The sequence below is a fragment of the Nelumbo lutea genome, chromosome 1 (genome assembly GCF_056320005.1).
Source record: "Nelumbo lutea isolate HS-2025 chromosome 1, American lotus-T2T, whole genome shotgun sequence".
Taxonomy (NCBI): Eukaryota; Viridiplantae; Streptophyta; class Magnoliopsida; order Proteales; family Nelumbonaceae; genus Nelumbo; species Nelumbo lutea.
Genome location: NC_142684.1, coordinates 190,627,444 through 190,694,173, shown reverse-complemented (window position 1 = coordinate 190,694,173; position 66,730 = coordinate 190,627,444). Strand labels below are relative to the sequence as shown.

The following is a 66,730-nucleotide window of genomic DNA, read 5'->3' as shown; positions in this document are numbered from 1 at the left end:
CATTAACCCTCTTCAAAATGAAACAAGAAAAAGGGGGGAAAGAGAGAGTACAAGTCAAAGATTGGCGGTAGAGAAGATGATTGTTGCAAATTCCAATTTCCATTCTTCGTCATTGTTGGGGAATGGTCCATCTAAATCGAAGAAACTTGTCATTATGGGGGAAAGAGAGTGCAAATGTTTGCACCGGATGACCCAAACCGGGCAAAGCAAGCGATACCGAGCCATCCCGTTTGAGGTCTATTTCAAATTCGAGTTGACCCAGATCGGCATATGTTGGATTGGGTCAGACTACGTTGAACTGAACTGGACTTGGGTAAAATTGATTTGGATTTATGTTGGGTGAAGTGTGTTGATTCAAGACAAAACTAAATTTAATTAATAATCAATAGAAAATTAATGCATTAATTATAAATTATTTAATTCAAATGAAGAAAATAAAAAAAGGGCTAAGGAATTAATACTTATGTTTATAATGGTTAACCTAATGGTTATCCACAACCCAAACCAACCCAACCCAACCCATTTAAATGGATGGATTGGGTGATGGGTTGGATAACCCAATGGTTATCCACAACACAACCCAACCCAACCCAACCCAATTGCAAATATGGCATCTAGAGTTGTGTGTGTGTGAGAGAGAGAAAGAGAGAGAATTGAATATGCTATAGAATTCTTTCACTGTTATCAGCCTATCATTCTAACAATATGATGATCCAATCCCATAACACATTCTACAGCAAGATATATGAAAAATCTGATGAAGCATGTGCCATGGCTAATAGATGCATGAATATATACGCTGTACATCCTTTTCATGGGTGGACAATCATAAATAACATGATCACAAACTTAGATGTGTCATGTTCAGGTCTCCTCTTCGATATTTAGAAGAGAAGCAATGTATAAAGTTTCAACTTGAATTCAGTTAGCATCTCCAATGTTAGAATTTAATTCGGTTAGCATCTCAATTTTTTTTCATCAACGTATATGTGATTTTCTCAATTTCACCAGTAATCCTTGCATGAGCAGGTACTATTCTCCAAGTGATGGAAATGACTGGCATCCCTGACAATTATCTTCCTGCCTATGACTTTGGAACGAGTTTTGTAGTAGTGTGGCAATCCACAAACACAGATTTTTAAACATCTGGATGGTCATGCCAGGTTCTGAATTAAGAAGAGCAAATTCCATTACTAATATTTCACCATGACCATAGAGGAATGATTCTCTTTCTTTCTCTTCTACATTAGGTGATTCTTAGTTGTGGAGGCATTACTCTAAGAACAACTTATGTTATTCTCAATTTTTTCATTAATGTATATGTCATTTTCTCAATTTCACCAGTAATCCTAGCACGAGCAAGTTCCATTCTCAAAGTGATGGAAATGGCTGGCATCCCCGACAATTATCCTCCTGCCTGATTTTGGAAATGAGCTTTGTAGTAGCTTCTCGGCCCCAATGCATTAATGGTAATTTGGTAAAAGCAGAAATTCTGACTCTAAGTAAAGGCTTCCAACCTGCCTCTACTGCTGGATGGAATTCTCTCATTTTATGACCTATTAGTAATTAAGCACATGCATTGTACGTAAGAAAGTTTTTTACATATTAATTAATTGAATTTTAGATATCTCATAGTTAAGATAGAAACTAAAAATTAACAAAAGTAACAATATGATTAAAAATAAAATTAAATGTTTGTAGCAAATAACAATTATTATTATTAAATTTTGTATTCCATTTCTATCATAAATAAAAATAACTTTTATTTTAATAATTATATTTATTTAATATGATGAATATATATAACATTAGAAATGTTCTCAAATGTTTTTGACAAAATTCTATGCATTTTCATTTTTTATGTTCTATTTTTTTTAAATACTTATTATTCAATTATGACATCATGGATTTCTTTGAAAAGTTAGATCATTGACCTACTATATAGATAAGAAAATAACTTTGCTTTCGTATTAGTTTTAAATTAAGGAAAATTATAGTTAAAGACAGTTGTTGTACATTTAAAATTAGGTTATAGGTTGATCCAGAAACCAACAAACTCTAAGAATTGACTCTACATTTCAAATTATAAAAACCTCACCATGTCATCAAAAGCTTATGTGGTCATTGCCAACATGGGACTCTTAATCCATGTTGGACACAACAAAAAACTTAATACCAAAATTACCCTTTAATGTTGGGTGATTGGAAAATAAAAAAATGGAATTTAGTTTCTCCCCCCCTCTCTCTCTCTCTCCCACTCTTTCATTCTCACGGTTGTCTCTCTTTGTTTAATGATTGTGTGATTTGAAAATAAATAAAAATGGTTTTCGATTTTTGTGTTTATGTTCTTTCTATCAATTTCTCTCATTCTCTCTTTACCTATCGTTCTCCCTCAATCTTTCTCATTCTCTTTCTTGGTCGATCTCTTATTCTCCCTTAACTTCTATCGTTCTCCCTCAATTTCTCCCCTGTTTCCTCTCTCATTCTTCTTCTTTTATTTTCTTACACACTTATATGGTATTAATCAAATCGTATAAAAGCACATGAAACCAACTTGGTATGGTTAAAAAATCATTACACAAATTTGCTAAAAATTCACAAGAAACTCTTGACTATAAAATTTACACCAACTTGGTAGAAATTTATAACTTGATTGTACAAGTGGTTGGTCCCTTTAATTCTTTTATATGGTTTGATTAATATTGTATAAGTTTGTAAGAAAATAAAAAACGATAGAGGGAGTGGGAGAAAGAATGAGGGGAACGATAGAGATTTTGAGAGAAGGAGATATTGACCGAGAGAAAGAGTTAGGGAGAAGAATGAGAGAGAGAGAGAGAGAGAGGTTTTGATTTGGCTATAGGTCAAAGCTGAGAGAGTGGGAGAGACAAAGGGAGCAGGAGATTAAGACATGACTTGAGAGTGAGAGAGAAGGGAGGGAGATCGAGAGACAGAGAGTGGGAGAGAAACTGAAAACCTATTTTCAGTATAGGCTTTTTGCTGTGTCCAACATGGATTAAGAGTCTCATGTTGGAAACAACCACATAAGCCTCTAATGACATGGCAAGGGCTTTTATAATTTGAAATGTAGAGCTGATTGTCAAAGTTTTGTTGGTTTCTAGACCAATCTACAACCTAATTTTAAATGTACGGCTTAGACTATAATTTTTCCTTCAAATTATATATTTCATTTACATTATATAAAATCATTTTTACTTATCACACTTAATTTTTGTTTGTCTATGATATGATTTGACCCAAACCACTACCCCACCACCTAAAAAGAAAAATAGTTTGATTTCTAGGTTGACATTAAATTTTGTATTATATTTCTATCATTGATAAAATTATTTCTTATGTATAATACTTATTTTTGTTCAATATAATGTATGCATAATATTAGAGATATACCCAATATTTTATTTTTATAAATATATAACATTAGTTATGTGCCCAAATTTTTCTTTATTTTTTATTTTTGTGATTCTTTGTATTTTCTATTTTTAAAATTTTTTTATTTGACTATGACATCATTTCATTTCTAGGTAGATTTTAAATTTGGCATTCTATTTTCATCATTAATAAAAATACTTCTTACATTTCATGCTTATTTATTTTAATTTTTATTATTTAATTATGGCATTATTTATTAATCCATTTGACCCCAAATGGTCGAATTGCTTGCCCACCATTGGGAGAAAAAAAAGTAGTTTTGTTTTCAAAATATTTATTTTTATACAATTAAAATTAATATTGTGGGTTTAATTACAAGAATTTAATGATGAGAAAAATATATCTTAAATATAGGATTTAATGAGAGAGAACTGAAAAATATTTTTATTTCCAATTGGTTTAAAATTTTACATTCAATTTTCATCATTAATAAAATCATTTCTTATTTATCATACTTATTATTGTTTAATATGTATGTTAAAAATGTTCCCAATTTTTTTTCTATTTTTTTCATTTTATCTATTTTTATTTTATTATTTAATTGTGGCAACACGGATTGACCCATTTGATCCACAATGGTTTAGTAATTATTATGTATAGTAAATAAGATCTAGTAATAGGAACCAGAAGAGGATAGATTGAGATTAAGAGTTGATCAAACAAACATGACTATTGATAGAAATCCCAAAACGCCAAACAATAAATATGAACAAATGAAAGATAAAAAGAGCAATAAGTAAGAAACATAGATGATTAAGATATGTTAAGTCTATTTGGCATGTTGAGTGCTTCTTTTGAAGAGGAAATCCTTACTGCATCTGCAAGAACTTGTTTCAAAGCAGAGAAAACTGGGATTCCTACAGTTCCACTAGACTTCATCAATCATTCACTTTGAAGAGTAACTAATAGAGGATGGATCGATATGATAGTAGTGAAGTCATGATGAGTTGAATGGCCTCAGGTGCTTCTGAATCGCATCCAACCAAAATGGATTAACTATAGCCAATGTATGAGGAGTCTGGTTCTGAACTACTTGATCAGGTCAGTTGTCTTCTTAACTTCTCTTTCATTAATCGTTCCTTCTTCCCAGATGAGGAGTCTGATTCTGAGTCTTTCCTCTTACAATGGAGGATACAAAGCTTACTTTTTATCAGAGACCTTTCTCCATTCCTCCAAGAAAGGTTGTTGGTTGATCATAAATGACAAGGTAAACTATTTTCTTATATAAAATGTATTTGCTTTAGAAATGACAAGTACGTACCCAGTCTCTAGTCTGCTATGTTTAGGCATTTTATTTAGTTCTTCAATATATATATATATATATATATATAGTTCCTTACCATTTCAGAGAATCTCATCAGGGTCTGTTTTGATGATTATTTCTAGTTTAATTCAGGTTTATGATTCAACCAAGTTCTTGGAAGATCATCCAGGAGGTGAAGATGTTCTTTTAGAGGCATCAGGTAGAGAAAATCCCAACTCTACGAGAATTTTATAATTTCTGTTTTTATTAATGATTATAAGAAATTAACAATTTGAACCAGACAAAACTTCTTGGAGAGATCAGCTACATGGCTTTTCAAGGCCCTGTCTAGTTAGATGCCTTCTTTTCTCAACACTGATAGGCATAAGAATTTTAATTTGAAAGATTTTTTATTTCAGTGCTTGAATTCCAAGAGGTAAAAAGGCTAGAAGGCAAGTCATTCAGTGAAAATAGTTGTGACATGTGAACCACCTCTGGATGTTGGTTTAAACTAAAAGACAGAGAGAATTGGTCTAATTCGATCAATTCTTTGGTAGATGTGTGAATGCCTAATTACCCAGTTCTTTTAGAGGTCTAATACATGCAATTGAACATAACTCAACTGAGCCTCAATTCCACCTACTTGGGTTTGGTTACATGAATCATGTCCCACCATTGTGTTCTATCAAGAGTTGGCAATGTTTTCTAATGTCCTGTCATTGAAAAAAAAAACACAATTTAGGATTTGTGTTCATATTGGATTGGATAAAGATTTTGATGTTGGTTGCCAACTTGGCATAGTCCTCTTTTACATGAGCTTGAACCAGTCCTTCCATGGTGGTTAAAATATAAGAAGAGACTAGTCTAGAATGTCCAAATTATAAATCAGCACCAAGGGGTTATCTTCATCTTGTTTTCTCCTTTTTATTTTTCAGTTAATGGCCTTTTTGAAAACCTTGTGGAAATGCTATCACTTTATCCTAGTTTCATAGCAGTTGAAATCATAGGCTTGTGTTCATCCAAAATGATACCATGGACCAAATGCTAATAAAAAGCAGAAATGAAATCACATTAAATAGCTAAAAGGAGTTCATTTTATCATTCCATGTTAGGTGAAATGATTTCTTTCTGTTTGGTTTTCAAAAGCCATAATAAATAATGATTGGATTTTTGAAAATTTCATCATTTTCTACTAATGATGGTGTATATGCCATTGACTATTGAGATTTGATCATTTGAGAGCACAAAGCAGAGCAGAAATGTTGGCACTTGGAAGAGACGCAGATGGACAAAACTTAGCTCTCCACGTTCCAGAGCCTGAACCATACCATTGTGCTTCATTAGTTCCCATCATACAACATAATTTGTCAACACATCCTAGCTATATATGTACTTGAATTGGTTGGGGGCTTGGGGCTGACTGCTGAGCACTGATGATAATTTTTTGTAATATTTGAAGATTTTATTTTACGAATTTATAAATAAAGTTTTAGATTGTTCAGCTAAGAAATTATAAAAGATTGTGAAGCAAAGAGCTAAAATCTTCATTTTTTTTTTCACTTTTTGCATAAAATGAATCACAATATATGAATAATATGGTTTTTTCAAAAATGAGGTCAAGACTGTCAATAATATTTATACATATCTTAAATAATGTAAACATAATACAAGCATCCCTACAGTCGGCTTAACTATCATAAAATATATTAACTAGAAAAAATCAATATAAAGATACAAAAGGATCTGAACCTACAAAAGTTAAAGAAATCACTAACATTAAACTGAATATGTTTCTGATAGACTTTTCTTTTAAGGCAAGAAAATAGCCTGTTGTTTTATTGAAAATTTCACTGCCTTGGTTCTGTGTAACCCAGGTTTAAATACAAGAAGTCACTTAACCAATTCTCCTAAACTCACGCAACCGTCTATCCTATACTTTAGCTTAGTCAGCATCAACTGACACAACCAAAAGTGAGATGTTCCCTCACTCGTTTATTTGACTCCTACTCATTTATTTGACTCATTCTTAAGCCTAACAGCTAGCAGATATGCATGGCCACGCGTCCTGCACTTCATGCAACGTAGTCCTGATAACGTGGATTCTTGGCACGGTTCCTTACTAACCTTCTCCACTTATCATTTCCCCCCCCCCTCCTTGAAGTGGAACCTTGTCCTCAAGGTTCAGATTAATGAACTGACTTTTTAACTGCTGCGTATTCTCCCAGTTTGCCTCTTCCCTTGGAAGATTCTTCCATTGCACCAAGCTTTCTTCCATGAAGCCTGACCCTTTTTGAACCCAGCATGTATCCAGTATAGCCTGGTACCGCTATTACCTCACCTTCATCATTCGTTGGTGGTAAGTCAAATCCAACAGAGGTGTCCTCTCCCACAAATTTCTTGAGCTTTGAGACGTGGAAGACAGGATGGATACGGGCGCCCTCTGGCAGCTCAAGCTTATATGCAACGCTCTCAATCTTCTCCTTCACTTGGTACGAGCCAAAATACTTGCTGGCAAGTTTGTGGTGGGCTCTTTTATAAGCAGTGTGCTAACGATATGGTTGGAGCTTAAGCAATACAAAATCGCCTTTTTGATAAACAATCTCCCTTCTCTTTGAGTCCGCTATTTGCTTCATGCGATTAATAGCCGCCTGCAGGTGAGATTTTAGTTGTTTGAGGATGTTATCCCTTGTCTCCAATGCTCTGTCTACCTCATGAACAGGTGATGTGCCGGTTGAGTAATGCGGAATTGCCAGTGGAGACCTCCCATATAGTGCTTGGAAGGGAGTCATGCCGATTGAGCTATGGTACGTAGTGTTGTACCAGAATTTGGCCCACGGCAAGTAATTGCTCCATCTCTTCTGTTGCTGGGATACAAAGCAGCACAAGTACTGCTCCAAACAGCGGTTGACCACTTCGAATTGTCCATCCGTTTGGGGGTGGTAGGATGTACTCATATGCAGCTTGGACCCTGACAGCTTGAAAAACTCACGCCAAAAATGGCTAACAAAGATGGGATCTCTATCATTGATAATAGATTTTGGCATCCCATGAAGTTTAACCACTCCTATAAATCTATCCGCAACTGTTTTGGTCGTGTGTGGGTGAGATAAAGGCAAGAAATGAGCGAACTTGCTTAGGTGATCTACGACGACCATGATTGTGCTTTTCCCTTGTGAGGGTGGAAGTCCCTCCACGAAGTCCATGGTTATGTCATCTCATACCTGACATGGAATGGGTAGTGGGTGCATGAATACAGTTGGGGAGAGGGTCTCTGATTTATTTTTCTGTTACACTGCACAAGAGGCGACGTATTTTTGAATTGATTGGTGCATAGATGTTCAATAGAACTGTTGTGCCAATCGCTTGTACGTCCGCAGTACCCCAGAATGGCCTCCATAGGGAGTATCGTGGAATTCATGGAGGAGTTTTGGTATGATTGGAGAATCCAACAGAACAACTACCTTGTTCTTATAGTAGATCAGCCCGTTGTGCCAACTGTATGGAGTTCTGGGTTTGTTTGTAGCTTGCTAACCGATCCGTACCATATAAGGGTGTTGTTGCGTATCTCTCTTGATCTCATCCCATAGAGAGGCATGAGAAGTATATAATGTATGGAGGCTGGGACTTTCTAACCTCCTTGACAAAGCATCTGCGGTTGAGTTCTCTTTCCCCGGTTTGTACAGGATTTCATAATCATATCCTAGCAGCTTGGAAACCCATTTTTGTTGTTCAGGCATGGTGATGCACTACTCAAGCAAGTACTTAAGGCTTCGCTGATCTGTTTGGATATAGAATTTGCATCCCAGAAGGTATGGTGGCCATGTTTTGATTGCTTGTACGATGGCTAGCATTTCCTTAGCGTAAATGGACCAAGCCTGTTTTGCAACTCCTAAGGCTCGGCTCATATAGGCTATGGGCTTCCCTTGTTGGCTTAGGACAGCTTTGATGCCTTCCCCTGATGCATCCGTCTCTATGACAAATGGTTCGTCAAAGTTGGGCATGGCCAAGGTTGGGGTCGACGACATGGCTTGTTTTAAGGCTTCAAATGCCTCTTTGGCCTCCTTGCCCCATGCGAGCAGATTGGTGAGAGGCCGGGCTATCATTCTGTAGTTTCTTACGAACTTACAGTAGTAGCCTGTGAGACCTAGGAAACCACGCAGTTCAGACACATTAGTAGGTTCAGGCCATTCTATCATAGCTCTTACCTTTCTAGGATCCACGTGCACCCCTTGTACAGAGACAATGTGACCCAAGTATTCGATCTCTTGTTGACCAAAGGCGCACTTGCGAAGTTTAACAAAAAATCGATGCTGTCTCAACACTTCGAAAACTTTTCGAACATGCATAAGATGTGTTTCCCACTCCGGGCTATAAATGAGAATGTCGTTGAAGAAAACCAGCACAAATTTTCTTAAGAATGGTCGAAAGATTGAGTTCATTAGAGATTGAAAAGTTGAGGGGGCATTGCATAATCCGAAAGACATGACCAAGTATTCGTAATGGTCGTTGTGCGTGCGGAAGGCTGTCTTGTGAGTATCCGCGAGGTGGACTCGCACCTGGTGATAACCCGATATTAGATCGAGCTTAGTAAAGTAAGTTGCTCCATATAGTTCGTCTAGCATATCCTCCACCGTTGGGATTGGGAATCTGTCTTTGATAGTAATGGCATTGAGGGCCCAGTAATCCATGCAAAACCACCACGTCCCATCTTTTTTCTTTACCAACAAGATGGTTGAAGAAAAGGGGCTGGTGCTAGTCTTGATTATTCCCATGTTGAGCATGTCTTGCACTTGTTTCTCTATCTCGGTCTTTTGGAAATGAGCATACCTATAGGGTCGTACATTAACCGACTCGGTTCCTTCTTTGAGGATGATTCGGTGGTCAATTTCTCATGAAGGAGGTAGCTGCTTTGGTTCTTGGCACATGTCATCAAATTCTTGTAGTAATGGTCGCATCTCTATAGGAACCCCCTCCTCTATAGACATCCATAAGCACACGACAAACAAAGAATTCCCTTGTTTTGCTTCCTTTGATATGGCTCTGAGTTCGGCAGGTTGGATCGGCTTATGATTGATTCCTTCTAAGCGATGGGGGCTTCCTTTCCACGTGAAATCCATCGTCATCCTTTTCCAGTCACACATGACCGTGCCTAGCTGCTCAAGCCATTGGACCCCTAGCACCATATCTAACCTGATTAGTGGTAAAGAGTAAAGAGTTAGAGTGAATGGGGTACCTTGTAGCCACACTTTGACATTCTCGAACCTCCCTTGACATTTGAGGGGTGCACCTTTGGCCACCCTCACCTTAAAAGGTTCGGTTGGGATTGCCGGAAGTTGCAGTAGCTCCGCGACCCGATCATTAATAAAATTGTGTGTCGATGCAACCACTACCACCACTGGTCCGCTTCCCTTTCAAGATGGAAGGAGGCCAAGGGTACTTTCTGTGGCTCTATAGTGCCTTGATACCTGAAGAATTGCTCCGCCTTATTGAGCCACTCAGTTGGATCTTCTCCCGCAAACCTGGGGAATTCTAGTCTTGCAAGTTTTGAAGAGAACATGGGGTGGTCTCCTCCTGTGTGCTCTCGACCTCGGTCACTTGATGAAGATCTGCTTTGCTCAGTGACTTGGTTAAACTTAGGTTCTGATTGTATCACAGCCGCCTCCATGAGATTGCTGATTGCAGCCTCCAGTCGTTACAACTTCTCACCAAATCCCAACTCCAGGCGGTTGAAGCTTTCCTGCAAACTACCCACGCTGGTCTCCAGACTCTCTATTCGCTCTTTGTGGCTTCCCCTCATCAGCCTCGCTCTGATACCAATTGATAGATTTTTCTTTTAAGGCAAGAAAATAGCCTGTTGTTTTATTGAAAATTTCACTGCCTTGGTTCTGTGTAACCCAGGTTTAAATACAAGAAGTCACTCAGCCAACTCTCCTAAACTCACACAACCGTCTATCCTATACTTTAGCCTAGTCAACAACAACTTTCTCCAAAACTGACGCGTCCTGCACTTCATGCAATGTAGTCCTGATAACGTGGATTCTTGGCACGGTTCCTTGCTAACCTTCTCCACTTATCAGTTTCAGAAGCAAAAGAGAGTCTCACCTGTTAATGTTGGTACATAGTTGTCTATCTGGTGGTGAGAAAGCCAAGATCTCTGGTTTCCATCTGGTTGTGAGAAAATCTGGACCGAGGTTGTTCTCTGATTGTGAGAAAGTTGAGATCGAGGTTGTCCTTTGGTAGTTTGGTTGCTGTCCGATGGTGAGAAAATCCAGACCGAGGTCGTTCTCCGGTTGTGAGAAAGTCGAGAGAGGGCAGTTTTAAACGACCGCTGCTAAATGGTCATTTCTTGAGCTGCCGCAACAAATAATATATGTTTTTATTTTTTTTTTGTAGTGAGAGGTACTGTTCAAAACTAACCATCGAAATTGTAAGAATAGCAAAGATCAAAGAGTTCCTGCAATTCCCACACGAGCACATGCGGCATGATGTGGTTGAGCACATGCAACTCATCGGCACAGCTCGTGTAATTGTCAGCTATCGAGTTGCTTGAATTCAAAGACGCATCATTGATTTGGAATCTCGATGCGGAGATATTGCGTTTGAAAGTTGAATTCCTTCTTGTATAGCTTCTCTTCTAAAGTATTGGATTTGGAGAGTATAAAAAGAAGAAGAAGAGGGAGCGAAGGGTAAAATTGTGTTTTAAAAAAAATTATAGGTCCCGTGTGTATAATTTTGATGGAATATTAACGAATACTTGATTAATTAAACCATAAGAGTAATTTAATTGATTGATTAAACAATAAGAATATATTTAATTGATTAATTAAACAATAAGAATACTTGTATAATAATCAAACAATAAGAATATAGTTAATTGATTAATTAAACCATAAGAGTAATTTAAAAAATTTACCCAACTTTTATTTGATTTTAATCAAAAAATACTCACCCCTATTCGGATATGAAAAATGTGTCTTATTGGATCCACAAGCAAAGGAATATCGACGAAAATATCAACCTTCAGAGGAAAGGGTAGGTATGACATACTGTTCAGGTTAGAAATAAACAACAACGAAACACCTTCCCGGCATACGCAACAGCAACACCTTGCTGGATTAGGAATTGACTCCCTGACGTATAAAGCACCTTGCAGGGGGTTCAGGTCTGCTAAACAACATTGGTGTCGAGGCGAGGGATTTGATGCTGTCGACAGCAAACTTACTGGCGTCACACCCTTTAGTCATCAAGACCGGATCTGCGCCTCACTTGTGCCTCACACGCACATCGGAAATATTTTCCATATTTATGAATTATTATTAATGGAAGAAGTTTTCAATACACGGTGGATGTGCATGTGAGGCACCCGTGTAAGGAGCAGATCCCATTCCCTAGTCATCGTGAGAAGTAATCTCCTTACGCATGTCCCTCTCCGTAGCTATCCCTTTCTCTATGGCTATCCTTATGAAAGTCTCTCTCACACAGTGGTTAGGGTTTGGGACAAGACGGGCTTCAGTCAGAGCAAGGCCCATTCAAACGGTGTTTGAACAGATTCCATTCCCTAGTCATCGTGAGAAGTAATCTCCTTACGCAAGTCCCTCTTCGTAGCTATTCCTCTCTCTATGGCTATCCTTATGAAAGTCCGTCTCACACAGTGGTTAGGGTTTGGGATGAGACCGGCCTCAGTCACAGCAAGACCCATTCAAACAGTGTTTGAACAGCTTTTACAACTTTTGATCGGAATATTTTCGTATTTCTATACTTTATTTCATATAGAGATATTCCCAATGCAAGGCAATGATAGCTGTTTGAATGGATTTGATCCGACTAAATCCGGTCAGGGTGTTTTTATCAAATTTCAATGATACGCAAAGCACACAGATCACTCTCCCTCAATCATCACATCACTGTCCATGTTACCACCACGTCATATGCACATTTCGTGAAGCATGAAACCGTTGGGGAAGCAAAAAATCTACCATTTCCATTTATTGGTGTTTTCTTGATAAACAATCACAGCAAACATGCATTTAAATTCTAATAAACTTTTATCGTGCCAAACGTGGCGCCTAACTATCATAGGGGTAGTTCTACAGCAGAAGAAACCCGTGCGACAGGCAGGCCAGGACAAGCCTTTATACGCATAGAGGCTAGGAGTTGCCCGATGGGATGGCTCCACCAAAGTCAATAGCACTGGATCATGACCTCAAGTCCAATTGTCGGGGCACTCTCCTGGCTCAAACTGGTCCATGAGAGGCGCCGCTTACGTGCTAAAGGGGGACAACAATAATGCAAGGAGATCATGCACCGATGAGGTGACTTGGCACCGATGTGATGAGTCTCCTGTATGTCGATGATGAAAGTCACCTGTGTGCCATGATGATAGGCAACCGCTTGGGCCGAAATACACCCGTGCACTAGAGGCAACAGGATAGCTCACTCAGCTTGGGCAAGGGACTGGCGTGGTGAAGGGTCATGTTTGAGTCAAGCCCGCATGCCAAGCCTCCCTTGAGTATCGGTAGCGCAGTGCCGGTCCAACACTGTCCCCATGAGCAAGTATACGCCCACGAGGAACCCTGGTAGCCATGCTAGCCGTTAACCAGGGCCGCCCCACAAGTAGATGAAGGTGTAGGAGTGTCAAGGTTAAGCACCCAAGGAGATCGACTACCCCTCCTCAAAGAGTACGTTAAACTTTTGATGATCTGCCTGAAGATACATCAGTTCTCTCAAAAATCTTATAAACGAAAATGATGGACATGTCCCTAAAATAAACCTGCCAAGATAGAGGCGTTTTATTAAAAAAACGCCCACGGTTCCAAATACTCTTATACGGTCCGAATCCGATTAGTTGGCAGTTGCTGTACCCACGATAGGTATTTCTTAAGTCGTCATGTCACGTGTATAACTATAATTTCTCGAGTGTCCGCGGGGAGAAACCTACGCGATTTTCGAGTTTCAACGCGACATCGGTTCCGAGACCCACTACTGTCACCGTAAGTTTACTTCGATCTACATCTAATTATCTTCTTGTCCTCGATTTCTCTTTCTTTTTGTTTAATTTCATTTATAAAGTTATACACATTTGATGCGATTTAATTTCTAATTCTTGTCTGTTCAATCTGATATTCTTACAAAGAAAATCTAATTTTTTTTTGTTCACTTTTGATTGCTCGTATTGCAATATTCAGAATTCGAGAATCCAATTTTCTGTTTTAGAGTTTTGGGCTGCACATATAAGTGCTAAATTTGGGGGATCTAGATCTATGATGCTTTTGTGTTTTTTCTTTTCTTTTCGTTGGCTGCATTTGAAGGTACTAGGGTTTTATATTTGCAGAGAGAACTATAGTATTTTTCCTGAGGATTTCCTATGCCAATGGCTCTAAGATTTAGACTACTGATGATAAAAAGGAAATTTTTTACTATTAATTAGTTTAGATGTTCTTTTTTTTTTGGTAAAAATTTTAGATGTTCAAAGATAGGGAAAAGATGCTTTTCCATCTGCTGGCGGAGGAAAACTGCTTATGGGTCCGAATCGTTCTTCAAGTTCTTCGTATTCTTATCTGGTGTGTCGGTAGAATGAGGAAAGAAAAAACGCAAAACGGTGGTTTGTGATTTTCTTTAAGGGCTTTTAACCGATAAGGGCAACTTTTTGCCCTTAATATCAATAAAAATAATAATTTTTATATAATAATTAAAATATTTGAGAAAAATATCAACTAAGGGCACTATACAGTACTCTTGTTCGTCTTCCTCCGCTATTAAAGAAAGAGTTACCTGTGCCAAAGAAGAGTTTTAATGTTTTAAGAGATGAATCGATATACCCGCACGATTCCTCACCATGAAAAAGGAAAGGAAAAAATCTGAAATAAAACCGGTAAAAATCATGGAAAGTCTCAGGATCTGGACATCGACCTCCTCTCCGAACTGTTATTCCAACGCCGGAAAATTAGGAATTTCTGGTGATAAACCGCCTAACATAAACTTCCCTGAAACCACTCCTGTTTTCTTCTCTTCTCTCCTCTCTCAAAGTAGTCAATTGGATGGAAAACAAAAACCGCACTCCTCATAGTTCATCGATTTAGCTCCTGGCTTCACTTCGCCCAGTCTCTCTTTCTCTCTCATGGAAACCTCCAAACCCCCACCGCCATTGCGACCTTCAAGTAACGAAACCACTTTCATCTCATGATTCTCTTTCCTCTCATGATTCTCATCGTCTGTGTTTTCGAATCCAGATCCTGAGATTTTCAGTTTGGCACAGGGAACTCTTTCTTTGATATCTTATTTTAATAATTATATGAAAACTAATATTTTTATTGATATTAAGGGCAAAAAGTTGCCCTTATCGGCTAGAAGTCCTTTCTTTAATCATCTCAGAGACCCATTTGATTTAGTCTTTACATGCATATAACTCATGGATCCTCATATACGGACAAAGATATACCTTCTTGAATTCAACTCAAATAAGCCTTTGGAGCTGTTTGATAACTACCGAATTGCTTATTAATTTGGCTTCTGCTAGATAACTACTGGATTGACAAACCCCGCTACGTAATTCCTCTCTGTTTAGACCTTGTCTTTATTGGTCAAGTTGAATCTCACTTTATCTGCCCAGAAAACAACGCTCATGCATGCTAATGGGCAGAAAATTTTTTCACTCTGAAAAGTTTCAATATTTCTATCCCTTTGAAGCAAAAGGGTTGTCCGTCACCCCCAACTATTCACATTGAAAGACATGCTGCCTATAGGAGGGAAAATAAAATAAAAAAAAGAGTGTCTTTTGGTTTTGATGTTCTGTATGGTGACCATGCATTTGACCTTTATGATCTTAATCCTACTCCTACCAAGTTCAGTTTTGTCCTTGATAGATGGATGCTTTTCTTAGGGTGACATATGGTTTACATATTGACTTGGATAATTCCTTATAGCTATATTTTTGAAATAATTCGTGTTTTGATAACTGCTATAGAGGAGATTTACCTGCGTTGGATTTCATAGGTTTTCTTATTATATAGTTCATAGCATTTTCAGTTAAGATCACATCTGTAGTTTTTTAGATCATTAATTAATCAGCAGTTGGTTCATATTTGCACATTGATGTTCCTATTCATGAAACAGAGTGCAATCACTGAATCAGAAGCCACGGCAGAGGAGTGTTAATTGTCTGGATATTTTTTGCATTTGTTGGAATACAGAATGTGTATCTGGTAGTACTTATTATAGATATGAAGAGCATAAGTGTCCTAGACTAGCTAAGTGAAGCTCCTTATCTCCTTCCCCTTCCAAAACAAAATGGAAAAAAACTGAGAGCTTTGCTGTTTTCTGTATTCTTTCGTGAAGTGGGAACTTAAGTGACTAGAGTGCAGAATGACAGCACAACAGTTGGAGCACTTACCTTGAATATTGAGAATATTCCCACATCATACTATATACACACTTTTCAACTTCCAGATCATATTGATGTTCATGATGATAATAGTAGTATTATGGTTCTCGTACAATTTATAAACCTGTACTTGTGAAGAAAAAACGGAATTCATGTTTCTGCAGAAACAAATTTTCAATATCATTTCTGTTATCTAACTTGGATTATGGTAGTTCTGAATTACTACTAATAGCATGTGGTGTTGTTTGTTTCTTCTGCTCTTTTGCAGATGATTGATGACCGAGATTTGGGATTCATTGCCAATTTTCTTGGCATTTTTATAATTGCTCTTTTAATTGCTTATCATTATGTGATGGCTGATCCAAAATATGAAGGCAACTGAAAATTTGTTTGTTAACCTTGAACAAATACATGTCATCAATTTTGTTAAGAGAACTATTTTACAAGTGGAAATAGGTTTGATATAGTTAACAGATTTTCACCCTTTCCCAGTGCATTAATGTTATGATTGCTCTGATATTGTAAAGGGATGTTAATATGAGTTGGCGTAATCTTTGTTTCTCAACTTGTGGGTAGAGGCATATGTTTCTAACTAGAGATCATATCAGCACCCTGTGGGGCACGCTCCACATGCACATCTCAGTGTGCATTGGGAACCATCTCCCAGTGACAAGATGCTCCCAATACACGGTTGGAATGCGCTGTGGGGCGCTGATGTGAACTCTTCTAACTCGAAGTAACTATTGTTGGAATGGTTGGAATGGTCTGAGCAAGATGTTGGTCCGATGAGTGCTCTGTTTGCGTTGAGATTGATCAAGGTACTCTTTTGTGTTAAACTAACATGACATACCTTTGGCTTGGATGGTTATACTTGTATTCCCAAGTTGGTAGTTTTATGGGTATTTTGTTTTGTTGAGATGTATAAAAGCCATCACTACCTTGGAACAATTGAAAGGGGTCATGAAGTCATGCCATTGTTAAGATTTAAATGATGAATTGGCCCTATGGCTGTGCCCTTAGCCGAAGTTTCTATAATGGTTGGAGGAGTAATTCAGCACTTAGGATGCAATTATCATTTGCGAGTTTGGCTTCAGTCAGGGCAAAGCCCATTCGGGCAGCTTTTACTGTTTTGCATTGAGAATATCTCCGTACTTGTGTACTTTATTTCATGGGGAGATATTCCTAATGCAAGGTTACAAAATGCTGTTAGAATGGTGTGGTACAGATTTTCCCTGATAGAAAGGATCACCATGTTAGAGGTCTTGAATCTAATGATCCTTCTGTGCTGCATTCACCCAATCCATATTTTCTTTGTTCCTAACTGAACTGTATGTAAAAGAGGCTCTGGTACTTTCTCCCTTTTCTCCTAGCCATATTTGCAAGGGTAAATGCTTGGATTTCTTGTATGCATGATTTTAAATGTCAATTTCCATAATTCAGTTTCACACAGCCTGACAATTGCACCTAGTTGTAGATTTGCTAAGTAGGTTCTTGCAGGGTGTAGTGCTCGATTGGTTACCAACCATCAACATAATGCCCTAAGTAATTGAAGAATAAGCAAAAGGACCATTAAAAACCAGGAAAAAGAAAAGCATGTAGTAAGACATGATTTCTGTTGGTAAAAGTAGTGAGGCATGATTAAAATATGCAAGGTGGAGTGTTGTTAGGGAGTTAGATATTTCATCCTTGCATCCATCGTTAGAAGAGAAAATCAAGTTCATAACCGTCATCCTTTGCCCACAAGGGGTGGGACTATTTCTTGTTGCATCTGAATGCATTATTAACTGTTTTTTAAACGTCGGAGTTAAGGTTTGAATCTAGTCTGCTCCTAAAACCCCAAGTAGCAGGGACCAACGTTGGGTGATGGTTTATGATATTTGTATCCTGTGCTTGTGAACCTCCATCAATAGCCCTTGCAGCGGCAATTTCTTCCAAGGACAAGATAGATATGCTTCGAATATTTGCCTCACAAGAACACTGCTGCTGGCCTGCCGCCACCATCTGTCAAAGAAATGGAGCAACAACCATTATAAATGGCCAAACATAAGAATTAAACAGAAAGGCTCTATCTGCTTCAATGTAAAATGGATAGAAAACTTTTCAGGCTGAACCGGACAACAAACTGAACCGGAGTCCTGTTCCTGGGTCGGATGAACCAAACGGATGGCACATTCTGACAAAGAATGGCCAAAATCATTGGATGGTTTGAATGGTTCAAACGGTTTGACCGTCTGAATTAGCAGTTTGCTGATCAAATTAATGGTTTTTGGTGAAATAACGATTCTGGTAAAATGAAACCGATCACTTGACCATTTTTCGGTTTTTCCAGTCTGACCATCCGGTTTTGAAAACCATGATCCACTGGACGAGCATTCTCTCCTCCCAACTGCGCGAGTTGTTTCACTTGCCAAGTCTGCCTGTTATTCAACTTTCAAACATGAATGGGAACTGTAGTTGTATAATTTTTGCCATTCTGAAGTTTTATTATTAAAGGGAAAGGCCTACTTGTCGGAAATCTTCAATGTGGCCAACTTTCTAAATTGAGAGGTCTAAACGACAGGAATCTTCAATGTGGCTAGATGGTTGGTGGATCTAAACGGCCTTAGCCAACTTTCTAAATTTAGAATAGGGTTCAATGGGCCTTTTTTTCTAAAAAGAAAGAAAGAAAAACAAAAGAACTTAGGCTATGTTTGGTTTGAAGGAAAATGCAGGAAAAGGAAGAGAAAAGTAGGGAAACTCATACAAGGTTTGTAAAGGCTCCCCACCTTACCTTACTTTTTCCTTCAAACCAAACACAGCCTAAGGGAACCCTATTCTAAATTTGAAAGCATACTCTGAAAGAATGATTCTCTTTTGTGCCTTTTTCCTTGAAAGTTGAAACCACAGCCCATAGAACCCCCAGATTCGAGAGTTTTGCACTATAACTTGCATACCGAAATTGTGGTTTGAAATGAAAGCCTCAACCAGTATTTGGAACTGCAGTGTTAGTGTTTCCATTTAGCCTCCACATAAACACCTTGTAAATGTAAGGTTCAAAGTATCAATACAATATATCTGATACAGGGTGTATGTACTAGTTTTCAGGGTCATTGATACTCTAAATTTAAACAACTAAGTTATTTTGTCTTATTTAAATGTTAACAGGTGATGCGATATATTACCTGATAAACTGCTATAAAAAACAGATTAAAGAAAACAAATGAAACTCTCTTAGATATGCTACTTTTGTGTATCAGTACTTTTAACCATGAGTACACATTTTAACTACAAAAATCAGATTTGGTTAGGCAAATTCAAATACAAACATTTCTATCATCATTTATGTCGGGTTATGCACATGGGGGTGTGAGTAGGGGTGTCAATTGGACTGAATTTGGTCTAATTCGATCCAGTCCAATGTGAGTCTATTATAAATGGACCAGGTCCAATCCAATCCAATGATTATTTTGAACCAATTTGAACCAGATCAATTCAATGTCTAGACCGTCTAATCTGTTCAAATTCATTTTGATTTAGATTGATTTCAACTCAAACCCAGTCCATTGACACATGTATCTTATCTTATATCAATGGACCAGATATTGGCTTAATCCAACCCAATCTAATATAAATTTGTTACGGATGAACCTGGTCCAATCCAATCTCATAAATATTTTAGACCGGATTAGTCCAGTCCAATGTCTTATTAATCCATCCAAATTAATTTTGGACTGGACGGGATGCAATCCAAAACCGGTCCATTCACACCATTAGGTGTGAGAAGACAAATTCAGTTATCTTATGTGATCTCTAGTTGCAGTGTGACACATACTTAAAAGTACAATTGACAATATGTACCAAAAACACCTCGCTTTACTAATATTCAATTCGATAAATCATGCACAATTAAGACTTAACTCACCATGGTACCAAGCATCACCGAATGGTGTAATCATTTACGAAATTATCATTACGGCTGTGTTTGGTTTGAAGGAAAAGGAAGGAATAGGTAGGGAAGCCTATTCGAATAGGTTTCCTTCAAACCAATCACAAGCCTGAATGATCATTACCAATAATCTTGTGAGATCAAATCTCCACAGAAAATAGGACAATTACACCAAAGTAGTAGAAGCAAGAAATACGTTGGCTTAATACCGTGGCATAAAGAAAATCAGTGGTTACCAATAGAAAATAAAGAAAATAAAAGAAAATTTATGTACATGGACTTAGATGTACAAGAGAATGACAACACATGCCCCAAACAACAGAATCTGGCACAACGAAAATAGCAGTTATATTGAGAGGTGGCAACCAAAATAGTTGTTTTCGACAACATTTTTTGGTTGGGTGAGGGTTAAATAAATTGGGGAAAGCAGCTTCCTAATGTCAGCTTTGTTTTCTCAGGATTTAAGCTGCACTAATTGGAGGTGGAGATGCTTTTTTTTTATGAAGTCTCACCATCTTCCCGAATACCAATTTCTCTCACCCCACTGTCCTCAATATCAATGTTTCTCACACCACTGCAGCTTTCTTCCACATCCTTATCATCCTCTTCATCAGCTTCGTCATTCAAAAGAGATCCCTTCTGTTGGAGTTCTTTCACCTTTCGGTACTCATCATAATGCGCTTTTCTGTGTTCTCTAAAGCTCGAACTGCTCCTATCAGCTTCAGAATCTGAGGAAATACCAGAACAAGAGGGGTAAAAGAATAACTGCTAGTAAGAAACAACGAACTCTATATTCTAAGTTCAGATTAAATAAGAAATCAAGTATATCTCAGAAAAAAAAGAGGCATCTACTTGATTTTCTTTCAGCACATTCAATGCAAGAAAACTGCAGAAACATGTTAACAATTCCATCTTTATTATAGTGTAGTTTAATGGAGTAGGAATTTAAGAAGATCAGAAGAATTGGCCATTGGCAGAGGGCATGAGATCATGCCATAATGATGAGTCCGATCTTAAAAAAAAAAAATGAAGAAATGAGTGGAACTTGTTTAAAAGGTCAAGCATAACAAATAATAAGCAAATAATAGAGACAATAATGGATTATGAATTTGTAAGAAGGGTAGGTGGAGCGAGAAAAAAGTCAGGTAGCAAATTTTGAAAGTTCAAACTACTAGGTCTGAGTTAAGAGAACCTTCATTGTCCTGTTCCATGGCATCTGCCTCATCCTCAGAAGACCAACCCCCTGAATGGCTGGAGTGGTTTCTACTCGAGGAAGCTACATCATTCAAAGCAGTCCGAATAGCTTCAGCATGAATAACATCATCAATGCATTCATCAAAAGCCCGCCGCCCGGGTGGAGGACCTACATGAGCAGACACTATCAAGTTAACATTACCAACAATTATCCAATTTTATATTCATGATAGAGTTAGACAATGGGCAATACCATCATCACCATCATCATCATCATCATCAATCATAGGGTGGTACGGAGTCTTGGGCTCAGTGATTTTCTGCCTTACAGGTTTATTAGCTTCAATTTCAGATAAGTTTGCCTCATTCCATCTCACGTGTCCCCTGATCTCCAAACAATCATGAAAAGAATTGTATTTATTACTGATAACTGGCTCAAAGATGCATAGAACATATTGTTGTAGAACTAAAATATACATCCAGTAACATGTACATATGACCAGCTTAATGTAAATATGAACTTCAAATCATTCACAAGCAATCTATCCTCCAACTCCACTAACACTCTTGCAATGAAACCTGACCAATTTACTTTATCAATAATGACAATCTTTTACAGGAGAACTGCAACAAAGCTCTTTATCACCATCCAAACAAGAACTGGTCAAATAACAAGGACCAAAAATTCTGTTACATTAATATCCCGCATGTGGTCATGATATAATGTAAACATCCACTATCATGTAAATTTTGGTCCATTACAATGTCAATAAAATTATATCGTATCTTATTTGTTTTATCAATATCAAATTTAATAGTAAAACAAAATATAAGAATGTGAGGAGATGCATGTTACTGAGTCCAAAAATATGAACTTGGTAGTTTTTATTTTTTCTAAATTAAGCCATAAGCTGTTTCAAAAAATAGAAGGCATTTTCCCTTTTTGGTAATCGCATTCCCCCTCTTTTTTCAAGAGAACTTCACAATGTCATAGCATGCCATCAGATGAGAATCTTCCTCTACCAACCTATGTTCCAAGGAATATGCCAAGGCAATATATTCCTTTTGGATCTGTAGTAGCACCAAGCAGGCCAGCACTGAATTAGGGGTGGCCATGAACCGAGCTCTTCACGAGCTACTCGAGCTCGGCTCGTGAAAAGCTCGGCTTGTGAGGCTCGTGAGCTGGCTCGAATATATATATATATATATATATATATATATATATATATATTATAATATTATAATGTATAATATTATATAATATAACATAATATATATATCTATTTTATATTATATATATAAAATATAATATAATTATAGAAAATAATATATATAATAAAAATATTATAATTCTTATTTTTTTAAATATCAAATAAAAAAAATTTATATAATTTTTAATTTTTATAAAATATTTTTTCTCAAGTCGAGCTCGAGCTCGAGCCTCATACTATTTGGCTTGGCTCGAATCCACCCCTACACTGAATAATTTCATACTCATAATGCAATAAGGGAATATGAAATACTATTTTTATTCAGTGATATTTAAAACTTTATTAATTATATGAGGAATATATGTACAGTACACTGCATCAATTCTCTTTCTTAAATACAGTAGAGTAGCACAATGCTGTTCTCCCCAGCTCCTAGATAATACTTCTGTACCACCTCATTTATTCTAAAGGATATCCTTCCCAAACCAGCTGCTTCCTGTTCATTTCTTGTTGAGCTAATGAACCAGCAAGATAATTTATGGACCGTTAGAATCCAAGGAAAAACTGGTTCCATGCAGTTAGCAGAATGCCTTTTTCTAAAATTCCAAGGTCCTTCCCTTTCTTCAGTGTCTATTAACATCAAAATGAAATACCACGGTCATGGTTTTGTTATTTAAATCCTTAAAATGCCACATGTGCTTCCTGAATGACTCATTTTATAATGGTAGGACATTTCCAAAAGAAGGGAAAACCTTTTTCACCATTTTTCCAGCATTAACAGGATCAATCAGATTTATAGGATTGAAAGTAGAAATAATTACCATCCCTTGCTGAGGCAAGCTTAATCAAGAAATCCATCATAATTCAGGTATACATATCTAACTAGAAGATATCAATTGAGCTTTTAAGCAGTCATTTATAGTATTTGCTTGTAGGCAGATACAATAGTGTGCCCTAGCATGAATACAATACACCAATGCTGATAAATATAAATTATAAACTCAATGATCTTTGGTTGAAGTTGATCCATAAAATCTAAAAAAGCTCCAAATAATTGGATTAAATGCATAAAAATACCTCATTTCTTCTAACACTGATCTGCTCAACTGAACCACAACATGCTAAGCACTGGCCAGTAGTTGAAATGACCTAATTTCACAGAAAAAAAAAATACCAGTCTTATTTCTTCTCTCAACATCTTAAGAAAATCTCCATAATTTATCAATAGTCCAGGTTTACTGTTAAAAAATGACAGCCTGGAATACTGATCAACATGGTTATTACGTTTGCCATCTATGTGGCATCCCAAAATTGTTCACAGGATTCTCCATTACCCTCTTTATATGTGACAAATTCCAGACAAAAAGTCCTTGCCACATCAAAAATGTCATTTTTACCGTCTCTTATGCACAAAATCAATAAATTCATAGAGGATAAACACAATACAAAGCAAGGTACAGGTAAAACTTGACAAGGAAATAGATAGGGGGCTAATTCAAAGGGTCTCTTAGGGCAGCTCAGTGCATAGGGCTCCCACCAATGCGGGTCTGGGGAGGGACAGATGTACACAGCCTTACCCCTGCACATACAAAGGCTGTTTCCAATCAAAGGGTATCTAAAAAGGAGGTACAAATGAGGCTACACAGTATTAGGGCTAACAATCTTGACCCCAACCCATTTGACCCACCCAATCTATTAGTGGATCAATATGCATTGAACAACTCATTAGGGTCACTAGAAAAGGGTTAGGGTGGGTTGGGTCGAGGGTACCCATTAGGGTCAAGATGGGTTGGGTCACTCTATCTACACTCGCCAAATATCAAAAAACGGAAGTTGTAGAGACTCGAACCCAAGCCTCATGATTAGGGTTCAAGTCTCTTAATTTACATTCTTTAACATACATGCATAATAAAGTAATATGTACAATAAAGTCATTAATTAACACAAATTAAGAGGTGGACTAATGGTAATTAAGCAATATATAAAAATAAGAGGTCATGGATTTGAATCTTGCTAAGCACATTTTAAAATTTCTATTAGTTAAAGACCCAGGTGGTTTCATGAAACCAAGACTGGTTCATCAGTTTTTCAATTAAAATGGCTGGTCAGCCGGTTTTTTAACGAAAGCGGTTATTGGGGTAGGACCGGACCCACCAAGGTCTTGGGTCACAATTCAAGTGTTCAACTAGGCCGACCAACCAGTCCAGTATGGTTTTCTAAACACTAGAAGAAAGTTGTTGGCAATGACAAGTTATGGAGCACTCATTGTCAGAAGTCTAGACATACTTGTGATACATGTTGGGATCTTCATAAGAAGCCAAAATGGGCCCATGAGTTGAATAAGAAATCAAATCAAAATAAGAAACCAAGACAACAAGGTCAGAAGAAGTTTAATGCAGCAAACATGGCCTCTCAGGAGTCTCAACCATCTACCACACTACCTTGTGCTAGGGACGCTCTTTTGTGACCGATCCCAAGGAAGATATCATTAATTCCTTCTGTGACCATTTGGAGCTGTAGGGCAATCCGTTAGATGGATTATGCTCATCCTTCAATTTCATTTACGTGTACATCAGGTAATGGTAAGTTTGCCACAACTTTCCATGTGTCATCTCATCCCTCAAACTCCCCTTGGATAATAAATTTTGGAGACCCAAACCATATATTGGTAAGTCAAATTGTTTGCAATCCTATCATCTTGTGTTTGGCAGGGACAAGATGAAATAGGCTAATGGTTCCTTTTCCACCATAGTTGGTCAAGGAACCATCTCCTTTCCCTTTGGACTTACCCTTTCTAATGTGTTACATGTTCTAAAATTGCCTATAAACTTGTTCTCTGTTAGTAGTATTACAAACTTGTTAAACTACTCAACGACCTTTTTTTTCCTTCTTCTTGTATGATACATGATTTGGCCTCAGGGAAGATGATTAGTAGGTCGTATGGTGAATGGTCTCTACATGCTAGAGAATAAAGCTAGTCTTGCAGTTACTAAGTCTAAGAGTCAATCTAGTAAGAAAGAGTCAAATCTACTTATGGCATAGTTGTTTGAGTCACTTATTTTTTGAATCATTAAAGTTTTTGTTTCCAGAATTGTTCAAGTCAGTGCTAGTGTCTGAATTCACATGTCAAACTTGTTAGTTGAGCAAACATCATAGAAATCATTTTGCTTTAAGAAATAATAAATCTGATTTTCCTTTATACATTGTCTATTTTGATGTTTGGAGCCCTGGTACTTTACCCTCTACGATTGGCTATAAATTCTTTATTACATTTATTGATGACTACTCCAGATATACATGAGTGTATCCAATGCAATCCAAAGATGGAAGTGCCAAAGATTTTAAAAGATTTCCAACCCATGATATTCACTTAATTTCAGATGGAGGTCCACATTTTCCAATTTGACAATGCTAAAGAGTATTTCCATATTGACGCCACGAAATTTTTTGCTTCATGTGGATCCATTCATTATAATTCTTGTGTCAAAAGTCAAAACACCCCAACGGAATAGTGTTGCAGAAAGGAAAAATCACCATCTCCTTGAAGTTGCTCATGGGATACTCACACATATGAATGTTACAAAATGTTTTTGCATGGATGTTATTTTATGTGCTGCCTATCTTGTCAACTATCTTGCTTCTTAGAATACAAGGCCCTTCTTCAGCTCTTGTTCCCCAAAGCTCCCTTCTTTTCCTATTTATGCGTGTGGTTGTCGTTATTTTGCTCAAGACTTGTCTCTTTGTGGTAAACTTGATCCTCGTACTATTCCATGTGTATTCTTGGGATACCCATCTTCTCAAAAGAGTTACTGGTGTTTTGGACCCGTTTCTAGGAAATATTATGTTTCTATGGATGTATCTTTCTTTGAGAGTGATCCTTTTTTATCCTATTTCTCCTCAGGGGGAGAGTAAGGTAGAGGAGAAATAGTTGGAGAATCAAGTCCAAGTCCTTCCTCCATTACCTGACCCTCCTTTGTTCCGTGTTTTGGTTTGTCATTGCAAGAGCCAATTGAGTTCAAGAGCTGTGGAGCAACTTGAAGTTGTACCACCAACATCATCAGATTCACCGAAGGTAGATCCTACCCAGTCAGGTGTAAGTGCAAGAGCCAATTGGTGCCTTAAAAACTATGGAAGAGATCAATGCCTTACATAAAAATGATACATGGGAGTTAGTGGATCTTCTTGAAGGTAAGGAACCAATAGGGTGTAAGTGGATGTTAATGGTGAAGCACATGGTTGATGTCACAATGGAAAGGTATAAAGTCCGGTTGGTGGCAAAAGGCTTTACTCAGCTGTATGGAGTAGATTATGCAAAGACATTTGCTCTAGTAGCTAAGATGAATTCCATCAGAGTCCTTTTATCTCTAGTTGTTAACCTTGATTGGGATCTTCATCAGTTAGATATCAAAAATGCCTTCCTGAATGGTGGTCTCGAATAAGAAGTGTACATGGTTCAACCTTCTGAATTTTGTGTTTAAGGCAAAGAACAAAAAGTGCACAGGTTAAAGAAGTCCTTGTATGGACTAAAACAATTACCAAGAGCTTGGTTCAACAAGTTTCATCTAGTTATGTAGCAGATGGTTACAAACAATGCTAGACTGATCATACATTATTTGTGGAAAGAGAAGGAAAGGTTGCAGCCTTGATACATTCTTAGCCACTCAATTTGAGGTAAAGGATCTAGGTCCCTTACGGTATTTCCTTGGAATTGAAGTGGCCTGCTCACAAAAGGGGATCTTCATTTCACAAACGAAATACATCCTAGATCTGTTACAAGATTCGAGAAAACTAGGGGTGAAGCCAACTGACTCTCCCATTGATGCAAATCATAGACTGGGTGATTGTTGTGGTGAGACAATCAAAGATGTAAAGCAATTCTAGAAACTTATGGGAAGGCTATTGTACTTGTCCATGACCTTGACCAGACATTGCTTATGTCATGGGTGTTCTTAGTCAATTCATGCATGCCCCTAAGACCACACATTTAGAGGCAACCGAGAGAATCCTTAGGTTCGTAAAGAAGTTTTTAGGACTCACAAAAGGGGATCTTCATTTCACAAAGGAAATACATCCTAGATCTGTTACAAGATTCAAGAAAACTAGGGGTGAAGCCAACTGACTCTCCCATTGATGCAAATCATAGACTGGTGATTATTGTGGTGAGACTATCAAAGATGTAAAGCAATTCTAGAAACTTATGGGAAGGCTATTGTACTTGTCCATGATCTTGACTAGACATTACTTATGTCGTGGGTGTTCTTAGTCAATTCATGCATGCCCCTAAGATCACATATTTAGAGGCAACCAAGAGAATCCTTAGGTACTTAAAGAAGTTTTTAGGACTGATTTACTATTCCAGAAGTATGGGCATTTGAAGGTTGAGGTGTATATAGGTGTTGATTGGGCCAAATTAGTTGATGATATAAAGTCCACTAATGGGTATTGTACCTTTGTGGGAGGGAACCTAATCACATGGAGAAGCAAGAAACAAAATGTAGTGGCTAGGTCCGGTGTTGAAGCTGAGTATAGAACAATGTCCCACGAAGTGGCTGTGGTTATGTGGATAAAAAATATATTGAGTTGGGTTTTCTAGTTGATAGCCCCATGTCTTTGTATTGTGATAACAAGAGCAATGTCCCACGAAGTGGCTGTGGTTGTGGATAAAAAATATGTTGAGTTGGGTTTTCTAGTTGATAGCCCCATGTCTTTGTATTGTGATAACAAGGCTGCCATCAATATTGCAGCCAACACAGTTCTTCATGATAGAACTAAATATGTTAAGGTGGACAAGCACTTTATCAGGGAAAAACTTGTTAATGGGGAAGTGCGTACTCTATATGTTAGTTCCAAGGAGCAACTTGCAGACATTTTTACAAAGGGGCTACATCACTTGCAGCACAGTGACTTATGTAACAAGTTGGGCATGATTGACATCTATGTCCCAACTTGAGAGGGAGTGTTAGAACTGTTATAATTCTGTACTTTAGTGCCATAAGGACATATCTGTAATTTTCACTTTATTTTTTATTAGTTTGGGTCACCCTAATATAAATACAAAAAGATGGTGCTGCCAGCCCAAGATTTTTTGACTCCAAATCTTTTTTCTTCTCTTCTCTCTTCCCTCTTCTCTTCTCCGACTTTCTACCATAATTTTACCAAGAAAACAATTATGAATACCAATACTCAAACCCGGGAACAACCTTTTATGTTGTTGCAACCAATGGGACAAGAATGATAGCTCAAAGCTCGATTGAATAAAGCTTAACCACAGCCAGATGGGGTTGGCTGCAGAGACCATGTAAATACATAGAAGTTGCATATGCAAGGGCATGTCATCATTCATCAGCACTCACAAATCACAAAATTTGTCAACTCATCCACCATAATAGCATTCAGGTCCATTGAAGTATACATCAGTCCAAAAATAGTAGCATAGGAGGAAGCAAAAGGAACCTAACAACATTAAGCAACTGCAATAATCTTGATGGATCTTTTCCAATTCCTAATTTCCTTTGTTTTTCCCTAATCCTCTTCAACCAATAAGAGAAGCCTCTAGGAACAACTTCTATGTGGTGGTGTAAGAAAAAAAATCCATGATGTCCACATTCCTAGTTCACAGTTTTGCATATTTTTTTATTGGAGTTCACAGTTTTGAATATTACCACTGAAATATGAGTTGGAAGGATTTGGACATGTACCAATTAATTTCAGACGTACTAGCTAATGATCCTATCCAACCATACATGTATTTTGTTTGGCACTGGCCACACAAACCTAAGAAGACTTTGGGCTTTTTTTTAGTTTTATTTGGCAAACTAAATTAGGTTTAATTTATGATAAAACAACAAGCTTTGGATTTAAAGGGGATCCTCATCATTGTAAATTTATTTTGATTGAAACCTACCATTCACTTTGAGCTAGGTCTTTTATTGGACAATTTTGACTTAGGAAATTAAACTAGATTTTAGTTACAAAAAAAGGCTATGAGATGCCTTTGTAGTTTGAATTAGGAAACAATATATTTTTAGATCTAGAGAGAGAACCATATCACTCTACGTATTATTATAATTTAATAATACCTTCCCACACGTTTGAAGAGAAACTCTCCTCTTTGAGGGCTTTGCATATAATACTAGATGTGACTAGTGTTTTAAAAGCACAAGGGGCTTTTTGCACCTGAGGCGCAAAGCACAAGGCAAGGCATGCACCCTTTTAAAGCAAGGTGAAAAATTTTAAAAATAAAAAATAACAAATAAAAAATTGATATTAATTAAAAAATACAGACTTAAATTTTAAGCTAAATATTTTAGAAAGCCTATTGGCTCAAATTAAAGTGCATAAACATAACACATAAAGCATATGCAAGGTGAAAATGTAGAAACAAAATTAAACATAGCATATAAAACATATTCAAGCACTCGACAATTTAAGCACATGAAACTTCAAGCTCCTTATTTCTTTCCCACTTGCATTACTCTAATTTTACCAGCCACATTTTATTGAGCCCCCTTGAGGCAAGCTCAAATAAGTCCATCCTTAGTTTGTCTGCTGATGAAGGAAGATTTGGCCCGACCTCGTAACCACTCAACACGTGGAAAGGCAGCAGCTCGGTAGAATAGTACGCCCAAGGCACGAGCTCCAAAAAGAGGAACCCGTGGTCCGAACTCCCCACAAGGAACCCGAGCTCTCCCTTGGACCCCGAGCCTTACAAACACAAAAGGCAACAACCCGAACTGGCCCGCCCCATGGCAGTTTGAGCCACATCTCTATCCGAAGTCAAGACTTCACCTTGCACACCACTCCAGCACTTCGCCTCCGGGACGCCGAACTAAACAACCACACCATACCTAACACCGAAGGAGTCCATATCTAGAGGCGGCGCACCTGATTGACTTGGGGCCTGACGCTTGATAGCCGCATTCCAATGGCCACCTACCAATGCCACCTGCCACCTGCCACCTGCCACCTACCACCGCCATCTCCAGTTACAGAGACGTCTTCGACAAAGAGAGCAGTGGCGACCACGTCAATGCCTTCCAGTCCCAGATGCACCTAGCAAGGGCCAGTGAATCGTGCATGTGCATGGCCTTCACCACCACCTTCAGGGGGGTGGCCCGCACTTGGTACAGGAACCTGGCCCCCGGGTCGATAAGATGCTGGACCTAGTTCGTGCAGGTCTTCACTGCACACTTCGTTACCAACAAGCGGTGCCCCAGAACCGAGGAAAGCATCTTCGGAGTAGTTCAGAGGGAAGGAGAATCCATCCGAGGCTACATCAAGTGGTTCAATGACGCGTGCTTGCAGATACCGCGACTGGACCCCGCGGTGCAGCTCGCGGCAGCCAAGAGAGGAGTTACACACAAGGAGTTCAAATGGCACATCGTAGCTAGCCAGCCCGCGACCGTAGTTGAATTCCTCAAGCTCGCGGATAAGTTCATGAGAACACAAGAAGAGATCAACCAAAGGACCGAAAGCGGGATCGAGAAAAGGAAGAGGGAAGGTGAGCCCACCAACCCAGTTGACAGAAGAAAAAACCCTGCCCGTTAGACGAAGCCGAGCCAGCAGTTCCGAGCTCCCTTAGCAGCTCGGATGGACTACGCACCCTTGAACGCGAGGCGGACCGAGATCTTGATGACGACCAAAGACGCCCCATACGTGAAATGGCCACCTCGCCTGAAAGGGAACCCAAACGAGAGAAATAAAAACTTGTACTACAGTTTCCACAGAGACCACTGTCATAGTACCGAACAGCGTAATAATCTCCGGGACGAGATAGAGGGACTCATCCGTCGCGGGTACTTGAGAAATTTTGTACAACATAGCAATAATAATAATAATAATAAGACAGGTCGGCAAGGAGAGCACGGTAAGGATGCTCCCGAGTCCAACGGTAAGCCGGCCGAACCGCTGCAAAAATAGCCTCCGGAGGAGAGGCCAGCTCGGGGAACCATCCACATAATAGTGAGAGGTTCGATAGTCGCGGGTTGCACTTCAGCAGCAGCCCACGTATCAGTTCACGAAGCTACCCGAGAAGAGCGGAACCCTCCGAAGAGGCCAAAGACTGAGGAACCAATTTTCTTCACGAAAAACGATGCGCGAGGGGACCACAAACCCCACAATGATGCCCTTGTCATCAAACTAGGGATCAACGACTTCGAAGTCAGGCGCGTGCTTGTTGATTCAGGCAGCTCGGCGGACATTCTCTTCAAGTCAGTATTTGACCAACTTCAATTGCAAAGAAGCGAGCTGAAACCCGCAAACACTCCTCTGGTAGGCTTCAGCGAAGAGGAAGTCAGGCCCCTCGGGAAAATAACAGTACCAATGGAAGTCGGCACATGGCCCTGTGCGGTCAGACTCAACCACGATTTCCTGGTGGTTGCGACCCTCTCCCCATACAATGCTATAATAGGGCGACCAATCACCCATGTCCTACGGGCAGTGGTTTCCACCTATTACTTGGCAATGAAGTTTCCTACAGACTTCGGTGTGGGGGAAGCGCAGGGCGACCAGCTCGAGTCCCGCAAATGCTATGTTGCCGCCCTGAAGGGAAAAACCAAGGTGGTCGATTACCTCGAACTGGAGCGACCTACGGAGCAAGGCGAGGAACGAGCTACACCCACAGAAGAAACAGTTGCAATCCCAACTTCAGCTGCAGACCCAGCTCGGACGCTACAGATCGGTGCTTCCGTCCAGGAACCTCTACAAACTGAACTAGTGAGTTTCTTACTTCAAAATTTAGATATTTTTGCATGGTCTGCTTCCGATATGCCCGACATTGATCCCATCCTCATAACTTACAAACTTAATACTGACCCTGTAGTCAGACCCATTAGACAGAAGAAACGCAACTTAGCCCCAGAGCGCTGGAGGGCGGTCGACGAGGAGGTCGAAAATCTCCTCGCAGCAGACTTCATAAGGGAAGTTCACTACCCGAGCTGGGTAGCCAACCCAATGCTGGTAAAAAAGGCGAACGGCAAGTGGCGCATGTGCGTCGACTACACCAACCTGAACCGAGCCTATTCGAAAGATTGCTTCCCCCTCCCCAGAATTGACCGCCTAGTGGACGCGACCTCGGGACATGAGTTGCTAAGCTTCTTGAACGCCTACTCAGGCTACAACCAAATCAGGATGAACCAGTCTGATGAGGAAAAAACCACCTTCATAACCGAGTTCAGCTTGTACTGTTACAAGGTCATGCCCTTCGGACTGAAGAATGCTGGGGCAACCTTCCAAAGACTTGTGAATAAGCTGTTTTGGCCCTTAATTGGCACAAAAATAGAATGTTATGTAGACGACATGGTCATCAAGACATAGTTTTCACAGGAATTAATACAAGACTTAGATTCTGTCTTCCAAATTCTGCGTCAATTTAGCATGAAACTGAACCCAAACAAGTGTGTTTTCGGTGTCACCTCGGGTAAGTTCCTAGGGTACATTGTCAACCGGCGCGGCATTGAGGCCAACCCGGACAAGATAAAGGCCATCCTTGATATGAGACCACCCCGAAAAGTAAAAGAGGTTCAGAGGCTAAACAGCTACATAGCCGCTCTGAGCCGCTTCATGTCCAAATCGGCAGACCGTTGTCTGCCTTTCTTTAAAGCAATCAGAGGCAAAGGGTTCGAATGGACCCGAGACTGCCGGCTCGCGTTCGACGAACTAAAAAACTACCTCGCTAGTGTGCCAATCTTAACTAGGCCCGAGGAGGGCGAGGTCTTAGAACTGTACCTCTCGGCAAGCGACGAGGTGGTCAGTTCGGTACTAATAAAAGAAGTAGATCGGGTCCAACGACCCATCTATTATGTTAGTAAAATTCTGCAGGGAGTAGAGACGAGATACATGCAGATAGAAAAGCTGGCATACGCATTGATAATTGCAGCTCGGAAACTCCGACCATTTTTCCAAGCTCACACTGTCAACGTCTTGACGGACAAAAATTCTGTAGGGAGAAGAGACGAGATACCCGCAGATAGAAAAGCTAGCATACGCATTGATAATTGCAGCTCGGAAACTCCGCCCATATTTCCAAGCTCACACTGTCATCGTCTTGACGGACAAACCTCAGAGGCAAGTCTTACTCAAGCCTGAGCTTTCCGGTCGGCTGGCGAAGTGGGCCATCGAGCTTAGCGAGTACGACCTCCGGCACGAACTACTATTAAGGCCCTAGCCTTGGCAGATTTCCTCGTCGAGTGCACGTTCAGCCTCGAAGTCCCTAGGCCGATTGAGCCCGAGATCCCCAGTTCAGGTGAGCCCGAAGCTCCCAAGCCAATAGAGTTTGAACCCCATGAAGTAGCAGCCAGGGTGGCATCTCTCTTGGTTAGGCCAAACGCGAACTGGGATGAGGAGCCCTGGATCCTTCACGTAGATGGCTCCTCGAACCAGCAGGGCAGTGGGGCTGGAATAGTGCTGCACGGCCCGGGTGGCACGAAATTGGAATATGCACTACGCTTTGAGTTCGCGGCATCCAACAACGAGGCGGAGTATGAGGCATTGATAGCCGAGCTGAACCTAGCGCAAAAGGTAGGAGCAAAACACAGTCATCTACAGCGATTCCCAACTTGTGGTCAACCAGGTTACGGGCGAATACGAAGCACGCGAGATAACTATGACCGCCTACCTGGCAAAAGTAAAGGAGGCTCTGCTCAACTTCCAGTCACACTTCATCAGGCAAATCCCGAGGTCAGAGAACACTGAGGCCGACGCCCTATCCCGGTTAGCCAGCATGACTTACCTAGGCCTAGCATTCTCGGGGGGGGGGGGGGGGGACAAAGGAGGCTGCTCCCGTCCTTGAAGCAGAGCCAAGCTGGATCGACCCACTCACGAGCTACTTGCTTGACGGGACCCTCCCTGCAGATCGCAATGCAGCCAGGAGGTGCAGCGCCAGGTAGACAAATACGTCATAATAGACGAACGACTGTACCGACGGTCCTACACGCTCTCCTACCTGCGTTGCTTGCGACCTGCCGAGGCCGAGCTCGTACTCCGCGACACTCATGAAGGTCTGTGTGGCGGACACTGGGGAGGCAGGGCCCTCGCCCAAAAGGCACTTCGATAAGGATACTGGCCAACGATGAAGGCAGAGGCCGTCGAGCTCGTTAGAATATGCGATAAGTGTCAGAAGCATGCCAATATCCACCATCAACCTGCCGCCGACCTCAAGTACCTCACCAGTCCATGGTCCTTTGCGGAATGGGGCATCGACCTCCCAGGGCCATTCCCGCCAGCAACAGGTGGGAGGAAGTTCCCAGTGGTGGCGGTAGATTACTTCACAAAGTGGGTAGAAGCTGAACCTCTCGCAACAGTTATAGCTCGAAACATACAGAACTTCTTTTGGGAAGAAGATAATATATCGTTTCAGGAATTTGATACTGATCTCCGACAATGGCAAGCAATTTGAAGATATCAGGTTTCAGGAATGGTGCCAAGATATGGGGATTCGGCAGAACTTCACATCGATCGCACACCCACAGGCAAACAGTCAAACAGAAGTAATGAACAGAGCTATCCTTCGCGGACTGAAAGCGCGACTAGACCGAGCTAAAGGGTTGTGGGCGAACGAGCTACCAAGTGTTCTATGGGCTCACCGAACTACGGAAAAAACCGCCACGGGAGAAACCCCCTTTAACCTCACCTACGGCACCGAAGCGGTAATCCCGGCGGAGATCGAAATACCTACACTACGACTAGAAGCATACGATGATCAGTCAAACGGAGATGAGTTGCGTACCAACCTCGATCTATTGAATGAGGTAAGAGACCTTGCATACATCCGGACCGCAGCTTACCAGCAAAGAGTCACTCAGTACTACAACGCCAGAGTAAAAAAGCGGAACTTCCGCGTCGGCGACCTGGTCCTCCGTAAGATCATGGCACCCGAGCCCAGCGTAGGCAAACTTGGACCGAATTGGGAAGGGCCTTACCGAGTAAAGAGAGCGCTCGGGGGGGGGGCATACGAGCTCGAAACCTTGGAGGGCAAACAAGTACCCCAAGCTTGGAACGTCGCTAACTTGAGACGATACTACCTATAGATCACCAAGCGAAGTGGACCAAGTCGCTACCAGAGCCTAAGGGTTAGGACGCCAAGCTAACAAGGACCTCGGCACAGGCAAGCAAAAGCAAAATATGCCAACTAAAAACTCAGACAAAGTGCCAACAATGAACTAATAGTGACATTGGCATATGGTCAGTTCGGAAGAAAGAGTGACAACAACACTTAACCAAAAGAACATTCCATTGCAAGATACTTTGTTTACATTCCAAAAAAAATGAAAAAAAAAAAGAGAAAACCGAGCTCACAGGCCCAGAGGTAATTCTTCACCATCAGAAGGCACTTCAACGATACCCGAAGGTCCTGCCTCGTCCTCAGAATCAGGCTCATCGTCAGCAGCGTTGGCCATCTCCTGAGTAATGCGCGAAGTGGTTATGGCGCTAATATCGAGCTCGGGGTACGTATTTCGGATCATCCACCGGCTCAGTTTAAAGCCCCTTCTATACGAGCCCACCATCAGGTCGTCAAAGTGCGGCGAGGCGATATATTCATCAACGGCCTTCTTCTTGGCATCCTCGATGCCCTGAGAAAAGATCTCCGTCCTCTCCCTAATATCCTCTTGAAGGTATTCAACCTGATGCTGCAAGTCCAGCCTCAGGTCCGCCATGTGCTTCACTACAACCCCCATGGCCTCGGTATCTCTCCGAGACCTCGCCAGCCTGGCCTGTGCAGCGTAAGAGGCCGCCTCAGCAGCTCAGAAATCCACCTCGGCAGCACGGGAAGCCTCTTCGGCAGCTCGCGGTTTCCTCGACCTCTTTTCCACTTGAGCCGCCAAGGCATGGATAGAAGAATTCACCTACCAAAAGGAAAAATAACAAATGATCAAAAGAACGATAGCAAGAAAGATAAAAGCAAAGAGCTCGACAAGAAATCGCTGACTTACCACCATGGCGTGAGTAGCAGCACAACAAGCTACCTGGTTCAAAGGGAGCTCGGTCCATGCCGCGACCTCCTCAAGATAAATGGCCTCCCTACTCTTCTGAAGAGCGTGGTTCGACGACAACACGCTACTGAACTCGCCTTGGGCTCCCAAGCTTGAAGGCCCAGCTCGCATATAAGTAATTCAGAGTAAGCAGGAGCCCCCGTGTAAGTAACCTCGGCATAAGGGGCCCCTGCCGCTTCTTGCACTGGAGGGGCCATCTCGGACTCCCTGGGCGTCAACTAATGGGTAGTCTGGTACCTCGGGCTCCGCATCTCAGGGCAGTTCGGCGCGAGTTCGCTTAGCGACTCGCTTCCTCCTCTTCATGGCGTGAAACAGGTTCCCACCACGAGTCTTCTCTGAGTCCATCACACCTGCAAAAAAGAGTTCGGCATCAGGAAAACGAAAGAACAAAACAAAAAGCAAGCCTCTGAGTAAGGAACCTACCCGAACTCGGACCGGCCTCGATGAGCTTAGCCTCCGTCAGATAATGGTGGCATTTTAGCCCAAGCCATGCCCATTCCCGGAGGCCCTTCGCCGTTTCCCTATCAAGCGTAACACCGGCATCAAGGGCAGCCATCCCCCACCCGGTTTGGAACGGCCACCCCAATGCACTTCGCACCCCGAAGTAGTCTCGTTTCCACGCCGGGACCTTGTTGGGAAGATCATGTAAAAGCTTAAACCCTGGGCGAGGAGACAGGTAATACACCCGCCTACGCCCGGGAAGGGGACCCGCTTGCTTCTTAAGCATTAGAATGGAAGAAAAGATCTCCAGGTCTAAAGGCAAGACCTGCTCGCAAAATAGGGAGATTGTCCCCACCAAGTTACGAATAGAATTCGGGTGAAGCTGGCCGACAGTAACGCCGAAGTGGTTCATAACCTCGACAACAAGGGGGTGGAAAGGCAGGCGCAACCCAGCCACGAGCTGTTCCCGGAATATAACGAACTCATCAGGACTATGTTCCCTTGGGAAACAGCCTGAGGGTATGAAGTAGGTGTACTCCCTAGGCAAGTTGAACTGGGTAATAAGGGGCTAAAGCCCCTCAGGCGTCATGATCGAGGGTCCAAACTTGACTAACGTCCGACCTCGACGGGAGGACGCCAAACGACCAGAGGCGACTCGGCCTACGGGTTCAAGCTCCTCCTCAAGCTCTACCTCGGGTTCACTAAGGTTGTCGAGGGATGTGGCTCGATTCGTAGAACCTACATCTAAACCCCTCGAAGAATTGTTTGAGCTGTCCGAGCTAGACATCAGGAGGAAAAGGATACTAGGAAGAAAGAAGACTCACCCGAAAAAGGCAAACGAACTACAAAAACTTGGACGCGAGCTAAAAAATTTAGACGCGAGGTCAAGAAGCAAAACGCGGGAGAATGGCAAAGAAAAGCAACTGGGGTCCCCCACTATTTATACCGACAGTAGCCGAGAATCAACGGTTCTGATCAAGGCCAATCCAACGGCCCGCAATCACACTGACCGCACGTCTCCTAAGACCGAGACGTGACTGGCCGCACGTCATTCGAAACTAAAAGAGAGCAATGACGTGTTTTTTAAATTTTGAAATAACACCCGTTGTCACGTCTCCCAGCGGCGCGTTTTTTTTTATTTTGAAATAAGCGCGCGCTGTCACGCCTGTCAGCATTTCTAGACGGATCGGCGCGTTTCCTGACTTTTTGGCGCTCGAGAAACCTTGAAGAACCCTGACGAATGCGTACTCCGTGTCATCAGTCAAACCAATCCGAAGTACGGGTCAAATCCACCTGCCACCTCGCAAACTCCCCGCACCAGGGCAAGTCCCCGTGCACGAGGAGTGGGGGGCAATTGATGAAGGAAGATTTGGCCCGACCTCGTAACCACTCAACACGTGGAAAGGCAGCAGCTCGGCAGAACAGTAGGCCCAAGGCGCGAGCTCCAAAATGAGGAACCCGCGGTCCGAACTCCCCACAAGGAACCCGAGCTCTCCCTTGGACCCCAAGCCTTACAAGCACAAAAGGCAACAACCTGAACTGGCCCGCCCCATGGCAGTTCGGGCCACATCTCTATCCGAACCCAAGACTTCACCTCGCACGCCACTCCAGCACTTCGCCTCCGGGATGCTGAACTAAATAACCGCACCGTACCTAACACCGAAGGAGTTCGTATCTAGAGGCGGCGCACCTGACGCTTGACAACTGCATTCCAACGGCCACCTACCACCACCACCTGCCACCGCCATCTCCAGTTACAGAGACGGCTCCGACAAAGAGAGAAGTGACGGTTCTGCCCCAGTAGAGGTGAGGACACCCAAACTAGCAGAAGCGTACCCGACCTGACAGAAGCTTAGGAGTGAGTGCGCGAAGTGGTTATAAAAGGCTCTCTACCCCCCAAGAACGAGGTATGTGAACCTTGCGCCATCTAGTTTATCATCTTGCCTTTGAGGATACTAACTTGAGCTTCGGAGCATTCTCACCAGGTCCCTCCCCGGAGATACTCGCTTTCTTCCCGGTTTCAGGCACCTTTTGCTCTAGCCAGAGGCAAGATCATTGATAGCTAGGACCGGCCGATTGCGCACCATCACCTGCCAATGCTCCTAGAACCCCTATTTGCTAATATTGTTCACTTCATTCTTCATGGTAAAAGACATTTCTTTAAATATAAGGAACTAAGACTAAATTATAAAACCAATTTTTTAAGTAGGGATTAAGAATTTAAGACCCTAGCATGGACTTATTGGGGCATGCTTCAAGGGGCACATTTGGGGGTTGGGGGTGGAGCCCCCAACTCCGCCACCATACTTAAAAAAATACAAAAAGCACCAAATTTAACAAAGGTGCCTACCTAGGCTGAGGCACAAGGCACACTAAGTGCATGCTTTTCTAAAGTGGATACACCTGGGCCTAACCAAGGCACAAGCCTTGAAATGCACCTCGCTTGTGCACCAAGACATGCCTTTTCAATCACGGTCTATGACACTTCATTATGTGTTGTTTTCTCAGGATCGTAGTTTCTTTTTTTTTTTTTTGTCATATTGTCTTTTGCATGAGTGCCTAGGCTGAGGCACAAGGCACACTAGGTGCATGCTTTTCTAAAGTGGATACACCTGGGCCTAACCAAGGCACAAGCCTTGAAATGCACCTCGCTTGTGCACCTAGGCATGCCTTTTCAATCACGGTCTATGACACTTCATTATGTGTTGTTTTCTCAGGATCATAGTTTCTTTTTTTTTTTTTGTCATATTGTCTTTTGCATGAGTGCACCTAGGGGTGGATTCGAGCCAAGTCAAGCCAAATATATAGGCTATTCGAGCTTGGCTCATCAAAACAATGTCAGGCTCGATTTGAGCTAGAGACTTGAGCTTGAATTTGGCTCGACTTAAAAGCTTCCAAGTTCGAGCTCATCTTTGAGCCAAGCTGCCTATAAAAAATAAAATTTAAACATATAAAAGTTTTTTTTTTAATTTTGCATACAAAAATTAAGAATTATAAAAACTACTTATCATCATACATATAAAATTAAAAATATTATATATAGTATTTATTATTATACATATAAAAATAAAAAATATAAAAATTATTTATTATATATATTAGGTTTGATTAGGCTTGTGCAGTGTTTTAAAAGTGCAAGGGTCAAAAAAAGGATAAGCACCTCTCAACAAAGGGAAATCCAGAGTCCCAAACTTCCAATAGGGTTTAATGAATTCTACTCAAATCGTCACACTGAGGGAAATATAGTTCTTTAAATTTTAGGTACTTCACTAGCTTAGGTAAACAAAGAAGGGTTAGAATACTTCTTTCAATGATGAATCCATGCTTCAAAATGGGTCTTAGTGGAGGAAGAAACATTTGAGGGGAGGAATAAATGAAGTGAAAAGATAATCTGAAACAAAAAGAGTCGTTAAAACATGGGGAATCAATGTAAAAATGGAAAACATTAGGGGGAATATGCAGAACCGTTAAAACATGGGACATGGATGAAATAATCCAATCCCACCCCACCAACCAACCACAGAGAATATGATTTATAGAGGTGAAGACCAAGAACTGAAATAGCAAAACCTCCAAGTTACAACTTTGACAATGCTGCAAACAAACAATACTTGAATGGAGAGAAGCTAAATAATGGAGCTAGAGAAACCCGGAGGAGGAGGTAGCGGGTAGGTTAACATGATCTAAAAAACAGGAAAAGCTGCGTGGATGTACCAAGCTCCCAAAGAACAACTCAAACAAGCAAGGGAGGAGAATAAAACTACAACCTTGCAAATTATAATGGAGCCTTAAAGCAACGTTTGAACCAGAACCTAGCGTTAGAAACTTAGAATCAAAACAAAAGTAGAGAGGGAACCAATGTAGTGTCGAAAGAAATACCCCCAGTTCTACAGAAAAGAAACCCTGAGCATCCATGACCCCCAAAGAGTCAATAATTTGCAGAGATTCCTTCATTGTGTTCAGAAAATATATGAATATGTTAGAAACCCTATTTGAAGAAATTGAAATTCATGAAACGCAACCTAAAACCCAGTTGAACAAGTGCATATTTCAATTACAATCTTCAAAGCTAAGAACGCATAACGATTCAAAAGGAATTAAAAAGACAGCAAAACAAAAATCCAAATCGAGAAGATGGAACCTAAAAATTATGCAGAAAACTTTTAGAAAAATAATAGGGAAAGAAATCCATACCTCGAAGAGAAAGGAGAAATCTGGAATCGTCAAAGCTGACAAAAAATGGCCTGTAAAATCCTTCAAATGAACAATGCCAATGTATAAAAACGTTTTTGCCCTTCACCGCTCCCTTTCGGCCTCCCCCATACATTCTCATTTCCCAAACTAACCTTTTGATAGCCAGAAAATGTCAGCTCTACACCAGGGAAAGCGTCGTTTTGACCCTAATGACCCCACTTGAAGCCATGCGTCACATCAGAACTGAGGACATTCAACCAACCGCTGTAACTGTCGGCGAATCCGTTCCATTACTATTTCAAGAAACCACAGAAACACAGATGGAAGAATCTTCCTCCTTTCTAATGCCGCAGAGATTGTGGAGCCCACGATGCCTGCCACGTGTATAGAAAAGGGCCCTACTCTACCTCATAAGATCTCTCAAGACCATCGTAAAAATTCTTGGATAGAAATTGTAAAATTGAAATAGGAACAAGGGTGCTTTGGGTATAAACAAATTTCTCAGCGATGAAAACGTTGAAAGTGAAGAAGAAGCCAGGGTGGAGTCGTGGAGTGCGGAAAGAGAAACAGGGGCAAAGTGTTTTTTTTTTTCATTTTTCAATTTTTTTTTCATCGGCTTCTTGTATTTGAAAATTTTGCAGTTTAGAAACAAGCATGAGATCCCTAAAATCTTGCCAAGGTTTCTTCAACCCATTGTTCTTTTTGAGGTACAGATTTAGGTCTCGTTTAATATCTCGAGTTTTGATTCACGATCCATCTTTTATCCGTAGTCTGTACTACTTGTTTGTAATTCTTTATTTCTTTGTATTTTTCTTTGATCTGGAGTTTAATCATGGTTACCTCCGATGCTTAAATCGATAGGGCTTCTGCCAATTTGCCTGCTTTACTTTCATTAGTGTTTTCCTCTTTTTCCTTGTCCTTGGATGGTGGGTAGATTCTTTTAGCGATTTGGAATTTAGACCTCATTTTCTAGGTTCAATTTCTTAGGATTTAAGAGGTTTCACCGTATTTCTTACTTGCTTGTTTAGTTTTGTCTATGCGAATATCAATGGTTTTTGTTTTCATTACATCATTATATCAATCTTCACTTTCTTGATGGAGAGAGTGGATTGTAGTTGCATGATATTTCTTGTTTTAAGATTCGGGTTCAGGTTGTTGAATTTGAGTTACAAGTAGTATAATTGTTGATTTAAATAAGCTATTCACATAATTTGCAACATCCCGAATAAATAAGCTCTCCAAGAGGAAGTAACCACGAACTGAGTGTTGTAAAACTAGTAGGCGAAACAGAAAAGAAGCTAAAAAAAAGGGTGTTTTAGAATACTAAGTTCTAGTAACTCCTTTGAGGATGCAAAAGTTCTTATCGATCTTAATAAAATTTACCAATTTGGATACAGGTAAAAACAAGAGTGGTGAAGTAGATAGTAGTCATTTGCCTTTATACTTGCATTTAGAAGTAGCTTCTTTTGTCTTTTTCTGCTTCTTAACATGAGCATTCTCTTTCTTTCCAGGATTTCCAACTGATGAGCACTAGCAGAATTTGTCATTGTGAAGTCCTTGTATGTTAACCTCGAAGATCTCAGTGGAACAGATAATAAAGAGTAAAACAAGGAAGGGAAAGACATGTTTTCATTATTCTATGGACTCTGGAATTATATCTTTAGCAAGACAGAGTTTCATGTTCTTATTCTTGGGATTGACAAGACTGGAAAAACTGTAATATATTTCTCTATTTTCTTTACAAACTCTGTATTCTTTTATTATTTCTAACCTCCATGTAATAATATATGGAGTTCATTATCTGTTCATTTTTTTGGTATATAGTAAGTACCCAATTCATTATTTTTCTGCCAGTCTGAGATCCTGGAAAATAAAAAGTAATATTGTTCTTAGGTGTACTCAGGTTCGGTTGGGCTATTTTTTTAAACTGAACTGGTCCTACCAGTTAACCAGTTGACCGGTTCAGTTTTCTGGTTTTTTTATATTTATAACATATAATATGAATAAATATATATGATATATTATAAATATGTATGTTATATTATAAAGTAGTATTTATGATATTTATATAATATATATATATACCGGTCAGTTCGGTTAACCGCATTTTTCAGTTTGGTTTTCTTGGTTCAGCTTGGTTTTTCAGTTTTTTATGAGCGCCCATAATTGTTCTTCTTTAAATGCAATTCTCTTTTGTATGTCATTATGGCATTTAGGATGTAGTGTTACCCAAACAAGTAACAACCTACCCAGCCTTAGTAGCACAGGCAGGGCTTAATGTATCTGTTCTTACTTGTTGGTTTATATACCTTAGCTGTTGTCATTTAAATGGTCAAAGTAAGCTCTTCTAATTGCAATTATATATCTTTGTTTCACATTTAATCTGGCTTATCTATCATTTTGTTTGAAAAATTTGAAGATCCAACTTAGCAATCATGTTACGACATGTTAGAATTCTTGGTCTACCTAGGTGGCACATATGGTTCAGTTGTTGACACTCTATAGCTTTCTTTAAGACACAAATGATCAAAATAGTGACCTCAAGTAGCTTAATTCCAGGGTGGTAAATAGAGCACATAGTTCATTTGAGTTCTTAACTTAAAGTGATATTTTTCTGTCATATTCATCAGCACCAAAACCCTTACTATTATTCACTGAAACGAGGAAAAGGTAACAAGGGATGAAATTAGAAACATGCACTGATGTACATTCTTGAGAACCTAGGGTAGTCTCAAGAGGTGACAAAAGTAAGGAAATTGGATTAAGATGTTGGTCATGTACATAGAAAATTACCTACTGCATCAATGTGGAAAAAAAAAACACTTGGTTGCAGTTAAAGGTTTGGAAAGAGGTAGGAAGGAAGCTAAAAGAGAAAGTAATAAGAAATGGCCTAAAGACTGATAACCTTACCCGTGGGGCAGACCTTGAGTCCATGTTATATTATGACCTTTTCAGCATTTGAATAAAACTTTTCTTACCTTTTTTTTTCAAAAAAGAAAAAAAAAAAACTAATGAAGGCTATGGTCCTTAATTGACCAACTAGCTGGGATAAGGCTCTCTTGAGTTGAGTTGATGATTCCCTCCAAATGGGGCCTCAATCTACATTATAGTTTTAAAGTTTTGCAATGTTCCACCAGGCCCTGGTTTACCCCAACATAAACTTTCTCTTTACATATCTGACCATGCTAATGAATCAATCGTGCTATTTGCTAATCTTGGCACCCACCTGAATGAGAAATTTGGATTGAAATTCCATGCTCATGTATGTCTTGCCAAAAACTGCAAGGTCCAAGCTACTTCTTTCCCAAATTTCAACCAGTTTATCACCAAGTTGCAGCCCCCATCTACTTAAATTTCTGTTGTGACAGCTGTTAGGTGAATTTTGATCTACTTTTTCAAATAGATGGTTCCTTATGGGAACTACATTTATATGGATTAGGAGGACAGCAAATGTAATGTAAGATTCTTTGGCCAAGCAAAGGGTTCACAGGGAACAACTGTTTTGGGCTGAATTGTAATTGTAAATAGGGTTTCTGGGTAAAATATCCCAGCTCTGTTTGTACTTTTTCAAGTCTTATATATATATATATATAAAGTTCACACATCATAATGTCTGCAGAGGCTCATTATTTGAAGTTTTAATGTCTTAAATCTGCATTTATTGCACTTAGAAATGCACCAATCATGACATCATAAAGTTCACACATAGTCTTAGGTTAATGAAAATTCAATCTAGAAGATTATCCTCTCTTTATTAAGGGTAAAAAGATTTTGATTTTGACATCAATTTGGATCTTATTCAAAATTGAAATGAAAAAACAAGTTATTCAAAATACTAGAAATTTTGAATAGGTCTTGGTTGAAATTTTGAAATGCTGAATATTTCAAAATTGCTTGAATTTGAATTATCTTCAAATTCTAAAAATTCAAACTTTGTGGTGAGATCTACTCGCCTCAGAGGTTTCTTCGAAGGAACCCTTCGGAGGCCAGGAGAATCTAAACTATGCAGATCTCAATATGAAACTATGAACAGGCTGAGAGACTGTGAGTCCTGGGTTCGGGCCTGCTGGATAGGCTGGCTTCTATCACTTTAAGCCTTTTTAAATACACAACATATGATTTTTTTTGTATTTGTAGTTGTTTTCTCAATTACATTGCCCCAAACTCCACATGAACTTGGCTTGTTGTTTATGGACTTGCAGACTTTGCTAGAGAAGTTAAAGACATTGTATTCAAACTTGGAAGGACTTCCTCCTGATCGTATAGTTCCAACTGTTGGCCTCAATATAGGCCGTATTGAAGCATCAAATACAAAACTTGTCTTCTGGGACCTGGGAGGTCAAGTACGTTATGTTCTTTCTTAGCCAAACCATTTCACTAGGTTGTATTGCATGCATAATGAGATTTTCCTTTGCTGTTCCTGCAGAACTCTGTATGAGATTTTGATGCCTAATAGTTGATATTGAGCTCATATTATCTAATATTTCATATCTGACATTATTAAGTGATTCTGTTGGATCACTGTAATCATAAGACATGCTGAACAATTATTTCCTTTTTGCTCTATTTTATTTTTTAATTCTGATTTTTTTTCATTTCTGTATTTATTTCTCTGTAAGCATGCATTGGCTCATATATGCATGTAAACATTGTGAAGAAGTAATAAGGAAAGAGATTTTAACCACTAATGATGAAAAAAGAAATGTAGTGGTAAAGAACAGGTTGGTCACTACTGACTTCGAACCGGCCAAATGGAATATAGTTTTTCTTATGGTTTTAAGCATTAAAATATTTCCTTTTTTTTGTGTTGCAAAATCAAACATCACATGTAATGTTCCTGCCTTTACCAAGCACTTCAAAAAACTTCAACTTTTTGATGGGGTGAGCAGAGAGGAGTTACAAAGAAACTGGCTGCAGATTGTGTACACTTCCCCATCCTCTCCAACTTCAACAGCTCTTCTTCCCCCAAGTAGGGAGTGTGAGTACCTGTTGCAGTTTGATGGCAGTTTTAGAAGGTCACTGCTTCCTCCCTCCGCAGCAATAGGGGGCACTGTTAGAAACTCTAGTGGAGACATCTTGTGGGCCTTTAGTGGGCCAGTTCAAGCTGCAGATGCCATCTGAAGCAGAAGTCCATTCCTTTCTAGAAGGCTTAAGGGTTGCTAAGAGGCTCCTTTTCGGTCCCTTGCAGTAGGAGATTCAAGGATTGTGTTAGGAACCTGCCTAACTCAGGGCTTTTCGAGGGGCCAACCTCCTGAATTCTTGGAAGGAGAGGGGGGGGGAGAGAGAGAGAGAGAGAGAGTTTATTGCTGAAAGAGTGTTTAATTCTGAAAGAGTCCTCCTTTATTCCTTTTTGGCTCTATTACTTATAATGTTACAATCTTGACTGTTACAGCTGTTACAAGTGGATGACAGTTGTGACAAGTGGCTGCTTATGTGGCCTCTTCTTGTAACTGACTAATTGCCTTCTGTTGGTCTGTTCCAACAGTCTTGACAGTCCAATTGGGTGGCAGTTGTTACAAGTGGATGGCGGTTATTACAAGTGGCTGGTTAGTTGAGCTGATGTGGCCTCCTCTTGTAAAACTAACTAACTGCCTTCTGTTGGTCTGTTCCAACAGTCTTGACAATCCCCCCTTCCTTTAGAGCGACCTTGCCCTCAAGGTCTAATGTAGGAAATTTGATTGTAGATCTAAGTAGGAAAATTTGAGTCCATGTGCATGAATATGGGCTGATCTGGGTCTCCTCTTTGCTTTGTCAGTGTTGCAAGACTGATGGGCCTTGGGCCCTTGCATGTTTTCCCTTGTAGATGGACTGTAGAGTTTCCTGATGTGAAGTCCATGGTGAGACGGGCCCAGTCACAGACCACGGGTCCTAGCTGCCTTAACCATTGAATGCCTAGCACTACGTATGCTCCACTGAGATGGAGAGGATATAGGTCCACCGCAAACTGATGACCCTGAATCTTTAGTGGTAGGCTCATGCAAATGCTATTGCAAGAGAGGCTGTTACCATTGACCACATGAACCGTAAAGCCTGTTGTTGGCTGAATCGGAAGTCCCATTTTATCTACCAAGAATTGGGTTATGAAGTTAAGGGAGCTGCCACTGTCTATGAGGATTGACACTTGGCGCCCTAGAATCAGCCCTGCAACTCTCCTTGTCTGGTGCTGTTGTCTTTTCTTGCTCCCTTCTTGCTTCTGGACTCCATGGTCGCTGCACCTTTCTTGCTAGACTGAACTTGTCCTCATACAATCTTGCTAGTGCTGCCGCATTGATGACGGAAGTGGGATGCATCGCCTTCACTTCCAGTCGCAATTCTTCCTTTAGGCCGCCGACAAAGCTTCCCACCAACGCCTTCTCAGTCCATCCTTGGACTCTCACGGCCAGCCTTTCGAACTCCATCTGGTATTCTTTTACTGATCCCACCTACCGCAGTTTTGCCAAGTTTTCATCAAGATCTTCGAACCCAAATGATCCAAAATTGACAGTCATGGCGTCCGTGAAGTCTGCCCAGGTTTGACGGGGGTGCCCCCTTCGGTACCATTGAAACCAGAGGATAGCTTCCCCTTCAAGATGCGCAGAAGCCAGAGCTACCCTATCCTGTCCCGGTGTTTCATGGTAATCGAAATACCTTTCTGCTCTGAGAATCCAGGGAGTTGGGTCGCCGCTTGAGAAAATAGGGAAGTCGAATTTGGCTATTCTTGTTGCCGCCCCTGTTCTGCGGCTGTTTTCATTGTTGCGCTCTTCTTGGCTTCCTCTGTCAATGTTCGTTGCCCCCTACTCCAGTCAAAGGAGGAGAGCAGTGAAACTTTCCTTCATTTCTTTGAGATCTGAAGACACTCAATGGATCTCGACTTCCATCTGATCCACTCGGGTGTCTACTGATGTGTTTCTTGTGTTGGTCATGCTGGCTCTGATACCAAATTGTTAGGAACCTGCCTAACTTGGGGCTTTTCGAGGGGCCAACCTCCTGAATTCTTGGAAGGAGAGGGGAGAGAGAGAGAGAGAGAGAGTTTATTGCTGAAAGAGTGTTTAATTCTGAAAGAGTCCTCCTTTATTCCTTTTTGGCTCTACTACTTATAGTGTTACAATCTTGACTGTTACAGCTGTTACAAGTGGATGACAGTTGTGACAAGTGGATGCTGATGTGGCCTCTTCTTTTAACTGGCTAACTGCCTTCTGTTGGTCTGTTCCAACAGTCTTGACAGTCCAATTGGGTGGCAGTTGTTACAAGTGGATGGCAGTTATTACAAGTGGCTGGTTAGTTGAGCTGATGTGGCCTCCTCTTGTAAAACTAACTAACTGCCTTCTGTTGGTCTGTTCCAACAGTCTTGACAGATTTCCATTAAGTGGGCAAACGAATCAGATGAGGAATCATGGAGGTTAGCTCACCTCCTTGCTGAAATCCATGAGCTGTTTTCTCTGCTGAACTGCACCTTTAGATGGATTCCTCGGGAGATCAATAGAACAGAAAATGTTTCAGAAAAGCAAGGCTTGGGAAGGGATTTTTTATATAGTGATAGTTCTTTACCATGTTGATCCAGGCCCTTCTTTTTGTTTTTATTTTTCTGGCCTAATTGTACATCCCTCTCCCCTTTTTTTGAATATTAGTTATCTTTCACTTAAAAAAAATTCAACTTTTTTTGCAAGAAAAAAAATCAACTGAACTATTATTTTTTGAGATAGATATATACAATGTTACTGCCATCGTGTACAGAATATCAACCAAGTATAGCATTCCAATACTTGAAGCATGTAATTTTCTCTCCTTGCAAATCTTTGGGTCCATTTCCCTTTGAGGCTCACAGTTGTTGCTTAAGGATGACTTCTTTGCGATGAATATTTTTTAAATTTAAGCTAATGAATTAATTGTGGTTCCATATCACACTCTATGTATTCATAGAAGAAAAAAAGAGCTAGACAACATAGAAATTTTCTTTTTTTTCAGAGGCTATACAATGGAGGTACAAAAACGACACTCAAACTACAAACCCAATGGGAGATACAAACAGACTTTCAAAGTCAAAAAGAGAACTGTAAAATGAACTGTCAACTTTAAGCTGGGTTGAAGACCAGGAGAACAGCTTCCCCACAATCTTCTGTCACACTTCCTCTTCTTGACAGCTTTTGTTTTGAAATATCCTTGAGTTTCTTTCTTGCCATATCAACCATAACACAGCATCTGGAATCAGATACCATAGAACTTTCCCTTTCTTGCTCAGGCCTTGTACCCTCCAGTTGTTGATGAAAGCAGCCATTGATTCTGGGCAGCAACTTCTGATTGCGAAAATTCTGAGAATCCTTACCCATATTTTGAGTGAAGCTACAATGCAGTAATAGGTGGTCAGCAATCTCATCATCACTGTTGCACAAGACACATCTTTTAGAGTCAATCGCCACATCCCTCCTAACCAAATTGTCTCTTGTAGGAATCTTATTCAGGTAAGCAGCCCAAATAAAGAAAGACACCTTCGATGGAATGTATCTGCACCAAATTACATGCACAGGAAATTCCAGATCTTCATCTTGGACCAGTTTACCATAGAAAGATTTCACCGAGAACTGGCCTTTGCTATCTGCAACCCAAAACCTTAGTTTGTTTGTCATGTTACACTCAAAAGTCATATTGCTATCATTTGTTTGTCAGCCTTAGTTTCCACTTCTTTATGGCAACATGGTCATTTGAAACATGCATATATTTTTTTAGCCATTTTGCATGATGTCAATGAATTTGCAGTACCATGTAATGTTATCATTTCCTTGATTCTTCCAATATTCAACTCACTACTTCCAACATTCAGGAAATGTTTACTAATAAAAAATAAATAATAAATAAACAAATGAAAATCCAGGTGTTGTTTCCTATTTTTGGTTATTAGCATTTGTATCATTTAATCTTCAATGTTTCTTCACCATGATTCTTTGAAAGACGAACGAGGGAAAAGTAATATTTCATCATCATCATCATCCAAGCCTTATCCCAACTATATGGGGTTGCCTACATGAGTCCTGTTTCGCCAATCTGTTCTAGAAAAGTAATATATCAACCTTAATTAATAATAAGATGGTAAGCTAGTCAGTCTTTCATGTGTGAAGTATTCCTCTTTTTTCAAGTCATATCAAAATACAGTGCAAGACTGTACAAGATCATCACCATTATCATCCAAGCCCTTATCCAACTATGGGGTTGGCAACATTAAAAAGATGAATTATGTATACAAGCATCCAAACTTCATACTTGTATGATATTTGATCTTTCGCAGATGGTAAAAAAATGCAACTATTTCCCCTTTCTTCAAAAATTCTCATGTTCATTATTTTAGGTTTAATTTGGAAATGCATAAAAAACTGGAACTTATAAATTTTAGTTCTGAACATCAGCTTAACATTAGTACAATTGTTCAGTTAGGTAATTGGTTTTCAACAAGATTTAATCTGGTTGCAATAAGCATCTGAGAGTTATCGAATATTTCCTAAAGATGGTTGAGAACACATTCAACTTGTTTATTGCTATGTGGGAGTGTTTAACTTTGTTCTGTCATACATGAATATGCATTTGCAGAGTGGTCTAAGAACAATTTGGGAGAAATATTATGAAGAGGCACATGCTATAATTTATGTCATTGATGCTGCTTGCCCTTCACGTTTTGAAGATTCAAAATCCACATTGGGTTAGTGACTTTTGTTTACCTAATTTTATGGAACATTTCTTAAGTATCAAAACATTCTTGAAGAAATAGTTTTAGCCTAACGCTCTAATTTATTACCAGAAAAAGTACTACGGCATAGAGATCTACAAGGGGCCCCAATTTTGATACTAGCAAACAAGCAGGTGAGATGGTCCATTTTCTCTCAGGCCTACCAAAAAATACAAGTCAACTTTCAATTGACTTGCAAGCTGAATGCTACTATACACGTTCATTGTTCACCAGTAAGTAGAATAGCATTGTAAATATTCAGGGCATTTATTATAAGGCATGCTGTGTACCGAGTAAGAAATCATTCCAGTTTTTGTTTTCTGATTGCTTTATTTGGATTGTTCATCTTGTACATTTGTTTTTCTGGTTACTACGACTATTTCCTAGTAGTATATCCCTGTGGAGTATCATATTTCTACACACATCATAGAATTAATATATGGAGTTCCATGTCTGTATCTCACCTTTGATTGCTTTAGAAGATGACTTGCCTGGAAAATGATAATTTCCCATCTTGTTGTTGTTGGCACATCAAATTACTTTCTTTTGGGATGAGTATTGAAACCTGGCGGAATTCTCTGGGCATTAATTAGGAGAGAAACCGAGTGTTTGACCATACACTCAAGTTTGGATGAAGTGGCAATTAAGACAGCTGTCCTTCTGTTCGAATCACTGTCTTCGTCCAAGTTATTTAAAAACAACCTTTTTAACTTTTTTAATTCTAAGGAGTGTAGGTTGAGCTGAATTTTTTTGGGTTCCTTGTTATGTTTTTGTTTTAGGGAGACAGTTGCATCCATTGCAGAGTCGCTGTTTATTTTAGTTTTCCTTCTTATTGATATAATTCACACGTTACTTATCTGGAAAAGTTATCATTTGATGGCAGGATATTGCCAATGCTGTGTCAGCAGAAGAACTTAAAAGGTATTTGGATCTAAAGGAGTTGGATGAAAGGCCTTACATGTTTGAAGCAGTTTCTGCATATGATGGGTGAGTAAAGAGATTATAAAATACCACTAGCTTACCCCAGAGGCCAGAGGCCAGAGGCCACAGCCCTAAAAAGAACCTCAAGATGCTATTTTCGTTTTGAAAGTAACCTTTCTAATTCTAGGTAATTATGATGGGTTCTGAAAGAATTTCTTAAACTGGGCTTATCTTATCCCTGTAACAAAAACGTGTTGGCATTTGCTTAGAAATGAAAGGATTGTGGTCTCCATTGCAGGACAGGGATTCAGGAAGGCGTAGACTGGCTAGTGGAAGTTATGGAGAGAAGTAAGAGAACAGAAATGTTAAGAGTTCGTGCAGGTGTGACTGGGCCTGTTTCTATTTAGGATTGGTTGATTAAAGCCTCAAAAAGTTATTATAAGCAAGATTGGTCTGTTTCTGCTTCTGATTAGTGAATCAACTGGATATAATTGCAAAGAGATGACAAAAGGACTGGTGTAACAAATTCATGCCATATATGTCAGAATACAAACATCTTTCAACAAGTGGCTATTTAATGCCACATTCGATTAAAGCATGATTTTACTTTTTTAGTCAGGGTCTCATTTGATGTTTTGATGAAATTTGCAGCTTAAGAAAGAAATAAAGTAATTTGATTGAATTAATACAAGACTGTTGGCTCTGCTAAGCAGTGCATGTTTGACAGCACATGGAATTTTTTACTTCATCTTCCATCAAAATGACCTTAAAGGCTAATAACAGATGGAAAACTTTATTGTACTAAAGAGAGTATATTTGTAGCAGAACAGCAGGGAAGAATCGGCATCTCTTCCGAGTACAAAATGCTTGTTGATGAGTGATGACAGAACACAGAAGCATTGCCCTCCTTGGAATTTACACAAAGAATGGGGAAAGCGTTTGGGGTTGGGAGGTACCCGCTTAATCGAGTCACAAGTGCATCGCCCCGAGAAAATCATTCTGAACTACCGATGGCCTTCCCCGTTTCGGTGGCAAAGTTCTTTCCCCACAATCCCAATTCCCACATCTGAGACTACAGAATGCTAGATTTCTGAAGTTCACCAAGGTTCCGTTCCAGGAGTTAATCAGTGGAAATTTATCTTTGGAAAGAAGGCCAGAGTCTTGTCATTTTCTGAGCTGAAAGGTAGACATCATTTCAATAAAGTTAACCTTAGTTCCATATCATTTGACCTTTGGGGTGCTTATTAGGGGGCATTTCATTGGCACATTCCTAGATGAATTTGTATTTTGTAGTGACAAATTTTATTGTTACCACACTTAGGACAATATAACATGTAATAGCGTTTGCTGTTCCTTTCCTTTCACCGTATAACCTGTTAGTACACTGCAACAAGATACGAAGTTTATTTTATAATATCGCTATACAAATAGACAGTTCATTTGCTAATTTTTTTATTAATTAAACAGTGGGAAATTCACAAATTTGAAACGGGCATGTTGTAGAAGGTGGCTCGACCAGTGTACACCAATTTTCCAGTTTCCTTTATCCTGAATTCAACTGAAACTACTATCACATTCCTTCCACGCCTGACTACGGATCCAACAACCTCCATTTCAACCTGCGTAAGAAACCACTGTAATTCAGCAGCAGAATTTAACAATAATGTCCAAAAGCAACAAATGATCAATCAGAAAAAAAAAAAAAAAGGTACCGCCAGTCCGCCACACCTACCAACAATCCTATTGTTGCAATTAATTATCATGCATATATCCTAACCTACAAACTATATGTTATATATAGTTATATACCATCATAGAAATGATTCTCCGATTCCGACCTAAGTCCCTCTAATCCAGCAGTACTCAAAAGTCAAATTGGTATGACAAAATTCCCCCCTCAGAAAACTTTCCTCGCTATATGTCCAGCTTTTAGTGAGTAGCAAGGTAATTAAAAACTCTCTTAAGCTGTAAATAAGAAGAAAAATATGAATTCCAAGAGACGAGATCAGTTTCTTGACTAAACTTCAAAATATGGCTGTATAGTTGCAGCTTCAAAATGCCATTAGAAAAGTTCAAGTTAGAAATCTGAATTGGATACCTTGCTTAACCAAAGTCGACCTTCATTACCTGCGCTCATAACCAACTTATCATAGAAAGGTAATGTTGCTATACACATTTGGAATCTAAGACCAAAAAGGTCCACTATGAAAGAGACTGAACCTCTCTATACCAGAGCTTGACATGGATAAGAACATCATGAAGAGACAATTACTCATCGCAGATGAATCTAGAGTATACCCTCCAGTCCTCCTTACTGGCAAATTGTATGTTTTACAGTTTAAAGGCGTTCGCTATGATCAAATTTTATAAGAACACTATTAGGAGCTTCTTTTCTCTTCCATCTTTTTTGCTTTCTTCCTTTCTTTTTCTGGTTCAATTAAAATGGCCATAACTAGCCTTGGGATGCTAGACTCTCATGAAGAAACTAGAGTAGCAGAGAAACTGAGGCCAGACTTTCACAATTCAAATACAAAGAAATGAAAGTGCATGTATGCTAATGCTTTGCCTGAAACTAGTATAAAATGTCTTCAATCAATCCAAAATTTCAGCAAATGGTATTCCTTAATATGGATGTTCTCATCCCTCTTATTGTACTTCTATCAAAACTCATAAAAGAAGTTCATATTAAAGATTCTGCTCTGGATTTGTTGCCTGTGGCCCCAAAACGAACTGCTACGCCAACTTCCAAAGATGATTAAAATAGTGGGAAAGGATCCTTCAACTACTAAACTTAAATAGATTTCAAACCCTCCCCCAATTTTATTACAATATAGACACACTTGCACAGTATACAACCTAGGTTAAACATTCCCACAAATCAAACCACAGATAGTCTACTTCGATGGCATTTCCAACACTTCCCATCTTTTCCACTAAATACAATGCCCATCTCACCACCAAACTGGAGTTTAGCTTATGTCCAAACTAAGTTCTCGCATATTAAGTCTCCACTCCAAGATTTTCTAGACTTCCCCAAAACTGGCTTGTCACAACCAAGTGACCAACACTTTCCACCAGCAAACAGCGTTAAGAACCAAATTCTAAGGGTCTGTTTGGTTTGCGGTCGGAATCTGGAATCAGAAGCGGGATTGGATAATCGGAATCATCTGGAATGGTATGGGCCAATTCCAGATCCCCTACTCCCCGCCAACCAAACGGACCCTAAAAGAATGTCCAAACCAGGACAAGGCAGAACTCGCAAATACAGTATCGATATGCTTAGGGCTAACAAAACTAATTCCTAGTACAAACATGTTCTTGAATTCCAATCCATCTGTTGAATTTTGATCGCCCTTCGCCCCAATTTTAGTCCCCAAACTCACCTTCCTGCTGACACCGGAAGATATATTAAAAGCTTGGGAATACCCAAAGCCATGAATACTCGGACTTAAAATCTCAACTTCATCAGCAAAGCAAACAAACACCCTAAGATGAGAAAGTAAATAAATATATAATTCTTTAAGAAAAGGGTCAGAAATAAAAAGAACCAAGATTAGGTAGGGAAGGGCTCACATTCCTCCCAGCAGTTGAGAGATAGGACGTTGCCAATTCCCCAAGAAACAATTCCTTATTCTCGGGTGCAGAGACGGTTCGAGCACAAGCGATCGCTATCAACTCCGCAACACACGCAACTACACCTCCGTGCAACGAACCATAATAGTTGAGTAGAGGAGGACTGGCAGTGAGAATGCAAGTAATCCGGCCGCGTTCGATGCGATCGACCTTAAGAAAGCTGCGGATGAGATGAGATAAATAATCACTGATTTGAGCACCTTCTGGAACGTCTTCGGAGATTCCCACATTCTTGAAGAATCTTAACACCGCGTCAATCGACGACGACAAAGAAATGTCTCCTTCTCGCCCTTCTCCTCCTTGGCGGTGGTGTTCGAGACTCGAGGGAGGGGAAAGGGAGAGTGGTTGTTTCTCTTCCGGCATCCCGTAAAGGCTTGAGATAAATTGAATCGACTACCTCTTCCTTTTCGTCGCTCTATCGATTTGTAACAGAGAGAGAGAGAGAGAGAGAGTTACTCAGTTACCCTTGTCTGGAGTACGCTGTACCTGTATCTAAAACTCCCCTTCCATTTTCCATATTTGCAAATTGCAACCAGCATCCTAAATTAACCGAAAACACAAACAAAGGCTTAAATGGGATAAGTGATAACGTGTCAGTAAGCTAACAGTCCCCCGCCTCCCGTCACATATTTGTGTATTTGGATAAATTTATGACGCCGTAAAGACATGATACCGGAAATGCTTTCTTCAATGAAAATCTCCATTTACTTCATAGATTATTTCACTTTTTGTTGAGTGAATGTGAAATAATGAAAATATATAATAGTAAATATTTTTTGTGTTTTTCATTGTAATAATATGAATTCATAACATTATAGACAAGGATTATTATGTTTAAATTATATAATTTATAATTTTTAATAAATACAGTTAATTATTTAAATAAATTGTAATTATTAAAATACTATATCTATTGAAAATATGGTTAATTAAAAATATTGAATTTATTAATAATACTGTAATTATTAACATTATGGTATTTTTTGAAATAATATTCACTAATTAATAATGCTTTAATTATTGAAAATATTGTATTTATTAAAAATATTGTACCCTAGAATTCTCAAAACAATAATGCCCATTACCTATACACAATAATGCTCAAAACACTTGTTCCATTGCATCTTTAAATGTTGGAAGCCTAAAATTGCAATTGTACGAAATACAACCTACTTCAATTCTTTAAACATGTAAAACTTTAAGCCAAATAAGTGGGCTTAATTTACATGGTAGACTTCTCAAGTTAACATGGACCTCTATGAGCCTAAGGCCCAAGTCTACATAGATATGACCCATGGCGCAAGAATTCAAGTGCATCAAATCTAATTAGGCCCATATCCTATTGTAATAGAGTGGTCCTATTGGCAAGACCTCTAACTCCCACATAATGGAGCATGTTTCGGACTTAATCCCAACTTTACACCCCGCTTACATGGAATTAGTTAACAAGGTGGGCTAAGGTGGCAAATCCAATCCTAAGCTATTAATAACATTGCCTAGGAAGAAAGAGGGCTCTTTTTCACAATCATATTTACAAACTCTCATTCACCCACACTAGGACTTGAAAATTGCAAGCAACCACAAGCTTTTGCAAACTCCAACTATTTCAAGACCAAGAGAGAAGAAAGAATGAAAGAAGCTTCTTAGTTCTCTACTCTACACTTTGATTCAAGCTCTCCTAAGAAGATTAAGCCACTACAAAAAGGTCTTTTAGAGAAACATTCTTTATAGTCAATTAAGCATGAAGTCTGGAGTGATGAAATCTATATCAACTTTTCAAAAAGCACCAAAATCAAAGAAATCTACATTAGCATTTTAAGAAGTATGAGAAACACGCCAACAGTCCTCATCTTCACCGAACATTCTCCTCTTTCTCTCAACATTAACCCACTACATTAGCATTTTAAGAAATCTACATTAGCATTTAAATACATGAAATTTGTGTCTACAATTCTCTCAACAAAAACACTCTCCTCTTTCTCCTTAACAAAAATGATTGAAAAGTCTAATTGCAAATCAAAGATTCACCAAGCAACAATGAAAGAATCCAATGGAATCATTTCATTGGACTTTCAACCTAATGGTCTCCAATCTCCAGAAGGAATGGATAATACCATAAAACAAGGGAGGTCACATCCTTTCAAGCACACCTCCTCAATATCCTAATCACTTTTACAGTTGATCTAGAACAGCCTACAATCACTAGAGATAAGTTGCTTTTCCAGTATGCCATCACTTCTCCACCCTCATCACTTCTCCAACCAATCTCTTGCTAGCCCAAGCTTAGAGAGAGATCTAACCATCCTTGTACACAAATAAAAAATGGACTTCAATGTAGCATAACTGAGCAGAACCTCCTAAATCCTAAAACCCCTCAATACCCCTTTTGGTCGGTTTGTTTGGCTTCAACCAAACCAAGAGCATTTTGTTTTGGTTGGATTTGCGCCCATAACTTAAGAAAATTTATCTGTTCTTTGTCATAAATACATCTCAAGAGCCAAAACCTCATGGCGGGAATAATAAATGCATTCCAAAATTTAAAAAAAAAAAGGTGATTTGTTCAAATTGAGTTACTGTTAAAAGCATACATTGATAGAAGAAAACGTAATAAAAAATAGACATTAAATATAAAATCAATGAGTTATTATTGTTTTGCTAGCATGTTGCACATCCTATCAAGCCTAAGGGCTAAGGGCTAGGGCTTAGGTTTTAGACTTGGCTTGCAAACTTTCATAAATAATATAGATAGCTTTCATAAATAGAAAAACGACCTGACTAAACCTCAGATAAGCATGTGCTCATGTTGGATCGGATCGGTTTCGGTTTTCACATGTAAAAATCGCAAATCAAATCGAAATCTCGGTATGTTCTAGTTTAAGAACCGAAACCGATCAATACCTTTTAAAAACTAACCAAATCGAGTTGGATCGGACCATTTTGGTCGGTTTAGTCGGTTTGGTTGTCATTGTGAATAGCCCTAACTTTTAGAATCATCAAACAAATGATTTTTAAAACAAAAACAAATTTTATAGTGAACAAATTATATTGATTTATGCAATATAATATTCAATAACTAGATGAAAACATGTTTTTTAAACCAGAAATCCAACATCATTTTTTGGTTTAAATTTTAAAAACATTCTACCTAAAAAAATGTTTTAAAAGCAGAAAACATATATACAACCAAAAAAATGCAAAATTATGTTCTTTATGTTTTTTATTTATCTAGTCCACCTATAAATTGTAGTAAGGTTGATATAATAAAAGTTGGGGGGAATGATTCTCAAATGGGTAGTGAATCATTGGTGGAGGTATTTGAAAATAAAGCCCAAAACCACTTGAAGGGCATTAATGACACCTATAGGGCATTTGTGTTTGTTCAAGTACCACTTAAGGACCGGTTAATAGCTGGTTAACAATAGGTAATAGATTGACAAATTTTAGAAGTTCTGATACTGAATTGTTGCATTTTAAAATTTAGGGACTAAAGTAGCACTATGCTCAAAGTTTGGAGTTTTCCCTTTTTTTCAAAGCTATCGTAGACATATTGATCAGAGAAATATGCAACCTGGGTCGATGGGGGTTATGTTAAAACAAGCGTGCATTAGATCAGAATTGCACCCTTCCTGTTATAATAACATGCCATAGTCGGAGCTAGAGGGTTGCTTGAAATCCCAAGCATCCGGAAGAAGTCTAGGGTTGCAAAGACCCATTTCTACTCTCCGGAGCTTTTGGAGGACATATTGCTCTAGTTTGTTGCAACCAATGATGATCTCTTCAGGAAACGATGCATAAATGCTGCTTCAAGGTTGAAGCAATTTTATTTGGATTCGGGTGCATAGAGTTTAGTCGTGCACCGATCCAACTTAAGCGTCTGCATCAGAGCCAGCCGTAGCTCCCACCTCGACACCCCGCTGCCAAGCAAGTCAAGCCCTCTCCTCAGGGCGGGCGTCCTCACCGGGGAGAAACTTCCTAGGCTCAGAACCCCTCCAATAGCCAAGCCTCATCCCCTGGCAGGAGGGAGAGACCAACTACCCTCGCTTCGCAGCACGCCGGCAGATCGGGGACCTCTCGGCCTATCAAGTCAGCATTAACTCGGCGCTCTCAGTTCGGGCACCCGCTTGTGGAAAACCAGTTCGGTGCCTTAGCCGCGGACTACCACCAGCAATCCAGGCCCATTGAGCTCGGCAACAGCGAAGCGAGCAACGCCAACACTGGACCTTCCAAGCAGCAACGGAGGCATCAACAAACTCGCCGAACTACCACTCGCACCCTACCCAATCTCAGAGGTAAAGAGGAAGCGAGCTCAAATGAGGTAAAGGTTACTGCTATCCTTTCAATCTCTTCCCCCCTGTTATCGGAACTCCTCGTTGTCCCCATGCCCAAGGATTTCAAACTCCCCTCGCTAGACAAATACGATGGTTCCTTTGACCTGAGTGACCATGTTGATGCTTTTCAGTCCTAGATGCACCCGGCGAGGGCTAGCGAGTCCTACATGTGTGTGGCCTTCACTACCACCTTCAGAGGAGTGGCCCGCACCTGGTATAGGAACCTGGCCCCCTGATCGATAAGAAGTTGGGCCCAATTCGTGCAGGTCTTCACTGTGCACTTCGTCACCAATAAGTGGTACCCCCGAACTGAGGAGAGCCTCCTCGGTATAGTCCAGAAGGAAGGGGAGTCTATCCTAAGCTATATCAATCGATTCAATGACACATGCTTATAGATACCACGCCTAAACCCCACAGTACAGCTCGCGGTGGCCAAGCGGGGTGTGATGCACAAGGAATTCAAATGGCACATTGTGGTCAATCAGCCCACAACCATAGTTGAGTTCCTCAAGCTCATGGACAGGTTCATAAGAACGGAGGAGGAAATCAATCAAAGAGCTGAGGGCGGGTTTGAAAATAGGAAGAGGGAAAGCGAACCCTCCAACCAAGGGGACAGGAGGAAGAAATACTCAGCTTGGGGGGCAAAGCCAAGTCAGCCGTTCCGAGCTCCCACAGTAGACCGGGTAGACTATACACCCTTGAATGCGAAGCGGGCCGAGTTCCTGATGGCGATCAAAGACGCCGTACATGAAGTGGCCACCCCATCTGAGAGGGAACTCAAATGAAAGGAATAAAAATTTATATTGCAGCTTTCACAGAGACCACGGTCACAGTTTCGATAACTATAAGAATCTCTGCGATGAGATAGAGGAACTCATTCGTCGCGGATATCTAAGGAATTTTGTACAGAATAATGGTAATAATAATAATAAGGCAAGTCGGTAGGGGGAGCACAGTAGGGATGCTCCCGAGTCCAGCAACAGGCCAGCAGAGCAGTCACAGAAGCAACCCTAGGAGGAGAGGCCAGTTTGGGGAATGATCCATGTGATCGACGGAGGGTCGATTGTAGCGGGTTGCACCTCAGCCGCAGCTCGGGCATCAACCCTTGAGGCTGCCAGAGAGGAGCAAAATCCCACGAAGTGGCCAAGGACAGAAGACCCCATATTCTTCATCGAGGACGACACGCGCGGAGTTCACTACTACCCCCATATTCTTCATCGAGGACGACACGCGCGGAGTTCACTACCCCCACGATGACTCGCTCATCATAAAGGTAAAGATCAATGATTTTGAAGTCAAGTGCGTCCTCGTTGATTCAAGCAGTTCGGCAGACATCCTTTTCAAAGCAACTTTGAACCAACTCTAGTTCCAAGAGATGACTTGAAGCCCGCGAACATCCCACTAGTCGGCTTCAACGGACAAGAAGTCAGACCCCTAGGAAGAGTTACAGTACCTGTGGAAGTCGGCACGTGGCCTAGCGTAGTGAGGCTCAAACACGACTTCTTGGTGTTTGCGACCCCCTCCCCATACAATGCCATAGTAGGTTGGCTGATCACCCATGCTTTAAGGGTTGTGGTGCCCACCTACTATTTGACCATGAAGTTCCCCACGGACTTCGGCATCGGGGTAGCCTGGGGCGACCAACTTGAGTCCCGCAAGTGCTACGTCGGCGCCCTCAAGGGAAAAGCCAAGATGGCCAACGACCTCGAGTTGGAGTGACCCGCGGAACAGAACGAGGAGCGAGTTGCGCCTACGGAGGAGACCATTCTCATCCCGGCCTCGACAGAGGACCCAACCCAAACACTGCAGATCGGCCCTTCCCTGAAGGAGCCCTTGCGATCCGAACTGGTACACTTCTTGCTCAGTAACATAGATGTTTTTGCTTGGTCCATGGCAAAAATGCCCGGCATAGACCCTAACCTCATAACTCACAAACTCAATACTGACCTTGTAGTTAGGCCCATTAGACAGAAGAAATGCAACCTAACCCCATAGCAATGGAGGGCAGTCGACGAGGAGGTCGGGAAGCTCCTCGCAGAAGACTTCATAAGGGAAGTTCATTACCCAAGATGGGTGGCCAACCCCGTTCTAGTAAAAAAGGCCAACGGCAAATGGCGCATGTGCGTCGACTACACCGACCTGAACCGAGCTTGCCCGAAAGACTACTTCCCCCTCCCCAGGATCAACCGCCTAGTGGACGCGACCTCGGGGCACGAGTTGCTAAGCTTCTTGGATGCCTACTCAGGCTACAATCAGATCAGGATGCACCCGACCGAAGAGGAAAAGACCGCCTTCATAACCGAGTTTGGCCTGTACTGCTACAAGGTCATGCCCTTCGGGTTAAAAAACGTGGGAGCGACCTTTCAAAGGCTTGTGATTAAGCTGTTTGAACCCTTGATCGGCACTAAGGTAGAATGTAATGTAGACAACATGGTCATCAAAACCCAATTTTCACATGAGTTAATACAAGATTTGCATTCTATCTTTCAAATTCTGTGCCAATTTAACATGAAGCTAAACCCAAACAAGTGTGTCTTCGGTGTCACCTTGGGTATCGTCAACCGGCGCGGCATTGAGGACAACCCGGACAAAATAAAGGCCATCTTAGATATGGGACCACCCCGAAAACTGAAAGAGATTCAGAGGTTGAAGGGAAAAATAGTCGCTCTGAATCGTTTTATGTCCAAGTTGGTAGACTGCTGCCTGCCTTTCTTTAAGGCAATGAAAAGCAAAGGGTTCGAATGGACCCCAGGTTGCCAGATCGCGTTTGATGAGCTCAAAAGATACCTCGCCACTATCCCAGTTTTGACCCAGCCCGAAGAGGGCGATGTTCTAGAGTTGTACCTCTCAGCAAGTGACGAAGCGGTCAGCTCGGTACTAATAAAGGTAGTAAATCGAGTCCAGCAACCCATCTACTATGTTAGTAAAGTGTTGTAGGGAGCGGAGACGAGATATCCAGAGATGGAAAAACTAGCTTACACATTGGTCATTGCAGCCCGCAAGCTCCGCCCATATTTCCAAGCCCATACCATTAGAGTCCTCACCAACAAACCCCTGAGGCAAGTGTTACTCAGGCCCGAGGTCTCTAGTCGACTGGCGAAATGGGCCATCGATCTTAGTGAGTACGACCTCCAGTACAAGCCGCGAACTGCTATAAAGGCCCAAGCCTTGATGGATTTTTTTGCGGAGTGCACATTCAACTCTGAAGTCCCTGGCCTGGTTGAGCACGAAGCCCCCAGTTCGGGCAAGCTCGGCGCTCCCAGGCCGGTTGAGTCCGAGCATCGTGAGGTCGCACCTAGTTTGGTATCTCTCCGGGTTAAGCCAAGTGCGAACTGGGATGAAGAGCCCTAGATCCTGCACGTAGATGGCTCCTCGAACCAGCAAGGCAACGGAGCCAAAATAGTTCTACACGGTCCAAGTGGCACAAAACTGGAGTACGCACTACGCTTCGAGTTCGCGGCATCCAACAACGAGGCAGAGTATGAAGCGTTGATAGCCGGGCTAGCCCTGGCCCAAGAAGTGAGGGCCAAACACATCGTCACCTACAGTGATTCCCAGCTCGTGGTCAATCAAGTTATAGGCGAATACGAAGCCCGCGAACCAACTATGATCGCCTACTTAGCCAAAGTAAAGGAGGCTCTGCTCAACTACCAGTCACACTTCATCAAGCAAATCCCGATGTCAGAGAATGCTGAGATCGATGCCCTATCCCAGTTAGCCAGCACCAGTGATAACACAATGACGACCGTGTACATAGAAGACTTACCTTGGTCTAGCATTCTCGGGGGAGCAGAGGAGTAGTTCCTGTCGTCCAAGCAGAGCCGAGCTAGATCGATTCACTCGCGAGCTTCTTGCTACATGGGGCCCTCCCCACAAATCGCAATGCCGATAGGAGGGTAGAGCGTCAGACAGCCAAATATGTCATGATAGACGGACGGTTGTACCGAAGATCCTACATGCTCCCCTACCTACGCTGCTTGCGGCCTCCCGAAGCTGAGCTTGTACTCCACGACATTCATGAGGGCCTGTGCGGCGGACACCTGGGAGGTAGGGCCCTCACTCAAAAAGCACTACGACAAGGGTACTATTGGCCAACAATGAAAGCAGACGCCGTTGAGTTAGTCAGAAAATGCGATAAGTGCCAGAAGCATGCCAATATCCACCATCAGCCCGTCGCCGATCTCAAGTATCTCACCAGTCCATGGCCTTTCGCGCAATGGAGAATCGACATACTTGGGTCATTCCTACCAGCAACAGGTGGGAGGAAGTTCCTAGTAGTGGCGGTAGATTACTTCACAAAGTGGGTAGAAGCTGAACCTCTCGTAACAATCACGGCCCAAAACGTTCAGAACTTCTTTTGGAAGAACACTGTGTGCCGCTTCGGACTACCTTGGGTACTAATTTCTGACAATGACAAGCAGTTCGAGAATATCAAATTCCAGGGATGGTGCCAAGACATGGGAATTCGGCAGAACTTCACGCCAGTTGCACACCCACAAACAAATGGTCACGAACAGAGCTATCCTCTACAAACTGAAGGCCAGGCTAGACTGAGCTAAAGAACTATGGGCATACGAGCTACCTAGCATCCTATGGGCCTACCAAACTATAGAGAAGACCGCCACCAAAGAAACTCCCTTCAACCTCACCTATGGCACGAATGCAGTCATACCATCCAAAATCGAAATCCCCTCATTACGATTGGAAGCGTACGGTGACAAGACCAATGAAGACAAGTTACGTACCAACCTCGACCTGCTTGACAAGGTGAGGGACCTCGCCTACATCAGGACCACAGCATACCAGCAAAGGGTAGCTCGGTACTACAATGCCAAAGTCAAGAAGTGAAACTTTCGCGTCGGCGACCTAGTTCTCCACAAGGTCATGGTACCTAAGCCCGACGTTGGCAAACTCGGACCAAACTGGGAATGACCCTACCGAGTAAAGAGAGTGCTCGAAGGAGTGTACGAGCTTGAAACCCTGGAGGGAAAGCAAATACCCCGGGCATGGAAGATCGTCAATTTAAGGCGATATTTCCTATAAATTACCGAACTGAGTGGACTATGAGTCGCTCCCAGAGCCTAAGGGCCAATGTATCGAGGTAACAAGGACCTCGGCACCATAAGACCCAATCGCCTCTTTAGCATGGGCAAACCCTAGGAGAGTATCCTAGCCCAAGGGCTAAAGTGTCGAGCTAATGATTACCTCGGCACCTCATCGACGCAGACCAAGTGTTAGTACCGAAAGAGCAGGCAGCACGGGCATGAAGCCTGAGGTGCATAGCCCGCTTCGAGTCAGACCTATTAAGGACAACCGACATCAATTTTAACCCAAGTGAAAATAGATCGGGCGTACGGCCTTACTATGTTAACTCACTTGGGGTGCGTAGATTCGGGGCGACCAGTTGAGAAACCCCCCGCTTTGGGATCTAGTTCTAACAATTCGGCAATATAGTCACTTCGGCAAAAAGAAAAGTCTCATTACCAACATTTCATTTACAATCGATTCAATACAAAGACAAGAAAAATGACCTTGTAGGCTTGGTACATATCACTTCGGAGGCACACCTCCCTTGTCCAAGACATCAGAAGGAACTTCAATGGCACTCGGAGTGTCTGCTTCATGTTTAGAGTCCGGGTTGCCGTCAGCCTAGAGAGCCATCTCCGGAGTAATGCACGAAGAAATTATGGCACGGGTGTCGAGTTCAGGGTACATATGCCTTATCATCCACCTGCTCAACTTGAAACCCCTCCGATACGAGCCCACCATCAGGTCGTCAAAGCGCTACGACGCGACATAGTCTTCAACGGCCTTCACTTTAGTGTCCTCGATGGCTTGGAAGAAGATCTCGGACTTCTCCTTGATATCAGCCTTAAGGTATTCCACCTCGTGCTCCAAGACCCCTTTTGAGTTTGTGAGATGCTTTACAACAAGCCTCAAGGCCCCGTTCTCCCTCCGAAGCCTCTCCAATTCGCGATCCATTGCGACCTTCTCCGACGTCAAGGTCTCGATGGCATTCTTCTAAGCTGAAGTATCACCCTCAAGACGATGGATCCGCTCCCGAACTATCCTCAGCTCGGTATGCACTGCACGGGAAGCCTCTTTGGTAGCTTGTGCCCGCTTCAGGTGCCTCTCCGATTGAAGAGTTAGGGTGTGGATGGAGGATTTTACTTGCCAAGTGAGAACAAGTCAGTCCGGCAAGAAGAGAATAATAAAGCACAGGAAAAACACCAAGGGAAACCACTTCGACTTACCACCATGGCGTGAGACACAGCGTGTGCGCCGATGTGACCTGGAGGAAGGTCATCCCATTCCAAAACCTCCCTAGGGTAGATAGCCTTTCTGCTCTTCCGGAGAGCACAACTCGGCATCAACACACTACCGACCCCCTCCTGGCTCCCCAAGGTGGAGAGTGCCATCAGAGTGTGGGAAGCTTCCGTAGTGTCGACGCCCCGAGCCTCCGCAACCTCAGGCTCCGCCGTAACCTTTGGAGCAAACCCAGCCACCTCGGGCTCCCTAGGAGACTCCAGGTTGATGACTGGAGGATGGCTTGGAACTTTGGGCTCCATAGCCCGAGGAGGCTCGATGCGAGCCCGCTTAGCAACTCGCCTTCTCTTCTTCATCCTGTCAAGCGGGTTGTCGCCACGGGTCTTCTCCTCCTCCATGATACCAGCGAGAAGAGCTCGGTATCAGTAAAAAAAAATCATCTGAGTAAGAAACCTACCCGGACTCAGACCGGCCTGTACTAGCTTAGCCTCCGTAAGGTAATCTTTGCACTCAAGCCCGAGCTGGGCCCAAGACTGGAAGGTCTCTGCCATGTCCTTGTCTAACATGGCACCGGGGTCGTAAACAACCGCCCTCCAATGGGTGGGGAACGGCCACCTCGTGGCACTTCGGACCACAAATTAGTCCTGCTTCCACACTGGCACCTTACTTGGAAGCTCGTGAAGAAGTTTAAACCCCAGGCGGAGAGACAAGTAATAGGCCCACCTGTGCTCGGGAAGTAAGCTCGCATGCTTCTTAAGCGTAAGGAGGGCAGAGAAGATTTCTAAGTCTAGTGGGAGGACATATTCACAATAGAGGGAGATGGTCCCAACCACGTTGCAAATGGAGTTCGGGTGGAGTTGA

At 41.0% G+C, this 66,730-nt stretch overlaps 3 protein-coding genes and 1 pseudogene across 7 annotated transcripts; 2 read left to right on the top strand and 2 right to left on the bottom strand.

The window, feature by feature from the left end:
- The first annotated feature begins 13,595 nt into the window (after positions 1–13,595).
- On the top strand, positions 13,596–16,638 carry LOC148880013 (dolichyl-diphosphooligosaccharide--protein glycosyltransferase subunit 4A pseudogene; annotated as a pseudogene). Its single transcript, XR_016104420.1, has 2 exons — positions 13,596–13,683; positions 16,342–16,638. The product of XR_016104420.1 is annotated as a dolichyl-diphosphooligosaccharide--protein glycosyltransferase subunit 4A pseudogene (transcript).
- Positions 16,639–20,175: 3,537 nt separating this feature from the next.
- LOC148880012 (protein phosphatase inhibitor 2-like) lies at positions 20,176–41,342 on the bottom strand. Of its 3 annotated transcripts, none has more exons than XM_088961804.1 (5): positions 41,027–41,342; positions 23,481–23,552; positions 21,446–21,576; positions 21,191–21,361; positions 20,176–20,726 (listed from the first exon to the last, which is right to left on the bottom strand). In XM_088961804.1, the coding sequence occupies exons 2-5, from the start codon at positions 23,483–23,485 to the stop codon at positions 20,497–20,499; spliced, it is 537 nt and encodes a 178-aa protein (XP_088817930.1). In that variant the 5' UTR covers positions 23,486–23,552; positions 41,027–41,342; the 3' UTR covers positions 20,176–20,496. The 3 variants fall into 3 exon arrangements, with proteins under 3 accessions (XP_088817930.1, XP_088817931.1, XP_088817932.1); XM_088961805.1 differs by having other exon boundaries at positions 21,446–21,581; positions 41,027–41,164; XM_088961806.1 differs by lacking the exon at positions 23,481–23,552 and having other exon boundaries at positions 41,027–41,290.
- A 127-nt stretch (positions 41,343–41,469) lies between these two features.
- LOC148880011 (uncharacterized) lies at positions 41,470–52,255 on the top strand. Of its 2 annotated transcripts, none has more exons than XM_088961801.1 (7): positions 41,470–41,733; positions 42,538–42,742; positions 45,229–45,369; positions 50,585–50,693; positions 50,793–50,854; positions 51,604–51,707; positions 51,940–52,255. In XM_088961801.1, the coding sequence occupies exons 2-7, from the start codon at positions 42,650–42,652 to the stop codon at positions 52,046–52,048; spliced, it is 618 nt and encodes a 205-aa protein (XP_088817927.1). In that variant the 5' UTR covers positions 41,470–41,733; positions 42,538–42,649; the 3' UTR covers positions 52,049–52,255. The 2 variants fall into 2 exon arrangements, with proteins under 2 accessions (XP_088817927.1, XP_088817928.1); XM_088961802.1 differs by having other exon boundaries at positions 41,563–42,423.
- Positions 52,256–52,969: 714 nt separating this feature from the next.
- On the bottom strand, positions 52,970–55,831 carry LOC148880010 (Thioesterase superfamily protein). The gene is made up of 2 exons (XM_088961803.1): positions 55,215–55,831; positions 52,970–53,260 (listed from the first exon to the last, which is right to left on the bottom strand). The coding sequence occupies exons 1-2, from the start codon at positions 55,635–55,637 to the stop codon at positions 53,117–53,119; spliced, it is 567 nt and encodes a 188-aa protein (XP_088817929.1). The 5' UTR covers positions 55,638–55,831; the 3' UTR covers positions 52,970–53,116.
- Positions 55,832–66,730: the final 10,899 nt, after the last annotated feature.

What these genes read in the sequence shown, in the direction of transcription:
- LOC148880012 (XM_088961804.1), bottom strand. An exon ending in TGATGATGATGGTGATGATG is followed by an intron (nt 21,362 to 21,445) that starts GTATTGCCCATT and finishes CTGCTCATGTAG; the next exon opens with GTCCTCCACCCGGGCGGCGG. An exon ending in CATGGAACAGGACAATGAAG is followed by an intron (nt 20,727 to 21,190) that starts GTTCTCTTAACT and finishes GTATTTCCTCAG; the next exon opens with ATTCTGAAGCTGATAGGAGC.
- LOC148880011 (XM_088961801.1), top strand. Translation starts at nt 42,650, where the DNA reads ATGTTTTCATTATTCTATGGACTCTGGAATTATATCTTTAGCAAGACA. An exon ending in TGATACTAGCAAACAAGCAG is followed by an intron (nt 50,855 to 51,603) that starts GTGAGATGGTCC and finishes ATTTGATGGCAG; the next exon opens with GATATTGCCAATGCTGTGTC. An exon ending in GCAGTTTCTGCATATGATGG is followed by an intron (nt 51,708 to 51,939) that starts GTGAGTAAAGAG and finishes TCTCCATTGCAG; the next exon opens with GACAGGGATTCAGGAAGGCG.
- LOC148880010 (XM_088961803.1), bottom strand. Translation starts at nt 55,637, where the DNA reads ATGCCGGAAGAGAAACAACCACTCTCCCTTTCCCCTCCCTCGAGTCTC. An exon ending in TCTCAACTGCTGGGAGGAAT is followed by an intron (nt 53,261 to 55,214) that starts GTGAGCCCTTCC and finishes TTTCTTACGCAG; the next exon opens with GTTGAAATGGAGGTTGTTGG.